The sequence below is a fragment of the Dendronephthya gigantea genome, unplaced genomic scaffold (genome assembly GCF_004324835.1).
Source record: "Dendronephthya gigantea isolate DGI-Jeju-01 unplaced genomic scaffold, DenGig_1.0 000002F, whole genome shotgun sequence".
NCBI lineage: Eukaryota > Metazoa > Cnidaria > Anthozoa > Malacalcyonacea > Nephtheidae > Dendronephthya > Dendronephthya gigantea.
The window spans coordinates 4,257,374-4,318,321 of NW_021163012.1; the positions used below are offsets into that span (position 1 = coordinate 4,257,374).

General features: G+C 36.8%; 1 protein-coding gene across 1 annotated transcript; it reads left to right on the forward strand.

The window, feature by feature from the left end:
- Positions 1-34,368: 34,368 nt before the first annotated feature.
- Positions 34,369-55,408, forward strand: LOC114533593 (ADP-ribosylation factor-like protein 13B). Its single transcript, XM_028555139.1, has 13 exons — positions 34,369-34,561; positions 34,945-35,015; positions 35,470-35,603; positions 35,936-36,051; positions 37,448-37,553; positions 37,910-37,967; positions 41,575-41,654; positions 42,184-42,248; positions 54,097-54,178; positions 54,295-54,417; positions 54,501-54,774; positions 55,166-55,227; positions 55,340-55,408. Exons 1-13 carry the CDS (start codon positions 34,509-34,511, stop codon positions 55,406-55,408), a joined length of 1,293 nt encoding a protein of 430 aa, XP_028410940.1. The 5' UTR covers positions 34,369-34,508.
- Positions 55,409-60,948: the final 5,540 nt, after the last annotated feature.

The following is a 60,948-nucleotide window of genomic DNA, read 5'->3' on the forward strand; positions in this document are numbered from 1 at the left end:
TTGTTTTTCCAACACACTTTAAGGTGGCTCGATACAGTTTTCAAACATTCCATCGTTCATCACTTTGACACGTTCAAACAACGCATTTTTATGATTTATTCTAGAGATATTGGGGTTTTTATATATTTTGAAGTTTCTGCTTTAGAATCGTATTAGTTTTAGTAACAAATCGTCCGTTGCTATGGCGACATACGTGTACAAAATTCACTCCAAAATGGCCAATTGCCTCGGATAGTTGGAAAACAAGCACGGTGACCACCAATTTTTTTTCGTTCATTATTTTACTTGGAAGAAAAACTAACAATTAGCAAAATATAAAAAAATTCTATAATGCCAAATTTTTGAAAAATGCAAAAATGACATTTTTTTCGATAATTTTTTTTTGGCATTATAGAATTTTTTTATATTTTGCTAATTGTTAGTTTTTCTTCCAAGTAAAATAATGAACGAAAAAAAATTGGGGGTCACCGTGCTTGTTTTCCAACCATCCGAGACAATTGGCCATTTTGGAGTGAAATTTGTACACGTATGTCGCCATAGCAAAGGACGATCTGTTACTAAAGCTAATACGATTAAAAAGTAGAGACATCAAAATTTATAAAACCTCGAATATCTCTGGAATAAATCACAAAAATGCGTTGTTTGAACGTGTCAAAGTGATGAACGATGGAATTTTTGAAAACTGTATCGAGCCACCTTAAGCGAAAACTTCAAACGAAAACTGGAAAATAGGAATGTCTTTGCGATTAAAATTATATAAAATATTAATTTCTCAAAAGGAAATAATTACGCAAGAAGAACAAATATAAAACGTAGGAGAAGCGACAACATCCACACCAGGACAATGAAAGCCGCCTAAAGCCCAGATTCCACGGGCGAAATTTTTAAGCGAAATGCGAAATATTTCGCTGGCTCCTTTTGAATTGTGAGTGATCAAGCAGAATCAATTTATTCAAGTGGTCACAATTCAAAAGAAACTGGCGAAATATTTCGCATTTCGCCAAGAAAAAGCGCCCGTGGAATCAGGCCCTAATATTTACACCTGTCGCAACAGCAACACCTGGCGGAATAGGATCCATTTAAACCTAAAACATACCTTTTTGAAATTAAATGAAAAAATATCTCGGATAAACGAACAAATCAGGTGCATTTTTGCATTAGAGATGTGCGTGCAGTTACTTGTCACATAAGCCTACACTTGTGTGAGCGAATACCGCGCCTGAATAATATCACAAGTATTTTGCTTTTCCAACCACTTTTTGGAAAAATTTCAAACGAAAAGTGGCAAATAGAATTTTTTATTATAAAATATTAATTTCTCAAAAATAAATGATTACGCAACAAAAACACATATAAAAGTTTAGAGAAGCGACAACATCCACAGCAGGACAATGAAAGCTGTCTAATATTTACATCTGTCACAACAGCAAGAGCGGCCTTCTTCTAACCTGGGGGACTAGGATCCTTTTAGACGTAAAGAATGCCTTTGTAAATGAAAAGGAAAAATATCTCGAATAAACGAGCAAATCAGGTGTATTTTTGCGTTAGAGATATGTGCGTGCAGTTACTTAATTGTCACATGAGCCTACACTTAATCGCTTTTGTATGAGTGAATATTGCGCCTGAATTATATCACACGTATTTTGTTTTTGCGACATGCTTCAAGCGAAAATTTGTCCCGAAATGTAGACAATTCAAACCGAAAACCAGTGAATTGGATTTTTTTGCGGTTTAAAATTATATACACCAGAAATGTTTTATTAAGAAATCATATCGCGCAAAAAATATTAATGATGTTTAAAATAGCGAGGTCAACTGCTTGTTGAAAGAGGAATAAAAACCGTCAAAAATTTGCACCTGCCTGTCGCAATTTTAAAATATTTTCTGACCTCGATCACGCACGCCTCATTTCATTTCATCAAGAGTTATTTTCCCTCATTTGATTTGAAACGTTTCGAAATGATTGTCTTACTAAATGATGTGAATAAGCAAATGTCAGGCGTACCTATAATGACGCACGAAGATATAGCTTCTGTGTGCGGGTGCCTTTAGAATTTCAGGCTATTCCACTTCACGCGAAGAGTACAAATTAAATAAGTTTTAGGTTTTGCAATTAGGTCTATAATTACTCGTTTTTCGGTGTAACTTTTACTAAGTCTTAAATCGGGAGTTTTGTAGCAAGGTACAGATTCACCGTCGATGTTCTTGTATAAATAATATGTATAATTGACTGGCCCTTTCAGCGAGCAAGAACTATGCTTGTTCTGCTATGAATTTTAAATATTGTATATTTAGCGTAGAAGACTGTAGCGTAGCTATATAATTTTTTGGATATTATATAGCTGTATAATTATCACATTTAAAAAATTTTATTAATCGTGCTTTGGTATTCTATGTATGAAGTGTCTTTGTTTTTTTGGGACGAAACAATTTAGTATTCAGTCGCTTGATAAGAATAATTAAGTTGAAAATTGCAATCAGGGACCAGCTGTTTCGTAAGTATCTCAATAAGGCAGCGCGAAAGCTGTCATGTTCAAATGAATATGAATAACGTGATATTTTTGTTTAGTTTGAAAACTCGCTCAATATAAACAGATTCTTAGTTTATTTTTCCCACGTCCCTCAAGCAACATACTTAAAGCTGTTTCTACTTCGAGAGCATCGTAGCGAAGCGTAACGTATATTAAATCGTTGTGACCTGGATACAAGGCAGGAAGGAGACAGACGGAAAGCTTTGAAAAAATGGAATACGCTGTGTTTCGCTACGAAATGTATGAAATCTATACCCAATCGAAGGTTAATTGATGGGGACATATTCATGTATTCCGCATGCCTGGTTAATTTCTTTTGAAAACAATTTCACTTTCAATGGAAATTAGCTTGGCTGTCTTGGCATAATAGAATATATGAATATAGTCCTCCTCAACTAACGTTCGATTGACGCCCATGCGTATTCATTTCTCTCCACCATCTTGGGGAACGCTTTCTGTTGCTCAGTGACGCGGGCGGCAGCCCTTTATTAAGCCAGGGGCCGGTTGTTCAAAGCTGGGTTAGCGCTAACCCTGGGTTAAATCTTACTCCGTTGTTTTAGTTTATATGCTTCTGCACTGCTGTTCGTTTCAAGACTTTACAAAATAAGACTCCTATTGATCAACAAAATATTTATGAGTAAACATGTTCAACTTCATAAACAAGCGCTTAAAAAAATTGATGTGAAAATTTATGTTAACCCTAAGTTAAGCTAACCGGCTTTTGAACAACCGGCCCCTGATTCTCATATGTCACCGACGGTCGGCAGTGATCACCGACAATAGCCATCGCCGACCGTCAGTGACATGCATATGAGAATCACGCTTTAATCGCATGCACAGTGGCGTATCCAGCCTGACGATTTAAGCCCTGGGCAAACTAGGAAACATTGTTGCGGAAACATTTATGTTTCGCAATGTTTCCTCATATGTTTCCCTGTTTGCCCACCCTGGGAAACATTGTTGCGGAAGCAAAATTTGCTTCCGAGGAAGCAAAAATGTTTCCTATCAAATTCAGAAACATTTCATGTTTCCCAAGTGTGATTTTGGTTGCGGAAACATTGTTTCCATGTTTGCTCATATGTTTCCGCATTTTTTACCAATTAGAGCATGCGCATAACAAAGAGTAGATATATATTTACTCTTTGCGCATAACAAACAAGTGAAACAACACAAAAATGGCTGAAAGTACAATAGCAGTTGTTGTAGACGAACAAAGCAATAAAAAAAGGGTTAAAAGCGAACGAGTGCGGAAAGATACCGAAACAAAGGAACTGATAAGTTTGTAGCTACGAAGCAAGAAACTTTTTATGGGATGTTTGTAATGCAAATTACTCGAACAGAGACGAAAAAGAAAAGGCTTATGCTGAAATTTAATTTGAGCGCTATATATTGTTTCTCACTGATGTTTCCCAGTGTTTGCCCACGCTGGGTAACATTGACAAACATTGGCGGGAAACAATGTTTCCGAAACAATGTTTCCTAGTTTGCCCAAGGCTTTAGTCATGTTATGCAAATTTTATGTTATTATCATCATTCATTTCCTTTGAAATTCATTGTTTTGACAATCAATGAACACAAAAATGTTAGCATAGCATGACTAAATTGTCGGGCTGGCTACGCCACTGCGCATGCATACAAAGAAATATACATATACAATTTGAAAATAGTAGCTCACAACTAATTAGTTGAGTGTACCATATATAAGCAAGTTCTCTCCCATATTATCTTCCAACAACCACATTGAAAACGGCAGCGCGCCTGAAAAAACCTCTTGGCAGGAAATCTGGTCGGGTCTAGGCACAGTTAATATATAGAGTATATATGGATTGGAGAGCACATAAAACTATATACGATACTACCATTAACAATGTTGAGATTTATGAAAAAATTGTTCCTTTCTCATCACATATCTATTGTATTTTGCACAATTAAACCAATAGCAATCTTATAATTAACATATTTTTCAAGTCAAAGTTGATCAGCTTAGCAAAACGAATGTCAATGGTATATTTAGCTAAAATACAATAGGCACGTGACGAGAAAGCAATTTTTGTATAAACTTGGACAATATTCTAGTTAATGAGATGTATTGTACTTTTATTTAGGGGCTGTTTACATGAGCCCGGTTACGCGAGATTCAACGAAGCGTGAAGGGACTTTGAGGTATTGAAATAAGTCTTTATGACACCAAACAAGCACATGCTATTGTTGCCGTGATTATACGACTGCAAGGATCATGTTATCCGCTCATTTCAATACCTCAAAATTATCTCACGCTTCGTTGAATCTCGGGTAACCGGGCTCATGTCAACAGCCCCTCAGTCTCCAAATTGGTATATTTAGCTAAAATACAATTTAGGCACGTGACGAGAAAGCAACCATTTTTTTGCATAAACGTGAAAAATAACATAGTTAATGAGCTGTATTGTACTTTTATTTAGTCTCCAAACCATGTATATGCTATCAGCTGTGGTCCAAGGCACTAACAACTCCCCGCACAGCAAAGTTGTAAAAAATTCGTTAAACAGGAAACCTAATGAATGCACCGAAAAAACTTTGAGCTGTCTGCTTTCACTGACCGAGATGCCAGCGATGAACTGCCACGCTCTTTTATACCTTGACTCTAATTTTTTTGTCCTAATTTTTTTTCGTAGCGTAGCAAACCATTTATGATGTTCACGTATATATAAATATATAGCACTTCTTATAGTGTTGAATGCACTTCCATATAACAGGTTTCCTAAAATTTATAATAAACATGATAATTGGCAACTAAATTTGTTTAGTTCAAAGCACTGAATAAGAACAATAAATATTTATGGCAGTTGTGACTCTATGACTAAACATTTTGTTGACTCCTTAGAATCACAACTCAAAAACGCTGTGGTTGACATTCAATTTTTACTTCGACGTGAGCAACGCGAAGTTGAAAATTCGCCATAGTTTTGTTTTTGGGGTTTTTGTTGGTTTTTTGGTTATATTTCGTCGTCCCAAGTGTATTTTGGCGCGAAATATACTAGTATTTGAAATGTGTATGTGACCGAATTTATCTACGTCCCAGTTTTGTCTCCCAAGAGTTGTGGTGAATGCGCAGCTTTGGCTAATTTTGCGATGCGCGATTCGATTTCGCTCGCATGATATGGCAATTCCTCCAATATAGGAACAAATAAACCGTTCTTTTGATGCTGTTCGATTAAGTTTAGATTGAATTGGGGTAAAAGTATAGTTAATACATGAAGATTATGGTCCTACTTTAATAATATTGCTGCTATTTCTATACTTCTATACTTTTTAAACTACGATGTGCTTCTGAATTTCGCGATCGAATAGCATTTAGGTTGGCAAGGCATCTAAATGAGTATGAACTGTATTGTTTAGCAAACTATACCTGTGGACGATTTTTGAAACTATACCTTACTTTTTAAAGCTATATTTAGTAAACTATACCTGTGGACGATTTATAATAGCGACATAGACGGCGAGAATCTGTCAAAATAATTCACTACAAGCTGGCTGTGATTAAAGAGCCGCGAAAGTAGAACTACACGTCTACCAGGATCGTGTGTGACATGCCATCAATATTATTGTCAAAGATCCCTTTGTATCTTTTACCAATTTTCGAGCGAGATCGTCGCAGCCGTATATGGAACAGCTCGAGAAGGGCTGTTCGGACATCAGGTAACGGACACACTCGCTAATAGGCCGTATTCTGTGGCCGATTATCGTTCAGTTTCGTTGCCCCCCTTCGGGCACTACTTGAAAACACGATAGAAAATTAGGATAAATTATAGAAAGTCTAAATTCACTTGTTTTCACCTTCACAAACCTGCAGTTTTCGAGCATTTCATCTTCGAAAAATCAGTAAATTTGCATGTTTTGCAATACACCGACGCCATTTTGATTCAGGAAATGTCTTGGATACTTGGTGTAATATACGACATATATAGCAAATTCAGCAGTTTTATACCGGTATTTACATGAAGTTTCTAGCATTTTTGCTGTGCAAGCAGGTTTCAACAAGGAAGCTTTGAGTGGAGTTTTACGAGGTTTTTCGTAAATTTTCATACTTTTTCAAAACTAAATTAGTCACAGAAGAATTGGACAACAATTAATCGGAAAACATCCGCCAATTTGCGATTTTTCTATAGCATTCTGCTCTTGGAATTTACAAATAAATAAGAACAACTTTATTTACACGCATCAAAATCATCCACGAGCGTTTTGTTTCTAGTCAATTTATATAAAATAATTACTACACAATTCTTTTCCAGCATACCCTTTGTTTTGTGATTTGCAACGTACAACTACTGTACATGTTAAAATATTGAACACGCATACCAAGGTTGATATTGATACGTTTTAATACCATTGTGGGAGATTACGAGCGCCTTATAATTTTAAAACACAAATAAATGTTGAACTTAACCCTTTTAATCGGACAGCTAATACCACAATTCATCATCGACGTCATCTCCGAAATCCAGATTAGATCCTGATCCTTCAAGTTCATCATCGTCATCAGATTGAGGCAGGCCATAACTGCTATCATCGTCGTTACCATCTTCAACTACAGCATTCTGGCAATCACCACACGAACATAGGTTGGTGCACTTTAAGTCAGCCTTTTTGCAGGAACAACGCATGCATGGTCGAGCATCCAGTCTTGCACTTGCACTCAACTGGCACTCAATTAAAGATCGCGGAGCGGGTGGGCGTGTCGTCCAAGTTATCTCCAGCTCGTTATCGTCAAGCGTCCAGCCATTGCCAACCAGTGATGGAAGATCGACTTCTGCACTTAAACACTGATACCATGATGCTGCTTGATTGCTAATGCCATTACCGGTAAAAGCATGAAAGCCTGGTAAACAAAGTGCAACATCCACACCCAAGAATTTCGAGATAATTGCTACAAATACGCAACGACGTCTATCTCCCGTTCCAGTCAAAAAGAAAATCTCTTTCTGCATCTGTTGTTGCATGGCAATCGCAGGTATAAGAACATCTGTATCAGGGCTTTTGATAATAACTTTATCATACGTTGCTGCTGCGTGGTTGGCATGTAGAATTAAACGAGTGTCTGCTTCTTCGTGGTGCTATGGAGCGAAAACACCTCATTACTTGTAACACTATCGTTCGGGGTTTTCACCGCATCTTAAACACTTTTTCCACTGTTTTGGAACACTCTGATCTTTTCCGAAGATTTGAACTTTCTGGACTCCTTCAGCTCTTCGTTGTTTCTCTGCATTCTTTATGCTCAACTAAGGATACCTGTCTGCAACAATCTAATCGTTTGGAATTATACTTTCGTGCTAGCGTGTTGAGGTCTTTAAAAGAGCATCATCGCCAAATGTTTTCCATTTTCCTTTCATCGACTGAATAACTGCCATAGCATCCACAATCAGTGCATTGTTATTAAATGCACAAACATTGACTTCTGGATTTCCAGATTCATTTTCCAATACTTCAGCAAGTTTAGACTTGGGCCAACCTGGCAGTTTTCACAAGTCCTCTCACGTTTTCATAAGGAAAATGTTTGAAATTTGTTCTTTTTCAACTTCGTAAAGATGTCTGGGTTTTCGCTCAACAAATTCGTTTTTAGTGGATTGATGATAATAAGATAAAGGCGTTGGTAATTAACTTTGTCAAAAAACTGAGATGTTGTAAATAGTTTTGCTGAGAAAACGTGTGTAATATAAAAGTAGTTAATATAAAACAAAGGTTATGCTGGAAAGGAATTGTGTAGTAATTATTTTATATAACTTGACTAGAAACAAAACGCTCGTGGATGATTTTGATGCGTGTAAGCAAAATTGGCGGATGTTTTTCCGATTAATTGTTGTCTAAGTCTTCTCTGACTAATTTAGTTTTGAAAAACTATGAAAATTTGCGAAAAACCTCGTAAAACTCCACTCAAAGCTTCCTTGTTGAAACCTGCTTGCACAGCAAAAATGCAGGAAACTTCATTTAAATACCGGTATAAAACTGCTGAATCTGCTATATATGTCGTATATTACACCAAGTATCCTTGACATTTCCTGAATCAAAATGGCGTCGGTGTATTGCAAAACATGCAAATTCACTGATGTTTCGAAGATGAAATGCTCGAAAACTGCAGGTTTGTGAAGGTGAAAACAAGTGAATTTAGACTTTCTATAATTTATCCTAATTTTCTATCGTGTTTTCAAGTAGTGCCCGAAGGGGGGCAACGAAAATCGTTTTCTAAGCGACTTTTCGTGCCAGAGAATACGGCCTATAAGTCACTGGCAACCTCGTAGGATGAAAAGAAAATCGTCCCTTCTACCGTGGAATTAATCCGCAAAATGACCGACGCTGTTGCCTTTACCACTCAGGCTAACCACGAGCTTTATGCCAAACGCCGTGAGTGCATTAAACCGGAGCTACATCAGGACTATCGGCCCTTGTGCACCCCTTCCAATCCAGTTACCAAAAGGCCATTAGGGGACGACCGATCGAAAAAAGTCAAAGATATGAGTGAAGTTAACAAAGTCGGTCAACGAGTTTCTCCTGGTCGTCAATTTGATAAAATCTCCAATTCGAGATACTTTGGCCTCAGAGGCGGGCGGCAAGGCCAAAAACATTTTTTCGACCGGCGCCGCTTCAACGCACCCCGGAAACGCGAGAACTCCAAACCACCAATGACACGTCAGTAAATGTAAGTAATCTTCACTTGACTTCTTTATCTTCTATACCACATGTTTCTGCAACAAAAATTGCCGGAAGATTGAAATATTCTTTATCCGAATGGGCATGCCTTACCTCTGACAAGAGCATTCTAGACACTGCCTCTCATTACGATATAGAGTTTATCGAGGGGGTACAACCCATTCAAAATCGGATTCCTACCCAAATTCCCTTTTCTGCCAGTGAGCAGCACGCGTAATTGACGGTGAAGTCACAAAATTGTTGGAAAAAGGGGTCATAATACCATCTGAGCCAGAAGATGGCGAATATATCTCAACTGTCTTTGTACGTCCTAAAAGGGACGGCAATTACCGTATGATCTTAAATCTCAATCGGCCTAATAGCCTTGTCGAGTACGATCACTTCAAGATGGATACATTACTGACCGCAATAAAAATGATGCGGAAAGATTGTTATATGGCATCTGTTGACCTAAAAGATTCATATTATACCGTACCAATTGCAAAAGAGCACTGACCAAAAATTTTTTATAATTTTGTTGGCGCGGTCACATGTTCAAATTTACCTGCTTGCCTAATGGCTTGGGTTGTGCGCCTCGAGTTTTTACCAAGTTGTTGAAACCTTTATTTGCAACACTTCGTAAATTAGGTCATGTTTGCTTTGGCTATATTGATGGTATATATCTCCAGGGAGGTACAATTGATGAATGCTCTCAAACAGTGGATGCTGCAGTTAAAGTGTTCACAAAAGTTGGGTTTATTACACATCCAGACAAATCTGTCTTGGTACCAACCCAGCGGCTGGTGTTTCTTGGGTTCATATTGGACTCATTGCTTATGATCGTGCGTTTAACACCTGAAAATACTATAAAAGTAAAAACATGTTTTCAAAATTATTTTCGGCTACATTTCCTTCACTTCAGGAAATTGCTGAAGTAATCAGATTACTAGTGTTCAGTTTTCCTGGTGTTGCTAATGCGCCTTTGTATTACCGCGCTTGATCATGAGACAGCTAAAGGCGCAGGACTCCGTGCGTCCGAAGGGAATTATAGCAGTAAAATTTGACTTCCACCCGACGCTAAATGCGAATTACAGTGGTGGATTGACCACGTTGAGATGGCAACCAACCCTGTGAATCGTGATCCTCCTAACACATTTGTACAATCTGACTCCTCGCTAATTGTCTGGGGCGCTGTGTACAATAACTTCACCACAGGGGACGATGGACAGCTGCAGAAAGCCAGTTCCATAGCAGAAAGCCAGTTCCATAGCAGAAAGCCAGTTCCATATTAATGTACTGGAACTGCAGGCAGCACTGTTCGCTTTACAGTCTTTGTTTTCCGATGAATCAAACACCCACATACAGTTGCAGCTTGATAACACAACTTCTGTTTCTTACATCAACTCAATGGGTGGCAGTAAATCGCCACAATGTAACAATGTTTCTCGCCAGATTTGGCTTTAGGCTATTAAGCGCAACATTTGGTTAAGTGCGACGCACTTGCCTGGAACCAAAAATATAATAGCTGATCGAAAGTCGCGGGTATTTAATGACAACACCGAATGGATGCTCGATCCGGATGTGTTTATTTCAATCACAAATCTTTTTGGTAAACCTGATATAGACTTGTTCGCTTCGCGTCTGAATGCACAATTGAGCGCATATGTTGCATGGCAACCTGACCCACATGAAAAATTTATTGACGCTTTTTCGATCGACTGGCATGAATATAAATTACTTTATGCGTTCCCACCGTTTAGCATGATAAGCCATTGCCTCCAGAAATTGGACACGACAGCGACAACAGGGATATTTATACTACCCCTATGGCCAACCCAACCCTGGTTCACCAGAGCGTTACAAATGTTGGTAGCAATTCCACTTCTTTTGCGCCAACGAGCGAACCTTCCACGTCTACCGAGAAGCCCGAACTACCACCCTCTAGCCAAGAAAATGAGATTGGTGGCCTTAAAATTGTCGAACAATCATATCGCGCAAGAGGAATTTCGCCAGGCGCTATCTCCATCATGCTCAGATCTTGGCGAGACGGAAGCAAAAAACACTACAACTCGTACCTCAAGCGATGGGTACAGTTTTCTTGTAAAAGGAAAATTGATCCCATTCACGCACCTGTAGAGAGTGCATTAGAATTTTTCCCTGCTCTGTTCGACAGTGGCCTCGGCTATGGCGCAATTAACACCGCCCGATCCGCTATTTCATCTATCCTTATCTCAACAGGAACCGCGCTTGGCTCTCATCAACTGGCTGTTCGGTTTCTTCGAGGCGTGTACAACGTACGACCAAGTGTATCCGGATATACTGAAATTTGGATGTTAAACTTGTACTTCAAAAACCTAAGGGAATGTCACCGGTTCCTGATTTGACATTAAAGGAGTTAACCTACAGACTCGTGATGTTGGTTGCCTTGGTGTCCGCGCAAAGCTTTCGTAGAACTTTTGTAATCTTGTTCACCATAACCAGAGCACAACTTTGTTTCTTCATGTAGAGTGTTTTATCATGGACAGCGTTTATCAACAAAACTAGCGAGTTTTCGATTCACGACACGGGCAGCTCGACGACGCGCTTGCAAAACAAAGAAACACTACAAGCGAGACAATAGCGGCTATACATAATTATATTACGACGTTTCAAATGAGGTATTTTCACGGCTTCTCGATGATATGAAAGCAACGGCAACGTGATAGCTGTTTGATATCTTATATGAAACTGCAATATCAGCTAGACATCGGATTTTCTTTGCACAATTGAAACGGTTGTATGATTATTTTAGTGTACTGGCAGCATAAGAGTACTAGTGCTTATTTCTAGAGTACTCGTAGCTTATTTCTAGCAAAATAATTTATTACCGTCGTCGAGCTAATCGCGTCGTAGATCGTTATCGATGCTGGCTCACTGAACAGTATAACATGGAAGGCTAACTTAAAGGAATTACGCAATCCAAAAGTGAAGCCAAAAATGGCGGTCATGAAGCCTTCTTGGGCGTCATTCTCAGTTTCCCAAACGCGCGGTCAATCGGCGAGGCGTGTCGTTTTCATTGATTTAATTAAAAACAAGAAGGAATACGATTTCAACAAAGCCCCCAAAACAAAACAAATTTAAAGCCCCCGGCCCCAAACAAAATTAAACATAGGCGCATACATTAGGTAGACCAATGAAATTCTTTAGGGATGCTTTTCAACTATAAATTCTATAAAGCTCGCGTTTTATACAATACTTTCATAATTTATTTTACAGTAAAATTATATTTACCTGTGAAAAAATACAGGCCTATTTTCCTTTTTTCGGTCGTTGCTTTTACAGCGGGGTACCACGCAATAACGTGGCATTTTTATCAACTTGCAGTTGTTTCACATTTTGAATTTCCTATCAGCTTTTTACACTAACGCCTAATATATTTTTGCTTGGGAACAGTACGTAGAAAAGATTGAAGAAAGTAGCAGGCCTTTGCATTTTAAATTTCCCGCGCCTTAGTTGACCGCGCGAAAAAAACGCGTTTGGGAGACTGAGAATGACGCCCAAGAAAGCTTTATAAGCCGCCATTTTTGGCTTCACTTATAGATACTGGAGGTAACCTTCCATGTTATACAGTTCAGTGTGCTGGCTAGGCCACTAAAGTTGACGAACTTGATTTTGTCACATGTATGGTGGCACATGATTTATCAAAATTTTTAACAAAATTTATAAATTTATTTAGATTACACATGATATGACATATACACATATGACTCTCTGCTATTTAGCATTTATCAAGAAAATCAAGTCTTTACTTTTTTAAACAACTCCGGCTCCATAAATTTTGTTTTCAACAGACGTGAAAAATTTACATCCTCTTATTAAAAGTTATCATAGGACAACAGCCATTGTGTTGCATTCGCACATTTAAATTGTGCTTGCACATTGGCATCAGAGTCAACAGCACGGCTAACAGTTCAAGAACATTGATACAATTATAGCAAAGTGCTTTCATTTTGGCACGAGTTATTCCCCGCCCTAATCCACGTTGCGAGGTTATTTTATAGGGAAAATTCATTACATTAAACAAAATATTCCCTTTTGGTGACAATATCCCCACACTCTTACCAGAATCGTAGCACGGAATTACAGTGTGTAATAAACATGATCTTCCCAAGCAAAATTAGTGTGCCATTATTCAATTATTATTATTTAAAAACATATAATTATGTCTGCCTCTTCAACAACAGCTGCTTTCACGCAAGCGTTATAACACAAATGAAACTACTTACATGCATCACAAATGGCAACAAAGAAAAAAGGAACGGAAAAAAAGAGGAGAAATTATGTCGGAAATTCAGGAATTGAGAGGATAGATCGAAAAAAATTCTAATTAAAATGGTAAGTAATTCGAAATTAATTAATCTAATTTAACCTTAATTATACTTCAATATATAGTTACATGTAATTTTGCATGCAATTTTACATGTAATTTAAAGCATGCATGAAGTTTTCTAATACTGCATGTCAAGAAGCCGGCCAGTGACCTCTCCAGTGGTGTGTAAGATACCATTTCATAGCTTGTTTTGACTTTGGCGTTTCAACCCTATATTGGATGGGGAAAATTTTCAGAAGGAGATGGCAAGTGTATGGAGATAGGCCACCGTTTTTACTTGTTAACAGTTAATACGATATTTTTACTTAGCATTGATAAAAAACTCTTTCAAAATAGTTGTGATAATGAACAGGTAGTTATAATGATGAATTTCCATGAAATTAGAAAAAAATGTAAACCTTCTTTTAACTTTGTATTTCAAGCCATGAAAATATAAAACGTAATTAAATATTATTTTAAAGGCCATAAAAATTTATTCGGTAAAAATGAATGATTTCAGTGAAGGACAACCTGACTAATGACAAGTCCGACCAGACTATTTAAGTGTACCCATACTTTAGTTTTTGCCCACAAGATTCGACTGCATAATTTTCGATCTATTTCAGATGCTAGAAATACATTGCATGAAAAGTCCCCTCACCTGAAACAATAAACATATATTTCGATCACTGAAATTCTATAATACTTGTTTCTGCTGAATGATCGAAGTCGTAAAGTAAAATCCTATATCTTGGTACAATATTATCATAATTGTGCTATACGAATAGTTTTAAATATTACAATTTTTAGCGAAATTTCAATTACTTTTTAAAAAGATTTACCTTTAAAAATAAATACTTTCTAAATCAAAATCATTTCAACCAAATTGACAAATAAATTCAAAGAGGTGTCATACATTTGCAATTGTTGATAAATCCACATATTAAACTTACAAAACAATTGCATGATTTAAAATACAAAATCTTACCCATTTACCTCTTCAAAAACACTTTAAAAATGTTTCAAAATCGTATGGTAGCGGCAGACTTATGGTAGTGGCAGCGATGGGCCGAGTGAATACTTAATTTTTGTTTAACTTTAATTTAGTTTTACTTTTAGTTTCATTTTGTTTACGTTTTATTGTTTTTCTATTTCTTTTCATCCTAGTTAATTTTACTTTACAAAAATTTGTGTAAAATCATAAAAAATACAGGCAGTGCTGGCCACTATACTTCTTTGTAACATCTACTATTTTCCTTAAATATTTAGCCACATGTAATTTTGGTGAAAGACATGCAAAAGACTTGCCTCGGAATGTCTTTAACAAGCTATACACAAACTTAATACTTAATTCAAATACACATGGCTAATTTGTAGTGACATTTCTGGAAACTATCATCAGTATAGAGTGAGATAATACCAATTAATGAGTCCACGTTTGTATTAGAGCTTTTCACGCATTGTCTACAAGCAGCACATTTTACTTCTACAAATATCAAAAAGTTTTACTGTCCAGGAATTAAAATTAAAAGGTGAAATACATCAAGGAAGGGATGTGAAATATGAAAATGAAGTCGTATAACATTTAAGAAATGGCTTAAATTTTAGTCTTTTTGTTGAAAGATGCTAATAAGAAAAGAGCCTGCCACCTTATCTAACACTAATTTCCGTAAAATTTTACAATCAATTCTAGAGGTACACCGCGCAAGTGAATATAATGAACTTAAGGTTAGTTTCCACTCAGAAAATATCTCCTTTGGATCGGAACGGACAGGAAAAATTCTTTTGTCGGTGAGTTCTCAGGCGGCGTTAATACAAAGGAAACTTTCCTGTCCTGTCCGATCCAAAGGAGAATTTACCTGAGTGGAAACTAGCCCTTAATCTCCCAATTTAATTAGCGTACTATATAATATTAAAATGTATCTTTTGCACAGAGATCGGTGTCTGGCATCGGTGATTATATTATTCGTTAAACTTAGTCGTTATTCTATTTACGTTGCAAACTGTACATTTTTAAATAATACGCTATTAATTTACATTTTTTAATTGCTAAATAGAACGTGATTTTTAGCTCACCTTGAACATCGTCGGACACCGCGGAAATTGGTAAAATTGAAAAATACTTAGCCGCAATTCTCAATGCTTAGGCTTCAAACTTGGTGAGAAAAAAGATTTATAGATAATAAACAAAATATGTCTTGCACAAAAGATTTAAAACTTGCACACGGCAAAAACGAATCATCTGAATTAATAACCTTGTGTATACTTTAAGCCTCAAAATGGCCATTTCACAGCTGTCAGATGTGTATGATGAGCTGTCAAAAGATTGTAGAATGCGTATTCGGAAGAAAAACCGAACTTTTTAAAGTTATTCAAGAGTTTTCTCTTTGATAGTGACTCAGCAATGCACAATGTGAGCCAGTATTCGGATTTTCATACTTAAAATTTCATAAACACCAATTTCTGCGGTGTTACATCGTCGACCTGCATTGTCAATCCGTATCAATCCGAAGTGAGACAGCAAACAGTTGGGTAAATGTTTGCTGATTCTCAAAGAATTTCATCTTTGCAGACTGTTTCGAGCAACCGAAAATACATTTCTTGCAAGGAAATACCACAGTTTATTCAAATAAAACCATAGAACGTGTCGGACATTTTTCCTCGAGCTGGGAATTAAAGACAATTTCAGACAAACCATTTCCTGCGTCAATTCCATTTTTTGAGGAAATTTGACGAGGTCGTGGTCACATGTATACAATCTCAAAGGCAACTCATGTCAGCAGAGCTAAGGCGGTTATCGAGTTTCCTAATTAATTCATGATTCTTTTTATTTTTTGACGCTTCGATTCATCAGTGCAGTAAGTTTTTTAAAGAATAAAGCAAATATTTCCAATTATTGCCATATGGTTGCAAAACTAATGTTTATCATACCTTTAGCACAGCCCAATTGCTCTCCCTAACACCTTCATGAAGTCTGTCCAAGCCTTGTGTAAACGTGTAAATAGAAATATTAACAAAATACGATCAGTTGTATACGATTGTCGTTCTGACACATGAAAACGAATGCTGATGCCTGATTTTTTTTCTACGCAGATAGTGGAGTTCGTTGGGAACGTTCGTTGCGTACTTATTCAATCATTAAACTAAAAATGTCTCGATATCAACAGATTGTTAATTGAAAAAAATACACGTGAAGTTTATACAGCCCAATACCAGCAACTTCTGCAAAGGATGGTAGAGTCAGTTGCCAGGATCGATTTGTGGAGAAATCCATGTCGAACAGTCTGCAAGGGCAGGGGCGGATCTTGAGTTAGGCAGAATAAATTAAAAGGCTTCATTTTAAATTCAAAATACTTTAATAACAACGCTATTGGTCGTTAATTTCTAAAGAAATTTTTACATGAAAATCTACCAATGCGGTCACCATTTTCAGCCGCAGTAACTTATTCTGCCAAACCTTGAATCCGCTACATTTTTATGTATATAAACACGATGCTCCGTCTGTTTTTCTGTCGGATACGACTTTTATTTTATTGTTAACTTCTGGTAGTTCATGACTTAGATAAAAAACAGTTTAAAACTTTGAAGCAGACGCCACCAGCGACCATTAATTGCCGGTTATATGAGTCATCAACTGTTGCTGAGCCACAATATTTATCGCCCGTAAAATTGATGTATTTTTAGTTAAGAGTTTTGCTTGTTGGAAAGAATGTTTGTCAGTTTCGTTCAGTGACAATTATATGATGAAGTCTAGGATATGGCGACAAGAAACAAAGTTTAGCCGAGAATATTCGTTTAAATGTTGTCCATACGCTGTTTTTCACTGATGTGTGTTTTTCTGTTTAAAAAGATAATTTTTTGAATGTGCAGACTTCTACAATAATAGTAAAATCAGAACAAAATATAGCCGGTACTCCCAGAGACATGAAAACCTTCACGGCTTTAAATGTATTTATTATTAAATAATAAAGGAAGTTAATGTTATACGGGTCTTCGTATCGTAGTGTCTCGGGTCTTAGGACGCTGGTCCGGTCGGTTACTTGCCCCCTCCGGTGAGTATAAATATGAGCCCAGTTTGCCTGATCGAGTTGTTAGTTGCTTGCGTGACCCATCCCTCCCCTTTCCCTAACGACTTCACGCGATGTTGTGAATTCTACGGGACAAGCGTCTTATTAATCTCGCTGGGGTTTTTTTTGTTAGTTTTGCTTTGCAGGATTAAACACAGTTCTTTTCACACCCGTTTTGGTCGTTGAATTGGTGTTTGGGGTAAAGGTAAATTCATTAATGATCGCCACATTTACAGGTATTTTTCTTCTTTTTGTGTGTGTGTGTGTGTGTACTTTGATGTTCGTATCGTTTATTCCACGGTTTCACTTCAGTGACTCACGTGTGACAGTTGATCACGGGATGGAGGAGGTACCGTTAAAATAGCATGGTTCGTAGAGTTATTATCTGCGCCGTAAACAGCAAACTCAAAAGAAACACCGTTTCACCCCTAGCCCGATCGTTTCGCTCGCATACCGTCTCCATCCCTACCGATCGGCAGCGGGCAAAAATATAGTGTAAGAGCTGGTGTGCTATTGTACTGATTTGAGCCTTAGGATCCGTTAGAACGTTAATATACTGTAGAACAATTATGCATATAATTATGAGCTCTCACGTTTTATAAAAATCTTCATACGTATAAGTCAACAGTGATTGTGTTACCGTAATTAATATCGCGAAGTCACGCTGTAATTAATTTCGAATGCTGAACTGGAGCGAATACTTAAATGTTGCCAAAAAGCGTATAAACTTTCGTTGCACATTTCGCAATAAACTTTACAAGTGAAATATTGTATGCTCCCGAGGGAAATAGTGAGTTTTGTTTTCCCAAGAGTCTGAATGTTTCTCGAGACGAAGTCGAGGGAAACATTGAGACTCGAGGGAAAACAAAACTCACTATTTCCCGAGGTGTAGCGAACATTAAGTGCTTTGTTATATAGGAACAAAAACATACATGTTTCACGACATTTTGATTTCAAAAAACTTTGTTATGACAATATGCGGGCAACAATTTTTCACTTGTTTCCCTGGCGGGAAACATTGCATTTATTTAAAGTCATGTGACTACGAATGAACCAATCACATTTAAAATACACTGCACCTATATAACAATAAGTATTTATTTGCATGCATGGAGTAAACAATTGCACCATTATGCTCTTTTTAAGAGTGAGAAGATTACAATTACTTTTGAAAAACTTCGCAGATGCAAAGAATTATCAAGAATGTATTACTATTAGTATTGTAAAAAGTTAAACCGCGACTATGTGCATTGTGGTCAGGAAAAATAATAAATAAAAACAGTTTTTAACTGTTGGTGAGATTCATCAAGCAGCGTTGAGGTTCGCCTTTTTAGCTTGAAGGTTTATGGTGGTCTTCTATCCTTCATTTTATTTCTGTTAAACAATTAGTCGCCCAGGTGATTATATGAGGTCTATACTGCATGTGATCTGGTGCTAATATATCCATCAGAAATATATAAAATAAAACACAAAAAGGATTATATGCAATCTATATTTACTGGGTTGAAACTCAATTACAACTGCCCTTGGCAGTGCGCATGCAAATCCTGTTCTAGTGTTGACATTAATATAATATAACATAATACGATGTTGCGAAATATCACTAAAAGTATTATTGTATACAACAAGTTAAACCCCTTTAAAACACTATTCGCAACATACAACAAAGAAGCTTAAATACGGCGTTAAATGCCGATAAAATGAATTCTATAAGATGAATAAATACTAAGAATATTGTTGCGAAAAATCATTGCAAAATACTATTGAGTGTAAAACTCCTACAAACTCTAACGCAACAAGCGATCACAATACAGAGGAGAGTAGGGACACTCAGGGAAATTAACTGTGTCAATTTTTCAGACAACATTCCGGGCATCTTTGCGCGGCCTCTGTAATGCAATTTTATAGTTGACTGACAGTCGTTTGCTGCTTGAAAATATTTGTTAATTCTGTTGCCGGCCAGTAAACAAAGTGGACACTTTATTTACAAGTTATTGCACTCAAGGAAATATAAAGTCGCTGTCAATAAAACCTCACAAAATTTCGCCGCATTATATCTTGCGCAATTTAAAATTGTTTGATCCGTGGTTTATAGCATTAAAACAGCTAAAATCCTGAACAAATTAAAATTTATTCTTTGCCATTCCCAAAAGGATAATTGAGTAATTCGCCCATTTCTTCCCCAACGCATGGGAAAATAAGCTCTGTCGCTACAATAGATATTTTATGGTTGTTATTTAAATCATGAATCGCACAACTAGGAATTTATCTGGAAAGTAGATTTCCTTTGGTCATTTAGAAAATTGATACCAGCTGAAAGAATTCTTTGTGATGTAAATAAACACGATGTTCCGTTAGTTTTACTGTCAGACCTGACGACTTTTATTTAATTGTTAACTTCTGGCAGTTCGCAACTTAGATAAAAAACAGCTTAAAATTTTGAAGAAGACGCCACCAGCGTCCATTAATTGCTGGTTATATGAGACGTCAACTGTTGTTGTTAAGTCACAATATTTTTCGCCCGTAAAATTGATGTATTATTAGTTAAGTTTTCGCTTCCTGGAAAGAATGTTTGTCTCTTTCGTTCAGTGACAATTATATGACGGAGTCTGGGATATCGCAACGAAAAACAAAGTTAGCCGAGAATATTCGTTTAAATGTCTCCACGCGCTGGTTTTTTCAATATTCGGCCTTTTACATTAATAATTACAGTGTAAAAACAGGGCAAAATTTTGCCGGTCTTCCAAGAGAGATATGAAAACCTGTACGGCTTTAGTATAGAACAATTATGCATATAATTATGAGCTGATACTTTTTTAAAAAACTTCATACCTCAACAATGATTGTATTTACTGTAATATCGCGAAGTCACGCTGTAATTAATTTCGAATGTCGAAGTGGATTCATATGAAATATTCAGGACTGCAGCATCAATTTTATTTATATTTCGTTTTTGGAAACTTACAGTAATCCCGGGTAGTAATGGAAGTATAATTAGGAAATTTTTGCTTGTGCAATATATTCTTGGCATTACGGCTGCATCTGTTATTTAGATTAAACGAAAATTAGAAAGGTTTTTTTATGATCTACTAATGTACTAAACCCAGTGTCCTAGTTTTTGGATGGTCGAGATCTCAGTAACATTCCACACCTGCATCTTCCTTGTGCTGGCAGTTGTGTTGCTTCCATCCCCAGTGATCACAATCCCAGATGAATGATTCCTGACCAGAGCACTGAACATAATCAAGCAATATCGGACCACCTCCTTCGCCATAGTAAGCCCAGCCTCTGGTTTTGTTCGCTCCAACAAAGCCCAACTGACGACAAACGACATGACCATCCTTCATATCCCAGAGATCATCACATGCAGACTGTGCCCCAACCAAATTTTGGATGATAGATTTCCACTCTTCCACTCATATTGTTACTTGAACCATTCAATCTGATTTTCAGTTCAGAGTTGGCTATAAATGGAAACAGTTCATGTGTCGGCTTAATTTCACAAGCATAGAATATTTAATTTTAAGAACTTCACACTACGTCACATGAAGTTGCTATTACGAGGCAACTTGTAAGGAAGTAAAAAAATACACGTTAAATCCAACTTATGTAAAATAATGGTTTATCTCTGCAGTGAATGTGGCTAAGGATAGTTTCTGCATTCTCACGTCATCAACATCGTAAAAGCCAGAATATTAAAGAGCCTAAATATTGGCAAACCGCTAACACGATGAACCGTCAAGGTGGTTTCATGGTAGGTGCAGCTATTTTCGTCGGTTATAAATAGGACTACTGTTGACAACAGCGTGTTCGCATAATGTCCCAGATGATCCCTAAAAGTCCCCGATGCAACATTTTGTTTTGTACTGAGAGCAATTTTTTGTCGCGCATCGAGTTTTGTATTCACGTTTCGTACAAAATTTTGCAACGTGTTTCGAGATATTTTGTTGTGTATTTCTCAAATTTGTCGCGCACTGAAACTTTTCTACGTGAGCTTTTATTTTGATTTGTGTACTGAACATTTTGTTTTGAATTGTGACTTTGGTTTGTGTATTGCACATAGGGGCCACCGTATAAAATATCTTGAATATGAGAATTATGTTTTGAATCTCACTCCTATATTTCGACGCCATCTTGAAAGAAAATGTAAACAAATTGCCGCCAAAATGAGTTAAATGACATACGACAATTTTTCTCGTGAGAAGAATATCGTACGTCCAATCAAAAGCCGTGTATGGCATTTTTTCACACGTGAAAAACATCGTACGTCCAATCAAATTGCATGAAATTAATTTACACAGTGAAATACGATTTTTATTTCATCATTCTGCTGTGCATAAATCTCTATACACATATAATAATTCTAATTATTATGCATTACTAATGCAATCTCGATTGTGATTGGTTAAAAACCTACAGATAATTCTCAATGTCTTGCCACCTACACGACATTGGAAATTATCCGTAGTTGACGTAATTTTTTAGAGATAATCTATTTTTCGCGCCTCGCGCCTCGCGCCTTTTCTTCGCGCCTCGCGCCTTTTCTTCGCGCCTCGCGCCTTTTCTTCGCGCCTCGCGCCTTTTTTTTCGCGCCTCGCACCTTTTGTCACGCTTTTTTACAGCGCTTTCCTCTTTGTTATTTTTATATTCAATACACTTTGATATTTTTAAAATTTTGGTCTTCGTATTCCACCGGAGTCCGGACAGACGAAGGTAAGAGTTCCTTTCTAATATCACACTTTAAACCGAATCAATTTCATCATTATTTAAAGAAAAAAACAAGACGCCTGGTTTTGCGAGTTTAACTCCAGCACGTGTCAGTATTCAATATAAAGCTTCTGAAATTATATAAATAAACACTACAGTTCATACTCATTTAGAAGCCTTGCGAAACCTAAATGTTATTCGGTATTCAGAATTCATCTATTTTCCACCATTGGGTGTGTTGTTAGAAGTAGAACTATTGCAAAACTAGTAATAGATGGTGATAGTAAATATTTTTGAGGACATATGCTTTTATATTTTATTGCCGAATACGGTGTTCTCGAAACAAAATTGCCTGAGTATTCATAGTACACATACTTTATATTAATTATAACTTGCATATCAAAGCCGCGAAAAAAAGGCGCGAGGCGCAAAGAAAAGGCGCGAGGCGCGAAGAAAAGGCGCGAAAAAGACGCGAGGCACGAAAAAAAAGGCGCGAAAAAAAAGGCGCGAGGCGCGAAGAAAAGGCGCGAGGCGCAAGGCGCGAAAAATAGATTATCTCAATAATTTTTTGCCGCTATAGTTTGCAATTGTTGTCAATAATGGAGCAGGCTTCCTCTCTAAAAAGGAGATACATAATAAAACAATTATTGAAATCGGTTTTCGCATGATATCGAGAATTATCAGGCCTCAGTTTGCGTTATCCGCAAATAACTTCGGCTTGATAATTCTCGATATCACACTCAACCTCATCCAATAATTGTTAATTAATTAACAGTTTCTTCTCAACTTAACAAATGCTTAGTCAACTTCTAACGTAGTTATGGCGGCTCTTACGTGATCTAAATGATTAGAAAATAACTTGAACAAGTGAAATATGAATTATTGTTTTCAAAATCCTCCCCTAGAGAAGGTTTTGTCCTGTCAACCTTAACTGTGTTTATCTCTTTAAGACTTTTGAGTTCCGTCCTTCTGTTGCGGTCTTTAATATTATTTATCAAACCTGGTAAATCACATTGAGCAATTGAAATAATTTTCGTCAGAATTCGATCATCCCAGTTTTTAAAATAGTAAATCACTTTTGATGCGACCGCAGCAATATCCGATAGATTAAACAACGATACTTTTGTTAAAAATCGCTAATACCGAAAGAAAGTCCTTATCTAAGTCCTATATATCCTAGGGAGAGCTAGTGCCGGTGCATAATGATTTGAACCGGTTTAGATTTAAAGTCACATTTTTTAAAACCTGGATTATTTTGTTTGCTGCTTGAGCGAATGTATTTGACTATTGCAGGAAGAAGCGTATTCATTTCGTTTTATGTACAGGTATTTATTTAAATAATGCACATCATAAATCGTGTTGATTTCCAAGCTGTCCGGTTCCTTTTCATTCAACACGTGCCCAGTCACATGACTGCTTACGTAAGCACTGTATCTCTTACGTAGTGACTTTGACAATTACGCAATAACTTTTACGAAGTCGAACATCAATTATTTATTTGCTTGGGAGTTGAAAAATTAGTGCATATACAGCAGACATTCCTGCTAGTCCTCCAAATTGGGATTCGCTAATTTTGCTATTAGTATCCTTTAGTATCCACTCAACAGCATATGACTCTTGAAGTTTGGAAAGGGTGCTAGTCAGGGCAATTGGCCTTAAATCTTCTACTGATGAAACTGGATTAGATTTAGGAACACTGCATACCTTAGAAATTTTCCATACATCCGGAAACGTTTGGCTTCTAAACGACTGATTAAAGATATCTGCTAGTGGCACAGCAAAGTGTTCAGCAAACGTCTTTATTACCTTCATGTTTGGATCAAAAGGGCCAGGGGCTTTATTAGTTTCTATTTTTGACAGCTTCGTTGCAACACTTTTACTTGTGACTTGTGGCAGGGAGCTTTGTTTTCCAAATAACAACCATTCGTTTTTTACTGTTTGGTACTCCTTGGTCAAACTCGTAAAAAACGTATTGATATGATCAGCAGTTTGTTTATCGCTCATTGGTGCATCCGTTAGAGGGTCCGTAAAATCAAAGTTCTGTTTTTTATTCCCAACAATCCGTTTCACATTTTGCCACCATTTCTTTGGGTTTTGGTTATGAAAGGGTTTTACATTTTGTGCATAAAATTTGTGCTTGGCTTTTCGAATCTCTGCTACAATTAAATTCCGTAGTACCTTGGATTGGGAGAATCTTCCAAGTTGGTATGCTTTATCTCGTTTCTGCATTAGTTGTTTAATTCTACCATTTATAAAAGGTTTATCGTCTCCTTGGATTTTAACTGACTTTGACGGAAAAAAGTTTTCGATCATCTCTAATGTTATTTCTAAAAATTTATTAACCTTGTCGTTTACACAAGGGATATCCAATACAGGCGACCAATTGTACTCACTGATATACTGCTCAAATGCTTGAAGCGACGAGGATTTCAAAGGTCGGACCTTTATCCGCTTTGGCTTTTGTTCCTTTTTGTTTCCTTTTTTAGATGACCATATGATTGTACTATGGTCAGAGTTTCCAATTGGAGCTAAGATGTGTGGTGTTTGATAGAGATTCATAATATCTGTGAATATAAGGTCAAGTATTGCGGACTTTCTAGTAGGTTTTTTAACTACTTGTTTTAAGTGGCATTGGCTGGTTATAGTTTTAATGTTAAAGCCATTACTTGCAGGATTAAAATCACCAGCAGCGATAATTGATGTGCTTGGGCTTTCTGCTTTTAGCGTGTCGTAACAATAGCAAAAGTATTCGTAGAACTTAATCAAATTTTCTTGGTCAATAGATGCTGGGATATAGACACATGCGACAGAAATTCTTGATATTACTCGAGGTAACCACTACTGCTATGATATCTGGTTTATGTTGCTCAATCATTACTACAAGTTCGGATTTCTTATTTAGGATTGATCGTGCATTAAACAGCAGTACATTTGGCATAACGTGTCTTTGTTTACTCCTCAACATAGGAGATCTAGTGATCTGAATAAGGTTGTTTCTGTTGATACAGTACTTGGTGTGCTGGGGTTTTATCCCCGAGCCGGTGCGAAGCACCGGGCGAGGGTACTAATTCCGCCCGGAGATTTTAATTACGCCCGGGAATGCAAATGCGAAATGAAAGTTGTCCGCCATTATGTCATGGACGTTGGGCGTTTTTGTAAGTTATGCACATGCGTGAGTTTAAGACGAGTTAAAACTGGTAACTAGCAAACGTTTACAAACGTGCGATTGGCTAAATTAAAATTTGGGATCACGTCAGCATAACAGAATTTTGAATTATAAAACTTTTTTTAAATAATATTTTTCATTTGGATGGTCTTAAAAATATACGAAAAATTGACTCGTAAAATTGAATAAAATATAATGTGAAAGATGCCTTCGGATAGAAAAACTTTCATTCAAATGGATGGTAAAAAAACTACGATTTTGAAGCATTTTTAAAGTATTTTTGTACAGGTAAATAGGTAGATTTTGTATTTTAAAGCATGCAAGTATTTTGTAAGTTTAATATGTGGTTTTATCAACAAATGTATGACACGTCTTTGAATTTATTCGTCAATTTCGTTGAAATGATTTTGATTTGGAAGGTATTTATTTTTAAAGGTGAATCTGTTTAAAAAGTAATTGAAATTTCGCTAAAAATTGTAGTATTTAAAACTATTCGTAGCACAATTATGATTATAGTCGACTTTGATAGCTCAAGAGTCGATTTTATAATTGTACCCAGATATAGCATTTTACTTTACGACTTCGATCATTGAGCAGAAACGAGTATTATGGAATTTCAGTGATGGAAATATATGTTTATTGCTTCAGGCGAGGGGACTTTGCATGCAATGTATTTCTAGTATGATTAGTAATTCTCACCGGTATTGCGTGGGTATAATCATTCTGGGTAGCTGGGATTATATATGATTTGAAGGGTTTCCGAGATATTTCGACTTCAATAGTCTTACAAGGCGTAAGTGATTCCTCCATTCTAGACTCCGAGATTGTGATTGGGGCAGACTCTGAGGCATCGATCGGTATAGGTTGGCATGTTTTCGTCGGTCCGGAGGGATGGTAACTACTCCACCCCAAAAAGGAGTAGGGTTTGATGTGACAATGGAAGCTGGTGGGTTAAATTTCTCCCTCTGAACATTTTGGTACTCCCTTAGTTGACTGGAGAAGGAAACTGGATTACTGCTGGAAGAAGTGAGTAAGCTAGGGTTTGATGAGCCATAATCTGGTGGGCTAAATTTATCTCTTTGTTTATTTCGGTAACCCTTTAGTTGACTGAGGAAGGATTCCGTGTTACCGACATCTTTGTTTTTGCTATTCTGCTGTAGGCCCGTTTGAGATGTTGTTTTCGGTGTCTTATCATTACGGATTTCATTAATACTTTCTTCAGTGTATTGTAGATTGTTTGTATAGGGTTGTTCGACTTTATTATTTGTATTTTTACACCCAACGGATTCTTGGCTGTCAGTAATTTTAACGACATCTTCTTTATTCTGCTGTTGGTTATTCATACAAGGTTGAACAGGGTGGTCAACATCCCTCGGAGATTGATAAGGAGCACTTCTGGCGTCACTGCCTTTGCCTGAATTGTTATTCACAGCAGTTGCGATGCTAGACTTGACCTTTGACGATAATTTGCTTTCCAACTCATTTATGCGTGACTTCAAATGGGTATTTTCATTTGTTAATTTGCATATATTCTCTTCGTGTTTGTAAATAGTTAGACTTTGCTCTAAAAGCTTATCTTTTAACGCAGTAAACCTAAACTCAATGTTCTTTTTAAGCTCACTCAATTCTTCTGCAATAGCAGCCGTATTTACATCGCTGCGCTGTTGAATTGGGGTGGAACAAGCAGTATTTCGTGCACGAGTTATATCGTCAATATCAGCACGCGACAAAACTTCTGCTTGAAACGATTCATCAATGAAGTCCTGAAGGTCTTCCAGAGTTTGACTGTCTCCGTCCTTACCTTTGGTATTGAGTGGTGGTGTTCTAACGGCTTCAGTGCATGTGACTTTTAACGCTGTGTGTATCATACGGTTGAGGTCCAACTTGAACGTTGTTGTTAAGTTGGGAAGGGGTATACGTATCCTTCATTGCCGGTCGACAAATTGCAACCATTTTATCGCGTAGAGCATTACTAGATTTGCCGTGCAATATTAATGTATTTTGTTTGCCAGGATACCAAGTGATGGTTGTGTCAGAATCATCGCATATGAACTTTTTAGCGTTGCCACCCGGTGATGTCTACTTGCCTTTTAGCTGAATAACTTGAGCCACGAATATTTTTAATGATTCAAAGTTTGCTGTCCACTTAAGCCTTTCATCATCGTAACAAAAATGCAGACCATCACTGTGTTTATGCTTATCGTTTATAAAAGGTCTAAAATCCGGGTTATTCATCAACTTGTCTGGAGCTACTAACAATCGACTGTCCGCCATTTTGATTATCCACCGTTTTTTCAATGATGAAATTGATTCGGTTTAAAGTGTGATATTAGAAAGGAACTCTTACCTTCGTCTGTCCGGACTCCGGAGGAATACGAAGACCAAAATTTTAAAAATATCAAAGTGTATTGAATATAAAAATAACAAAGAGGAAAGCGCTGTAAAAAAGCGTGACAAAAGGCGCGAGGCGCGAAAAAAAAGGCGGGCGCGAGGCGCGAAGAAAAGGCGCGAGGCGCGAAGAAAAGGCGCGAGGCGCGAAGAAAAGGCGCGAGGCGCGAAAAATAGATTATCTCTACAGGGTGTCTCAAAAAAACGCCACACTTAAACATTCAAGAATCTTAATATTGTTCGGGTTTGCACCATACATAGTTCAGCTAAAATGATTTTTAGCATTTTAAATGAAGGATTAAGAGCTATTTTTAATTCCCAGAGGTGCTTATCTATTGCGCTTTTCAGTTGCATTCAGGTTCTTGCATATTTAAGTAGTTGCGGTTTTTTTGAGACACCCTGTAGTCCAAGGCACTAACAACTTCCCGCACAGCAAAGTTGTAAAAAATTCGTTCGACAGGAAACCGAATCCAGGAATGCACGGAAAAATAAAACTTTGAGCTGTCTGCTTTCACTGACCGAGATGCCAGCAGACTGCTACGCTCTTTTATAACTTGACTCTAACCGGGAACGTCACTGAGGGAATACTTTCTGACGTAATCGGAATACGCCATCCTTATTTTTTTTCTTAGCGTAGCAAAGCATTTATGATGTTCACGTATATATAAATATATAGAGACTTCTTATAGTGTTGAATGCACTTCCATATAACTGGTTTTCTAAAATTTATAAGAAACACGATAATTGACAACTAAAGTTGCTTAGTTCAAAGCACTGAATAAGAACAATAAATATTTATGGCAGTTGTGACTCTAGGACTAAACATTTTGTTGACTCCTTAGAATCACAACTCAAAATACGTGATTCAGATTCAATTTTTACTCCGGCGTCAGCCACAAAGTTGAAAATTCCCCTTGGTTGTGTTTTTGTTTTGTTTTTATTGCTTTTTTTATATTTCGTCTTCGCAAGTGTGTTTTGGCGCGAAATATACCAGTGTTTGAAGTGTGCATGTGACCGTACTTATCTACAGTGGCGTAGCCAGCCTGACGATTTTGTCCCGCTATGTAAATTTCGAGTTATTATAATTATTCATGTCTTTAGAAATTTATTGTCTTCACAGTCAATGAACACCAAAATATTAGCATAGCGGGACAAATCGTCAGGCTGGCTACGCTACTGCTTATCTACGTCACAGTTTTGTCTCCCAAGAGTTGTGGTGCATGCACATGCAGCTTTGGCATGGTGTCCCCTATGGTACTTTCTTTTTCCGAACTTACTTTCGTCTATCTGCACAATTTTAACAGGCCCGCCAATCTTTTCCTCTCGCACTAATAGCGTCACTTCACATGTCTCGCGGTAGAAACTGTCCCAGTCGATTGCTGTATTTGTCGCAACGTTTAACTCGTGACGGATTTGCTCTTGTTTTACATCACGACACCACCAATACGTGAACTTGAATACTTCCTCCAAAGTCATGTTGCTCTTCTCAAACCAACTACCTTTTCAGATTGATAATTCAACCTTATGTCTCTTTCCAGAAACTTGTTTTCGACATTCCCACTTGTATCCGTCAGATCTGTCGGCGCATTTCACTAGTCTCATTCTACTGTTGCAATGGCCACACACTCTTTCATGTGCAATCAATCCCTCGTCCATGCACCAACGTATAACGTTTTCTTTATCAAATAACACCGCGTCCTTCAACCGAACGCAGGGAGTGGCGTAGGGAGGGGGGGGACTGGGGACACGTGTCCCCCAACTATAAAAAAGATAAGAAAAAGTGCCCTTTTTCATACCTAACATTATTATACCCTTATGAGAGTTTGTTATTAAATTAATGAATGTAGTAAGTTTTTTTTGGGATTCCAGCATTCGCTTGCTGTTAAATATTTTTTCGAGGAACCCCGGCTTGCCAATTGCGACGTTTATGTTAATAAAAATAGCACAAATACCGGACGTTTCTAAACCGGAAATATCACGTCTTCTTGTTGCTAAGTTGCTTTGGGACTGCCGAATACAGATTTTATATTGTCAAAGTTATAACATATTCAAATTTGCAAAATTTTCTTGTTAAAAATTCATGTTAAAATTTTAATGTCTTGTTATATGATAAGACAGCATACAACATGTTTCCGCGCACCACGCGGCACTTAATGGTATAATACTCACTATTAATATATATGCAGGACAGTTTATATTAATATTATTATATTTAAAATAAACAATACTTTTTGAAAATACTACGAATTTGCTGTTTCAATGTAGCTTGCATCAAAAATGTGAAATACAGACACAAACTAAATTCATATTTTTAAGACAAGACAAGAATTGCGTTGTTTAGGAAACGGAAATGAATTAACTTGAGGGTGCCTTTTTTCTATGAAGAAGTACCCCTGAAAGCATGTGCCCCCCAACTTTAACTTGCTTCCTACGCCACTGATCGTACCTCCATTTCGTTGTCTTCTCCGCGCTTCAACCATAACTGCTATGACGTGGCTACATCAAATTCTCTAAACAAAGTGACAAGGCTACATGAAACATTTTCGACACAATTGAAGTTTACTGTCAGTTAATGAGTTAACAAAACTATCTGATAAGTAAAATCATCTAGTAAAATCATCTAGTAAGGTACAACAACAACAACAACAACAAAAATTTATTTTGTACCCATACATTAATTACATTTTTTTTAGCTAAAATAGCTAGAGATACATTTAACACTCGATGAGTACCTGCTACCTGTAATAACTATAAAAGCTAATACAATCAGGCAGCAGAAAGAAATTTAACTCTTTAAAAAGTTTCATTCATGGGTTACGAAATATAGATAAATAGTAGAAATTAGAAAAATTAGAAAAATTAGAAAATTAGTCCAATAAATTATTTATGAAAGCGACGTACAATTTTGTAAATCCAAATGAGAGAGCAAGGCATGTATCACTCTGTGAAAACAACTAATATTCATCAATGAGATGAATTTTTAGTTTTCTTTTGAAGGCTGAAGGCGACAAGTTTTTAAAATTTTCGTCTACATCGTTCCACACCTTTACACCTTGAAATCGAATATTGAATTTTCCATAATTAGTTTTGACACTTGGGATTGAGAAAGAAATCTTACTCGAGAGTCTAGTATTGTACGAATGAATTTCGTTAGTACAAATGAAAAAATTTACAAATGTGCTGGGAAGTAAATGATGGTGATATTTATGCATAAATATCGCCATGTGAAAAAGAACCAGATCATTAAATTTTTTTATTTTTGTTTGCTTAAAAAGTGGGCTAGAATGATCGTCAAATTTAGAAAATGTCATAATCCTCAATGCTCTTTTTTGCAACAAATAAACAGGCTTAAGGGTAGAGTTATACGTATTACCCCATACTATTAATCCAAATGTTAGAAATGAGTATAATAAAGATTTATTAGAGTAGTAGTATTAACATAATAGCGTAGTTTAGATAAGATTCCAATACTACGACTAACTTTCTTTTTAATAAAGTTTACTTGTTTTTTCCAGTTAAGGTTTGAATCAATATAGAGTCCCAGATATTTCACACACTTTTCCTCTTTTAATAATTTACTGTTTATAAATAGTGTTACTTTGGAGGTTAGTTTCTTTTGAAATGAGTGAAATATAACGAAATTTTGATTTATCCACATTTAATGATAGTTTATTTGAACACAGCCACATATGGACATTGTGCAATTCATTGTTCAAGACCAATTCAAGATCAGATAATTTTCTACCTGAATAAAATAGATTGGCATCATCCGCAAAAAGATGCAAATCAAGTACACTAGAACAATTGCTAAAATCATTAACATATAATAGAAATAACAGCGGACCCAACACGGATCCTTGGGGTACACCACAGGAAATGGGTTGCATATTAGACTTAGTATTACCGAGAGCAACTAATTGTTTTCTTCCACAAAGATACGAAGTAAATCAATCACTTGCTACTCCCCTGATGCCATAATACTCCATTTTTTGAATAAGGATTTTATGATTAACAGTATCAAAAGCTTTACTGAAATCTAGGAATATTCCGCAAGAATACTCTCCATTTTCAATCGAATTTTGCATTTTATCAACAATACTCAAAATTGCATGATCTGTAGAATGTTTTTCACGAAAACCAAACTGCTTAGAATAGAGTATGGATTTCTTCCTGATAAAATCGATCAACCTATTATACATGAGTTTCCCTAGAAGCTTACTAAACACAGAGAGAAGTGAAATTGGTCGATAATTACCCATATATGACCGTGTGCCACATTTAAACACAGGTATCACTCTTGCTAATTTAAATTTTTCAGGAACAATACCTAAGTTAAATGAAAGATTAAATAATATTTCTAAAGGCTTAGAAATACTAGTAGGTCACATCTTGGTGCATTGCAAGCTAATGGGTTAACAAGAGACACTGAAAGGTAGTTTTGTTAACTGGCACTACTCTTCTATTGAGGAGTAAAATAATCTGGCATTAGACAGAGTAAAATACTACAGTAGGTCAAATCTGGGTGCCATTGCAAGCTAATGGGTTAATTAACAAGAGACACTGACAGATAGTTTGTTAACTCATCAACCCATCAGCTTTCAATGCAACCAGATGTGGCCTACTTTAGAATATTACTCCAAATCGAGATGATTTTACTCATTATTGGAAGGGTACTGTCAAGTAATGAGTTAACAAAACTATCTGTCAGTGTCTCGATCTTGTTAACCCATTAGCTTGCAATGCAGCCAGATGTGGCCTACTTTAGTATTAAATTACTCTAATACCAGATGATTTTACTCATCTGAGCTGAGCGTCACTCGTGACTGTTAGCTGAGCTGTTGAAATCCTCAAGTGTGCGGTGTCGTGTTCTGCGTTTTCTGGCAGGCGTGGTATCCGCGTCGGATATTCAACATGTTGAATAATTTTGTGCATGAGTGAAGATTTCCTGACAGTGTGCTCGCGGCCTGAGCTATCAGCTCAGCAGTTGGAGCGAATGCGTGCACGTGTTCTTTTCATATTTTTAATTATTTTCACAACCCAATTTGGTGCAAAATAACTCAATAGTTGCTGAATCAGTACTGGGAAACAAATTAGCGGATTTTTTGCCCGATTATCTCTGTCTATACGAGGTAAGGTGTCCTGAGTGACCCATGTACTCATTTTTTCGGTGCCGTTTAGTTTTAAATGATTTGTTGACTGCTAAAAAGTAATGAATGTAATGTTTCTCAACTTTAAATGTGTTTGAACCCACTCTTAATTCATTTTACAGGAGTATCATTCGCTCCAACTGCTGAGCTGATAGCTCAGGACTCTTGCACACTGTGAGGAGATGTTCACTTGTGCACAAAATTATTCCACTATTTGAATATCCGACGCCCATATAGCAGGCGTGCAAGAAAACGCAGAATACGACACCGCACACTTGAGGAAACAGCGCAGCTAACTGTTAACAGTCATGAGTGACGTTCAACTCAGCTGTTTCCTCTAGTGTGCGCTGGGCTTTAGTATTTTACCCTAAATCCAGATGATTTTACTCATCACAGGAAAAGTACTGTTAGTTAATGAGTAAAGCTATCTATCGGTGTCTCTTATAATTGCTGTTACTACAGGGGAAACCTAAACGAAACTAACTTTAGTTATACTGGGTAGCTCTATCAGTGCTAAACTGTTCTTTCTAGAGGTGGACCAGTACGTAAGGTGGATCATCTCTTATTGATCCAGTGTTACTACAGGAGGAAACCTAGCAAAACTAAACTAAGTTTATTTATACTGGATATCTCTATCAGCTCTAAACTGTTCTTACTGGACCTCTAGCAAGGATCATCTCTTATTGATCCAGTTTTACTACAGGGGGGGAACCTAAACTAAACTAACTTTATTTATATTAGATAGCTCTAACAGTTCTGAACTGTTCTTCCTAGAGGTCCAGTAAGGATCATCTCTTATTGATCCAGTGTTACTACAGGTGGAAACCTAAACTAAACTAACTATATTTATACCGGCTGGATAGCTCTATGAGTTCTAAAGTGTTCTTCCTAGAGGTCCAGTAAGGTTCATCATATTTCTCTGGCTTTCCTCCCCTTCGTTTGGCGTCAAAAAACAGTGTCCATGTTTGGGGCCAAACCAAAATATGTTTCTCGATAGTGATGAAAACGCGTGTTGGGCTTCTGGGTTGGATTCCCAGAACACTGTGGGAATGAATTTCAAAACATGGGTACAGAATCATTACGTAGTTACCTATTTCTGTTTGGAAATTTCAAACTCGCCTTCTCAAAGCTCAAATTCAAACTTTGACTATTGCAGTTGTATGTCTCAATAGTTTTGTGGTTTTGGGGGACACCCTGTAGAAATAGAGAAAATGATTTACAAATGACCCCCTCCAAGATTTCTATATAGCAGAGTGACCTGCCGTTCCTTACTCCAGTTTCTTTCCCAAGCTCAGTGGTTGCCATGGCAGCTAATCAAATTCAAAAAGAACCGGGTGGCCGGTGGGGGAAACATTCAATGCTCCAAGCACAATGTCGAAAACTAAAGCAAATCTCTTGTGTTTTGACCCTGGTTTATCGAGCAAGAGTGCGTTAAATCGACGATGATTTTACTAAAGAAAGGCTACTTTATCCCGTGCTAGACACCGAAGTATGTTCAATTACATTTCGAAATGTTTTTCTCGCATATCCAAGCGGGATTCGAGGTTTGTATATTGTGTTATATTTACATTGTATTTGAGCATCATTTGTCATTTGTGAAGTCTTTCCGGTCTTATTTACTCATTTTGCTGTGGGTGAAAACAGCTTCATGGTACAGTAGATTGCTAAATAATTCAGAGCGGTTACACTCGACTTAAAAGCACAGAAAATCATTTTATGAAAGAATGGAATTTCAATTTTGTATACTGTAGATTTGCGACAAATTTTGATACAAAACTGGTTCGTTTTGCTTTGTTTAGAGAATTAAAATGTTTTTCTTTCGCCGATCAAACCGATTGAAGACGATTTACCTTCTTTACCAACGATCTATCTAGTTTTAGGTGGTATATTTTGCTACAGTATTTTTTTTTACATTTTTGTTTTGTAGAGATGTCAAACTTCTGATGTTAGGAATTGATAACGCTGGCAAATCAACTATTATCAATGATTTGAAAGGAGGTATTAAGATATTATTTAGAGCCTTTTTACGAAATTAATATCTTCTTACTGATGAGAGTTTGAATCATACTGTGATGAAAAGTTTGATATGTTTTAAGATATAAGCAGATATTGATACCTACAGTGTATACTTGTATTTTACTCTGTCTAATGTCAAATGATTTTACTCATTAGTGGAAGAGTACTGTCAGTTAATGAGTTAACAAAACTATCTGTCAGTGTCTCTTGTTAATCCATTAGTTTGTAATGCACCCGGATGTGGCCTACTTTAGTATTTTACTTGAGCAGCTGTCTAATACCAGATGATTTTACTCGTCAGTGGGAGAGTATACTAGCTGTCAGTTAATAAGTTTACAAAACTATCTGTCAGTGTCCTTATTTAACCCATTAGCTTGCTACTCTGTCTAATGCAAGATGGTTGTTAACAAAATATGTTCATTGTGGCTTTTATTAGAACCCAAAGAGTCGACAGTTCCAACAATCGGGTTTTCCAGTGCGGAGTTCAAGTTATTGAATTTTAAAGTGACAGCTTATGATGTTGGTGGTGGACCTCGTATCCGAGGAATATGGAAAGATTATTATGCGGAGGTACATATACACATAGGGTATACAAGCACAGAGGTTCTTAGTGCTTTGGTATTCTTTCCTGTCCAATTCTAGGTCATTTCAATTTGATCAACAGATGCTGAATAAATGACATTGTAAGTAATTCAGCTTGTAGGTACATCACATAAGTATTTAATACTGCAAAGCTTTCGGCCCGTTAACCTGGGCCTTTGTCAGTGCACGTCGGTTAACAGACCGAAAGCTTTGCATTAGTAAATATACTTACGTGGTGTACGTACCTACAAGCTAAATTACTTATCTATTGTCAAAGAGCAAACATACAAGAATATAAATGACATTGTGTTCTTTTTCAGATATTTGGCGTTGTTTATGTTGTTGACGCAAGTGACCGTGAGAGAATAGCAGATTCCAGAACAGTTTTACGTGAAGCATTATCAGACTCAAGACTCTCTGGGAAACCTTTTGTTGTGTGAGTATAGAAGTTATCCATTCTGAATCACTTAATTCCTAACCTTTTTACAATCTTTGGGTATTTTAGTTGGTTTGTTCAGAAGTTAATAGAATATACATGGTTTGGAGACTAAATAAAAGCACAATACAACTCATTAACTATGTTATTGTCCAGGTTTATGCCAAATGGTTCCTTCTCGTCACATGTTTATTGTATTTTAGCCAAAATTACCAATGGCATTTGTCTTGCTTGCTCATCAACCTTGACTTGAAAAATATTTTACTTATATACCACTTATTAACCGAATTTGAGGTCCGTACTAGAAAAATATCAGACTGAGGTCTTGACAGTACAGACCGAGCGATAGCGATCAGGTCCGTACATAAAAGACTGAGGTCTGATATTTTTCCAGTACGGAAATAAGGGATTTATTATATGGCATACAGTATCTAGTTTAAATATTTATTTATACAATGCGCTGCAGCATTCTTGCCGGCTCTTTCGCTAGCCAGTCGCCAAGCAAGCACTGAAGTGGCTTCCAAAACTTTGTTTTTTACTCGTTAAATAAGAATGATACAGTAATATAAACAAAAATCAAAGATGAATGAATATAATATTCACATGTACCAAATAATGCTCTTCTTCGTCCATTCTTTGTCGATATTTTTTGTGTCAAAAATAAAAGTTCAAGCATGTTTTTGTTCAAAAATATGAGAGTTGGACCGTTACTACGGCAACAGTCTAATACTGGGGGATTCCAGACCGGCAAAGAACCAATCAGCGCACGCCATTTAGTCACAAGACCGCGTGCCATATAATAAAAGATTGCTATTGGTTTATCTGTGCAAAATACAATAGACATGTAATGAGAAAGGAAAATTTTTTCGCATAAATCTACCTCAACATAGTTAATGAGTTGTATTGTAGTTTTATGTGGTCTCCAAACCATGTATATTTTATTAACTGTGGTTTGTCCAACACAGTCAGAAACCTGGGGTGGTTTTGTCAGGGGTGTGGACCATCCCCTCGGAGGCCAGGGGGTGCATGTGCAGAGCTAGCTCCCAGTTGGTGTGAGTATACCTACTGTATTAATAGTTTGATTTTTGATATGTTTGTTTGAAAATATTTTGAAAATGAGATGCTGCAGCTTGGATTATCAGAGATATGCATTAAAGTTTCCAAACTCTTACGTTAACAACTGAAATAATTATATAATTTGATGTTGATTAATTGCCTTTCATAATTCCCTAATAATTACCCGATACCCAAATTTACACTCCAAGTTCATCCCTCGATCCTGCCTAGGATAAAGGGGTATGCCTCTGGCAGAGGGCCTGCCCCATGGCCCTTAGTAATGATCCGATTCTGAGTTAGTATAATTTATATAAACATGCCTTTATGTTTTAATATACAGGTTTGCAAATAAACAAGACATTGATGGAGCAATGTCTGAACAAGATATTGATATGGAATTTGAGTTAGAACAGTTGGCAAAGAAATGTGAAAGTCATTATAAAGTTGTAAGTAATTAATAACTAAATTCTACTGTTCATGTCTTATTGATTACAGAAACCTAAACTAAACTAACTTTATTTATACTAGATAGCTCTACGAGATCTAAAATGTTCTTCCTAGAGGTCCAGTAAGGATCATATCTTTTTGATCCAATGTTACTACAGGAGGAAACTTAAATTAACTAACTTTATTTATACTGGATAGCTCTATCTGTTAGAAAATGTTCTTCCTAGTGGTCCTTGCAGTAAGGATCATCTCTTATTGATATTAATTAATGCTGGAATATAACTCTATGAAACTGTCCCTTGTCTTAATATCCAAATCCCAATCGTAAAATGAATTAACTGAAATATTTCTTCAGTTCCAGTGCACAGCTTTACTCAATGAGGGTCGAAAAATTGACAGTCAGCTGAAGAAAGGTTTGTCTTTAGAATTTATAGAACAAACCACTGCAGACCTTAATATATGAATGCGAAATATATATGAACATAAAAACTTGAAATTTGGATAGCGGGACAAAGTCGTTAGGCTGGTTACGCCACTGTAAATGGTTAAACGGTAGACCTTAAGGTCGGCGCACACTAGAGCTATGTGCTTAGCAAAAAGTCATTCGTGGCCATTGGCGTGCAAGCCAGTTTCCGGCTCTCGTGTGCGGGCGACTTTGGTCAATGGGAACACTTACGGCAAATATCTAACATGTTTGATAATTTTTGACTTGCGTGCCGAAATCCTTCCGTGTGCGGTTATTTTAAACGAAGTGGCTATTCGTACTGGAACAGTTCGCCGATTGTGATTTGCTATTCGTACTGCATTCGAAATGTTTTTTCCAATTGTCGCAATAATAAAGGATTTAATCGACTCTTGTAATCCGCCAGTAATCGTACCTTTATAAAGGGACAGTAAGCGATTGCAACAAACGTTATTTTGGTATCGGAAATCGATGTTTGAATCCTCGGCATACCGTACGGCGTACGGCCGAATGAGACTTGTAAAATTTTTCATATTTTGGTTTTTATTCGTGTGGGCACACGCGGGCGCGCAAAACTATAAAGGCCGAAATACGCACACCGGACGCGATACCGCAACGTGACGCGCATTTTCAGATTTCAGTGGCTGCAGACAAAATGAATTCTAAAAGCAAATTTTGCAAGGTATGGGCGCCAGAGCATTCAAAATATACTATAAGTAACCTTCAACACATGATAAACTTTACTAGCTTCTGGTGAATGAAAAACTATCGGTTTGTGTGGCCTGTCGGCCTTAACACTACGCGCTCGCGCGCCCGCGTGTGCCCACACGAATAAAAACAAAAATATGAAAAATTTTACAAGTCTCATTCTGCCGTACGCCGTACGGTATGCCGAGGATTCAAACATCGATTTACGATACGAAAATAACGTTTGTTGCAATCGCTTACTGTCCCTTTATAAAGGTACGATTACAGGACTCGATAAAAACCTTTATTATTGCGACATTTGAAAGAAAGATTTCGAATGCAAGCTAAAATGAAAGCTATCTGCTTACGGATTGTCTTAACAGCGCATGCGTAGTATAGGAAAGTAAACATTCAAGATGACGGTGCAAAATGAATTGGTGGCTGAAGCCATATACTACGCATGCGCTGTTAAGACAATCCGTAAGCAGATAGCTTTCATTTAGCAGCGCACGGAAAGATTTCGGCACGCGAGGCAGAAATTATCAAACATGCCGGATATTTGCCGTAAGTGACACGAATGGCCAAAGTCGACGGAAAAGTCGCCCGCACACGAGAGCAACTGGCATATGGCTCTAGTGTGCGCCAGCCTTTGCACCACAATTCTCTGCCTGGGGTGGTTAATTGGTGGTTAATTCCAAAACTGGAAATAGTTTCACTGACTACCGTAGGCGACTTAAGCCTCTTACAGACGAGCAAGTTTTTGTAACAAGTTTTAATTGTTCGTCTGTACAACCAACTGTACACCCAACCTTGTCATAGAAAACTTGCTCGTGTGTAAGAGGCTGAACGACAGCGCACAGCGGAAATCGTTAGGTGGGGGATGTTGAAAATCTCCAAACAAGTCTGATTTTCCGCTACACTTGTCCAAAATTGCACACTCTGTGATTGTGTATGACTTTACATTTATTCAGAAATCAACACTTTACAGCAATTCACGCTCTAAAGCCGCGTTTACACTTTAGGCCTAGACCTGACCTGGACCAGGTCTAGGACAAGTCTAGGTAATATGTGCCACGTTCACACTGTCTTCCTTGTTGATGATATCGGATAGCCAAAGTAATTGACAAAAACCTTGGAAAAATATCCAAAACACTCCGAAGTGGGGTAATACTATATGTATCCCATACAAATCATACTATATTAGCTAAGTTAAAAATTGGCCAGGACTAGGTAAAGCCTGTTCACATTACCAAAATCTTGCCCCAGGTCAGGTCCAAGCCTGGTCCAGGTTACCTTCTGCTGTTGGCCTGGATTTTGTGGCCTAGACGAGGACCAGGCCTGGTCTACGCCGGATAAACAAAGTTCACATCTAGGCCTAGGCCTGCATGGTCCAGGCCAGGTCAAAGCACATAGTGTAAACGCGGCTTAATACATAACTAACTTAAAACAATGATTTTAAGCTATATTTATAATAACAAAACAGGATGCTTTTGATGCATTTCCCTGACGCATCTCTTACAGGACTACAGGATGTTTTTCTGTAGTTTTCGCTCCACTACAACCCACATTCGCGTCCGCTTACGTTATTCTGTGGGACATTGGTTTCGCTGTGGCTGGCTGCTGCTACGTGCTACAACCTCAAAACCTCCATTTCCTATGCTATATGATACTACACTATTAACATTTACATAACAATTCCTTTAACAATAGTCAATACCTATACAATTTGCGACCATAACACTATATATTTGCGCATACTCTGTAAGTCACTGTTTACTTATGGTTGGCGCACTCAACCTAACCTAAATTCTGCAACAGGGGGCAAATATTCATAGTATTCTCGTTCAGCATTATTAGTTTCTTTTGAAATTTATTGTTTTTACGATCTGCTAACATGAATGATGATTATTAGTCACCACCTACACCCACCCCTCCCCACTTAACAATCGTCCCCCCACCCCTCCCCCCTTAACAATCTTCCGCCGTCTATGTGTACATAGTCAGTGCCGTACGAGAGGCAATAATTGGGGGGGGGGCACGTATTCATTTATTCATGTTGTGCAAGATTAATTTCAATCTTTTCAAATCTATCGTCTTTACCATAGGTATTATATTAACAAATTACCGAAAAATTTCTCGCGCATGCAATTTGTGGCCGCCTATGGTCTTTACAGGCCTGTTAACATGAATATTTGAACATGTATCGTGCCTCGTACTCTGTACATAGTTGAATGAATACTGCCATTTTACTTTTTATATAATCAGCCACAAGAAAATGGTATTCTGGAGGCTTTAACATTGCATGTTACTTGCAACTAAATACCAGGGGCCGGTTGTATCAAGCCCGTTTAGCTTAAACAGTGGTTAAGTTCAAAATAGAAAGCAAGTCTATCGCTTTATTCAAGAAGCAAACTAAATGTTTTTAACCTTAATGCAAAGATACTGTTTACAATTACATATTCATTGTATAATATTCAAGTTGACTCATACAAGAGAGATGTAAGAGTGTTATTTAAATCTGACTTATTCCCCGTTTAAGGTAAACGGGCTTGATACAACCGGCCCCAGGGATTATATTGCTCCAGCTCAGATACAGAGTTCATTTGCTTTATAAAGGCCTTCGACATAATTATATTCTATTTATTTGAATAGTTATAGCCCAAGCACCACCGCGCGCTCGCCTTCTTTCAGGTGACCTCTATATAATAACTGAATGCAAGGTTATATATTTTACTGTGATTTTACTATTAAAGCGCCTGGGTACGAGGCTGGCCAAGGCTTGTGTTTTTTACATACGGTTGTTGGATTTTGATACACATGTACATGCATGTAACTGTTATGTTTTAAAGCTTTAATATCTAATTTTTAAGGTTTAAGATGGTTATTACAAACTATGAATGAGGATTTTGCATCTTTGAAGGAGCGAGTTGAGAAAGATGTTGAGATTCAGGTATGTTGGTGTGAAGTTGCCATCGCAATTGATTTTGTGTCAGCCTTTTCAAGTAAACTGAAATAAGACTGGAACGCTCACTCTCTGACTTTCCCTCAGAGTGAAGCCAAGATGGCGGATTATGAAGTCTTTCTTGTAGGTATGATCCAGGCCACTGGCGCGGAAATTTCAAAGGTAAAATTATAATTGCCGCCATTTTACCTACCAAATTTCCGCGTGGAGGCCTTGATCATACCTACAAGAAAGGCTTCAGTATCCACCATCTTTGATTTGATCCATCCAGATTGGATTTTTAGTTCAGTTTTACCTTGTTCATTGCCAGTTAAAAATCAGTGTTTGCATTTGAGATCAGTGAGCGAGCTATCCTGTCAAGGTCAGCGTGTGACCTTACAAACATATATTTGAGATCAGTGAGTTATCTATTCAGGTACATTTGTGATCGATTTTGTATGAGCGTTTTCTCGCAACAGTTTGTTTATCACTCGGAAAGAATGTGTTTTACATAGAACATTGCTTGTTTTTAATTTAGAAAGAGGCTGAGAAGAAGACGAGGACTGAGCGCTTGGAAAGGGTTAGAAAAAATCGGGAAGAAAGGTTAGTGAAAAGTTTGTCATATGATGGATATATGCATTGTAAACAAACTGGTTTAAGATCAGTGAACTCTGGCAATGTTTAATCTGCGATATTTGCTGCGGTTTTCTCCTTTTCACAGATGTGAACAAGTGAATTAGTTACAGATGTTCACGTAAGAGCTCTTATATACATCAATGCATTCGTAACTAGTCACTCGTTCACATCTACCAAAATTTGAAGGAAATCGCACACAAAATCCCACCTAAAATTGCAAGTGTGAACGGGCCTTAAGGACGGAAAATAAAGAGTAAAATACTGCAGCAAGACAACAATCACACATAGTTTTGTTAACTCGTTACCTGACAGCACTCTTCCACTTTGGCCGGTTGTATAAAACTCTTTAACTACATTTTGCATAGTTAAATCCTAGTTAACTCAGAAATAAACGACTCTGTTTGGCCATTTCTGTCCTTTAAACTACATTTAAAAGTTAACTAGTCTTTTATACAACTGGGGCCGGTTGTATAAAACTCTTTAAACTACATAGTTAAATCCTAGTTAACTCAGAAATAAACGACTCTGTTTGGCCATTTCTGTCCTTTAAACTACATTTAAAAGTTAACTAGTCTTTATACAACTGGGGCCGGTTGTATAAAACTCTTTAACTACATAGTTAAAACCTATATAGTTAACTCAGAAATAAACGACTCTGTTTGGCCATTTCTGTCCTTTAAACTAGCTACATTTAAAAGTTAACTAGTCTTTATACAACTGGGGTCGGTTGTATAAAACTCTTTAAACTACATAGCTAGTTAAATCCTAGTTTACTCAGAAATAAACGACTCTGTTTGGCCATTTCTGTCCTTTAAACTACATTTAAAAGTTAACTAGTCTTTATACAACTGGGGCCGGTTGTATAAAACTCTTTGAACTACATAGTTAAATCCTAGTTTACTCAGAAATACACGACTTTGATTGGCCAATTCTGTCCTTAACTACAGCTAAAAGTTAACAAGTCTTTTACCCCAGGCCCCTGATGAGTAAACTCATCTTGTATTATACAGAGCAAAGTGCTAAATGCATGGGGCTGCATTGCAAGCTAACGAGAAACGGCGTTTCCTCGCGAGGTTGATAATTTATCATTGTCATCTATGTTCGCTTTCTGGGGCCGGTTATTTGTATCAAGCCCGTTTAGCTTAAACGGTGGATAAGTTCAAAATAGAAAGCAAGTCTATTATACAACCGGCCCCTGATTAATAGTGTCAAATATTTGACTTTCAATATATTTCAAATATTGACTGAAACAATGACGTTTTGAAATTAAAATAGACTTCTTAAATACATTTTCCTTTTAATATTTAACCAGTACAAGTTGACGCGGCCGAAAGCAAAATTAAAAAAAATATGAAAGCTCGACTTTCATAACATACATGCGATAAAATAACTCTAAATATCTTTTCAAAATAGCCATCGTTTCGTAGAAGGCATTTATAAAATACATTTTCATTGCTAACGTCTCGCTGTTTACCTGCCAACGTCTTTAAAACGGTATTTAGAATGTTTCAAATATATTGGAATTAAATACAAAATTACTGCGAAAATGAAATTCGCAAATACTAAAGGTCATGTTACACGGTGCAATTTTTCATGCAACTTGCAATGCAATTCTGCTTTTAAGAGATGTAAATTTGGCAGCTACGAAACTTTTATGTTTATTACACTCCATGTACGTTTCTTTCACTTACATTTTGAATACTCTGTACTAAATTACATCTCTTAAAAGTTGTATTGCATTGCAAGTTGCAAGTGCGAATCATATTTTAATAATTCATTACTGATATTAAAGTTTTCTTAAATAAACAAAAAACTTGGAAAGCTGTCGTTAAGGCGAACAACAACCGGGTTGTGCTCACATAATTATGTCTTTCTTTTGAAAATTCTGATATTTCTCTTCTGAAGATCTCATGCCAGTCGATAGCATTCTCACCGGGTACAACCCTGCCTTTCTGCCTGTATATATCGTGTGTTTAACTGGAGCGATATCCCAAGTTCTGCTTCTGGTTTGTCTCATAAAAGATCCTTTGAAATGCTTTCGGAACTCGTCGACGGAAACCTCGTTGGAAATCTAGCGGTTTGCGATTTGGGGGTTTTACTGCAGGTGACTTTTGGAACATTCTCTTCGCTGAAACCGCTCTTGCGTCTAATGTCTTACACGTTTTTCTACGGGTCGATTTTGACAATCCTTTCCATATCTTTGGATCGTTACACGATGGTCGCTTACCCATTTAAACACCGTTTTTTGATGAGCGGGAAGAAAGCTGCCGTTTGGATTATGGCGATTTGGCTCTTAAGCGTAGCGGTCCCTTTGTATTTCGTTATTACAACGAGACCAAACGAGGAATATATTGCGTATAAATACGGGATTTTAACAGGAATCATCGTGATGATTGTAATCATGTATTTTCTGGCTTCTTTGGCCTTGAAACAGCAAGTTAAAACGCTCCAAGGCACCAACGAAGCGAGGTATGGTCATAGGCTTCGTGTAGCGGGTGAAGAAAGGTTTATGCGAACTGTGATTTTCATTACAGTTATTGCCGTTGGGTGTCTCACTCCAGTTGCCATCTACGGTCAGGTTGTTACCGATCAGATTTCGAAAAATGGGTTGAACTATGTTTACGGTTCATTGATGACGTTGTTGTGTCTAAATTTCGCCATAAACCCTCTCATCTATTTCATACGACTGAAAAGCTATCGCAAAACGATATTGCTTGTGTTTCGCTGTGGAAATTAGGAGTTTCCTCTGTGGCGTTTTGCGAAGGAGAAAGTTTATTCATTGGTTCAAGGCCTATTGAAAATCTTCATGCAGTCCTTGAAATTTTTATTGTCTGGACTAACAGAATGAGTTGTTTTAATGTTGTGTATGATTCCACTCGAAATTAAGACCTTTAAAAACCTTTAGAATTTACGTACATCGAGTGAAGCGCCACAAAATCGTAATTGATTACCCTCACCTATACTCGGCATTACCACCTTAAAATACACATTAACACTAAAGTGAAGTGAAATGAAGTGAACATAGAAGTAATGTATAGACCTACTCTGTTCTTATCTTACATTTGTAATTTATCTTGTATATACTAGTTGTAAGATTTCTTATTGAACATAACTTGTTAAGCGCTATTGATCTGTCATTGTAAATAGGGCTATATAAGTGTTAAATTATTAAATTATATTATTATTATTGACCCATATACATATATATTTCAAGCTATATTCGTTTTTATTCTGACAGTGTCAAATTCATTATGAGTTGAATATATCACGCGTCATTTCCGATGCATCACTAAGTGTTTTTAATAGACAAATTTCAATTCAATACATATTTATATAATGCATTCAGGAAATTGCATGAAACTCGGGCTTATTGATAAAAAAACACCGCTCAATTATTTATTAAACTGTGTTTATGAACTAGAAAAAGCTGCACGATTTGAAATAATAATGATATATGTATATCCAAAATATTGTCATATCTGGTTTAATTTCATCGAAGTGGCTCTATCGCGCGTGCAATATGCCAGCTCTCTCAGAGGAAACTGATATAAGATACCTGCCAATATTCGTCGTATGTTCCTTCGGGGCTCTTGCGAATGCTATGCTGTTGATAGTCCTTGTCAAAGATCCCTTGAAATGCTTCAGAAATTCAGCGACATATCTCATCGGAAACTTGGCGTTATCTGATCTGATGTACAATTGTGCCTTGATCCCATATGTGTATAAAGTTACCTCTGATGAAACATTTTTGCTGTTACAATATTTTTCATTTTATTTATCAATGGGATCTATATTTTCCATTGCGCTCGATCGATATTTCATGGTCTGTCACCCTTTTAAACACCGTTTCTTTATGAGTGGTTACAAAATGGTTGTATGGATTTGCATGGTGTGGTTACTAAGTTCTGTGCATCCAGTGAAGGTGAATTTTGAATTGAACAAAATGGACGGAAGGATAAAACCCTTCGTTGGTTTGGTATTAATCATACTGACGGCTGTATTTTATAGAAAGACCTATTATACTTTGAAGAAACAAGCGAAGTCTATGTTAGGAAAAAGATCTGCCTTTTCTCCAGAGCGGAGTGAGGTTGTATCCAACAGAAGTATGTCGACTGACGGCGAGAATTGCACCACCATCGCTGGCTTTGGTGTAAATTCAAGTTTAAATAGAAAAGTAAATTCGTTTACCGTAACTGAACAAGTCAAAAATCCGAATGACACTGTTTGCAGTCGAGATTTTGGCCAATTTCAGAGTACGAATAACCGTGCCGAAAATGAAGATTATCGATATCGTGCTTGCGATTCACATGAGCGTGCTCAAAACGGGATTGAACGTGACGAAAGTCGTTCTGAACGTGCTCGAGATCAAGATGAACCCGTCAAATGCCTAAATGAACGTGGTGAAAACCATAATGAACGTGCTGAGACTCAAGATAAACGTTTCCAAATTCAAGAGGAACGTATTGAGAATAATATTAATCGTGCTGGAAGTAAAACCGATAATTGTGATATTTCTACCAGAGCTACGACGAGCATGACAACAAAATCAATCACAAAACAACGCAAATCTCCCCAAAACATGAACAATTTTAAGGAACAGAAGTTTTTAAACACCATAATTATCATCGCGTTTGTAGCCGTGATTACTGTGGTCCCGGCAACGATTGTATTTCAGTGTTGTCCCCAATTAAATAATTCATTTCCACAGATCCTCGTCGTGACGATATTCTGCGTCAATTTTGCTGCCAATCCCGTCCTCTATTTTTGGCGTTTGGAGCGATATAGAAAATCGTTTAAACTGGTGTTTGGATGTAAAACCTAGAAGCTTTGAATGTTTTTAAATTGACTTTAGAAACTACAAAGTAGGCGATCTCGATTACTAATGAAAATTACGAAGTTAGTAGCGAAAATGGGTTAAAAAATTGCGCTATCAAAGAGAAAACTATTAAATAACGTTCAAAAGTTCAGTTTTTCTTCTGAATACGCATTCTGCAATCTTTTGACAGCTCATCAAACACATCTGACAGCTGTGAAATGGCCATTTTGAGGCTTAAAGTATACACAAGGTTATTAATTCAAACGATTCGTTTTTGCCGTGTACAAGCTTCAAATCTTGCGTGCCAGACATATTTTGTTGAGTATTTATAATTCTTTTTCTCACCAAGTTTGAAGCCGACGGATTAAGAATTGCATCTAAGACTTATAAATTTCCGCGTTGTCAGACGCAGTAAAATATAGTAAATCAATCGCTTTTTTAAAAATTTCACTTTTGGCCATATGACTTGAACATATTTCTGTCACAATGATTGATAATCGTAGTCTAAACTATTTAATCAATGTCGTTAACACTGGTGGTGTTCATCTTACGCTATAAAAATAACAAAGATCTCGAGACATTAAGTTGATGAATATGCATGGCTTCATTATCTGGTATATTTAGGAAGAAATATATTCTCTCCATGAATGAGTTATTCTTTGCAATGTAAAAAATTAACGTGACTCTAATATTTAGTATCTACTACATATTAATAATTAATCAATATAAGTGTTTTAATAGACATGAGTTCTATCATTGTAATAATATATATATTTTTAGACATAGCTTATAATATTGAAATTGGAATACGTCTTGTTAATTCATAATTTAGTTTAAATGCAGATGAATAGACATTTTCAGCTTGCATGCAAATTAACCCATTTCAGATGTCGTGAGCATAGAATAGCCAATAAAACTTAACCATTTCAGACCATGTGACTTCAAATGGGTTACTTTGCATACAAGCTGAAAAGATTTATTGTTTTAGGGATTGAGTTTTATTAATATTAAATTTCAAAGCGTTTTGATTTCGAGTGAAAATCATACACAACTCAAATTCAAGCGAGGAACAGTTGAAAAAATAATATATCGGTTATTACCATTACCTATACAACATTAAACAAAATCCTTGAAATATTTCGAGAAATACTATACTTAGGTCATCTGCCAAGAGAGATATAGCTTGTGGTGTTTTTGTCATTATTTCTTCCTTTTCATTTTAATCATACGTGCATGTGTAGTTTGTTTACTGTATCCCTTTAAGGATCAGAATATTACTATTATTGATTTTGTCCAAAGTAACCGAGCTATAATGATTAAACTCGCGGTCTTTTTAATTAAAAAAGCGAGAAGAATTCCGATATGACTTTCGTTTCTACTAATATAGAGGTTTCAATTTCATATATTTAAAGCAATCCTACATACAGCAACATGTCAGTCTCGGATGAATTTGCGCTACATTTCTTGCCAACCTGTTTCGTCAGTTTTATCGGGATTCTTTCGAATACAATGTTGTTGGTTGCCCTCGTGAAAGATCCCTTGAAATGCTTCAGAAATTCAGCAACATATCTTATAGGAAACCTTGCGCTATCAGATTTGATCTACAACTGTGTGATTACTCCAAGAAAAGCCTTCGAATATTTTGTCATCTTACAATTTTTATCTTTATATTCGTCGATGGGGACAATATTTTCGATTGCAATTGATAGATTTCACATGGTCTGCCTTCCATTTAAACATCGCTCCGTCATGAACGGTCGCAAAATGGCTTTCTGGATCGGAATAGTTTGGCTCCTGAGTTCAGTGCATCCGTTAAAGAGAATTGTTGCACGAAGTGATAACGATTTCTTAGCTCAACCAATAATCACTTTTACTTTTATCTTACTGTCCGCCATATTGTACGGCAAGACGTATTATACACTAAAGACGCAAGAAAGAGCCATTCTAGGTAAAAAGTCGACATTCTTTTCGCGACAAAGTGATTTTGAAACAATAAGAGTATTTCGAAAGACGCAGAAAATTGTATCAACCAGGCAGGGCAGTTTAAAAATGGACGCCCAAGTCAAAGGTCGCGTTTGTTTGCTACAGCAGGCCACGATGAATTTAAGAATTCGCATGCTAGGAATGAAATTTATCGTGCTCGTAATCTGCATGAGCGTGCTCAAAGCGAAAACGAACGTGCCCACAGTCCGGATGAATTTGCTGTGAAAAAATACGATATTTCTAAAGATCACAATAAACGTGCCGAAAGTCATTCTAAACGTGCTCATAGTTGTGATCAACGTGCGGAAGGTCATTATGAACGTGCTGAAGATCACAAGGAACCTGATCAAAATCAAGATGAACGTGCTCACGATGAACGTGTCCAAACTCGAGGCGAACGTGTTCAAAATCAGATTAATCGTGCTCGAAATGAGGACAATAATTGTGATAATCTTACCAGAGATATTACCAGCATCCCACAAAACTCCTCATCACAAAATCTTCCCACCAAAAGCCGCCAATATTCCCAAACTATCAACAATGCTAGAGAACAAAAGTTTCTAAACACGATAATCATAATTACATTTCTAGGCGTCATCACTGTCCTACCTGGGTCGATATTCTATCAATTTTGGCATAAATATGCACACGACAATAGGAATGGTCCTGGAATTGTAAAGGCCGTCGTAGAGACGTTATTTTGCTTTAATTTTGCGATCAATCCTTTCATATATTGTTGGCGCTTGGAGCGATATAGGAGAACGTTTAAGATATTGCTCAAATGTAAATCCTAGGTATATATTGAATGTTCATTTTGAGGATGTGTGTTAAGCTAATGTTCCAGTTAGGTTGAGGCCACATTTAGCTCAGTGCACAAAATACCCATCAGAAAGACAACTCCATTGTTTTTTGCGTAAGTGTGTGTCGACATGATTCGTCATGATTCGTCACTCAGCAAATACCGTAATCACACCCCCCCTGTCAATGTTTAAAATCGCGCAATATTTAAATATTCCCAAGGGGGGGGTTGCCTCTATTTACAGTACTTGCTGAGTGACGAATCACACTTATACGCAAAAAACAATGGAGATTCTCGTCTGATAGGTAATCTGCGATTTGAGTGCAGAAGTTATGTCAACCCGTCGCTGTGGACAATAAAGTCGTTTTCTTCTTGAAGAATACGTAATTGACCTCGCTGTGACAATTGAAGTGCCTATACCATGGTTGCGAATTTAAAATATATCAATACATTTTGTTATCGAAAAGTTTTGTCTGAATGGATTTATTAGGCTTTAAATTTACCGGACATGACGTCAAATCGGGAATTTTCTGAAACTTAAACAAAAGAAAACTGATTTGGAATTTCCGATTTGACGTCATGTCCGGTAACTTTAAAGGCTAATAAATCCATCCAGACAAGATTTTTCAATAACAAAATGTATTGCAAAGTTTTTAAAAATACCTCAAACTTTTGATATATTCAAAATCCGCACCATGATATAGGCATTTCGCTAGCAATCTCGTCAGCTGGGATTTGTCAGTAAATATCATTTTCCTGTCAGTAAAAATGTATTTTCTTCTAGATCATTTCTTTAGCACAGAGACTCAAAAACTCGAGTTAAATTTTATCCGCCGGTTGTATTAAACGGTAGTTCACTTTTAACTATAGTTAGTGACAGAATTAGCAAATCAGAATCGTGTATTTTAGAGGTATAACTACGATTTACCTACTCAAAATCTAGGATGAAAGTTTTATACAACCGTCCCAGCTTAATATAACGAATTCTTCCCGTGTCTTCCATGTGAAGTATAAAATCCACTATGAATTTCGTATCGCTTAAGGCCCCTTTTACACTTGCGATTTTTGCTGCGATTTTATGCGATTTTCTTCTTTTGATAGATGTGAACGGGTGAATCAGTTACTAATGTTCAATTAAGAGCTTTTATACATCAGAGCATTCGTAACTAGTCACTCGTTCACATCTACCAAAAGAAGAAAATCGCACCTAAAATTGCAAGTGTAAACAGGCCTTTATGTTAATCAATAAGTATTTTCATAAACAAGTTTAGATCATAAAAAATACATTTATCAAATGCATTATTGAAATTGGAATACGGTTTATTAATTTTTTTTAAAATAAATAGTTGTTCAAGTGAACGAGTGTTAAATATTAAAATATTACATATAATTTTGAAGTCAACCCGTTAACTTTACGGAAAATATAACGTAGCTCATTTGACAGACGACATTCTGGAGCAAAACTTGTTGTTTTTAACATTTTTTTTTCAATTTAATCTCGTGTTGGTGATTGTTAATACCTCAATGATCAAAATTTTTATTATTATTAAAAGCTGCTTTAAGTAACATTCGCAATAATTAAAACCGCTCTTTTAAAAAACAGGACATATCTCATCAGCGACATATCTCATCGGAAATTTGGCGTTATCTGATCTGATGTACAACTTTGTGCTAATACCAACCCTGAACCCGAGCTCTACCATAGAAGCTTGTCTCGTTTTCCAGTTTCGATTGCTTTATACCTCAACGGGGACCATATTTTCGATAGCGCTCGACCGATATTTCATGGTCTGTCATCCTTTTAAACACCGTTTCTTCATGAGCGGCAACAGAATGACTGTGTGGATTGGCATGGTGTGGGTTCTCAGTTCAATCCATTAGTTGAAGAAAATTTTCGCACCAAACGATAACGATTTGTTGGCAAAACCAAGCGTCGCTTTATCCTTGAACATCCTAACCGCGCTCTTGTACGGGAAGAGATATTACCTGTTGAGAAAGCAAGCGAAATCCATGTTAGAAAAAAGATCTGCACTCCCTTCTCAGCAAAGAAACCTTACCTCCAACCAAAGTTGTATTTCGACCGATACTTTAAAAGTTACCACTATTGCTGATTCTAGACGAACCCTATCTTCGTATTCCAAAAATGAACACATTGGGAATAAGACCACAGTTAGTGATGAAATTTGCGGACCGTTTCAAAATCAAAATTACCGTGCTGTGAATGACAGTTATCGTGCTCGCGATTCGCTTGAGCGTTTTGGGGGCGCAAATGACCGTGCTTGTTGTAGTCTGGATGTATTTGTTGAGGAAAATAAAGAACGATCTGAATTGGAACTAAATAAACGTGCTGAAACTCCTACTGAGCGTGCTCCAAATCTTGATGAACGTGTCGAAGGTCATTATGAGCGTGCTCGAAACAGTGTTCAACGTGCGGAGAGTCTTTCTGAACGTATTCAAGTTCACGAGGAACGTGTCCAGTGCTTTAGTGAACGTGTTCAAAACCACGACGAACGTGCTGAAAGTCCAGATAAACGTTCCCAAACTCAAGACGGACGTGTTCGGAATCAGATTACTCGTGCCCGAGGTCGAGATGAAGAACCACGAACCTCGACTAGCATCACGCAAAACCCTTCACCACAAAATCTTTCCGTCGAAAAACGTAAACGTTTCCAAACCATCAACAATGGAAAGGAACAAAAGTTTCTAAACACCATAATCATTATAGCGTTTGTGGCCGTGATCACGGTTGCCCCTGGAACCTTGTACTTACAGGTTTGGCATGGGGCTGCACGTGACAGTAACCATGGATACGGATTTCTGAGCGTCGTCATAGGTTTTATATATTGCCTCAATTTTGCAGTCAATCCCTTTATGTATTGTTGGCGCTTGGGACGGTATAGAAAAACGTTTAAGATACTGCTTGGATGCAAGTCCTAGTCATATTGAATGATCACATTGAAAATGTTAAAGCCACTTGCATTTTTTTTAATGGTCTAGTGCGGTTAACGACGTGAGGTTAAGTTTTTTAATGGCTCATTTATACTCGCGATTTTTGCTGCGTTTTGTGAACTCGTTGATTTTGCTCTGTCTTTGTGAGAAGCAATGACTTTGTGAAGAAGGAATTAAACACCATTGCCAGATTGTTTTGTTAGTTCGACTAACTTAGACACACTAATTTGGTTAGTAATGCTTAGGTTAGCTTTATCAATATCAATTGTAGTGTAATATTTGAAATATGAAATAAACTCTAAGACTTAGCTAAAGCCGGATTAATTTTCAGTCTAAATGTTTCCTTTGCCGTTTTAATTTTTTTGTCGGTTTTCAGATCATTGCTGCATTTTCAGTTGTTTCCCTTAATCCATCTCCATACCTTATGCTGTCTTCAAATATCCATCTCCCACTTTAGTTGTATTCAAATATCCATCCCCATACGTTTAGTTGTATCCAAATATCCATTTGTCTTTAAATATCCATCTCCACACCTTTAGTTGTATCCAAATATCCATCTCCACACCTTTAATTGTCTTCAAATATCCAGCGCTACACACCTTCAGTTGTACCAAATATCCATCTCCAAACTGTAGTTGTATTCAAATATTCATCCCCACACCTTTAGTTGTATCCAAATATCCATCTCCACACCTTTAGTTGTATTCAAATATCCATCCCCACACTTTAGTTGTATTGAAATCTCCATCTCTACACCTTTAGTTGTATTCAAATATCCATCCCCATACGTTTAGTTGTATCCAAATATCCATTTGTCTTCAAATATCCATCTCCACAACTTTAGTTGTATCCAAATATCCATCTCCACACCTTTAATTGTCTTCAAATATCCAGCGCTACACACCTTCAGTTGTACCAAATATCCATCTCCAAACTGTAGTTGTATTCAAATATTCATCCCCACACCTTTAGTTGTATCCAAATATCCATCTCCACACCTTTAGTTGTATTCAAATATCCATCCCCACACTTTAGTTGTATTGAAATCTCCATCTCTACACCTTTAGTTGTATCCAAATATCCATCTCCACACCTTTAGTTGTATCCAAATATCCATCCCCACACACTCAAATTGTGTACATATGTCCCTACATCATAGTGATTTTACATCATCTTTCCACCCTTTCTTGTATATCTATGTCAATAATTACCCTGCCTATGTATTCTGTTTTCCTTCGGCTGTTTCACGCTTTCATTTCATATTTCAGAGAACGCGCCGAACGAGAAAAGGAAGCCGCTAAAAATAAAGAGACTGTCGATTCTGATGACGAAGGCGTTGTTTTTGGAAATGTAAGTTCAATTTTTACAATAATTCCAAAAATTGAAGATTTTTTCTTGAAATACGATTTCAAACACTCGTCGGTTACCAAAAAAGTAACACTTTTGAAAACGACTTGTTATTTAAGGTGTTACCAAGGGTAAAGGATCTCTCGAAAACGAAGGGAAACAGAACAAAAAAATTAGAATTTGAGGAAGAGAATGTGGAAAATGTTGACGAAAACGTGGAACAACCTGAGTTACAAAACGTGGTGAATTGTGCTTTAATTAAACTAACTTTATTTATATTGGATAGCTCTATCAGTTCTAAACTAATAACATCTCCTGTAATCAGGTTAATCAACGGAATACCGAAGATATAATCGAAGAACCTCTGTCAGAAAATATTCATCAACTAAACGAGAGTGAAAACCAAGCAGTAACTAAGAAGAAACGAAAAAAGAAGAAGAAAGCGAAACGTAATCAAACTGTTCCGAGTGACGATGGAGAGAATAGCGACGCTGGAATCGTTTTGAAACCGATTGCTTGGAGAGGTTCATCGATGCCATTAAACGGTTTCCCTGGCAATGGCAGGAAATTAGAGCCAATCAGGGCTCCGCTACACAACAGTGAGTTTGAAAATTCTTTGATTGTGGGCTTTAACACTGGATCAAAAAGTCATGATCCTTTGTGATCATCCTAGTTTGGTTTAAGTTTCCTCCTGTAGTAACACTGGATCAATAAGAGATTATCCTTACTGGACCTCTAGGAAGAACAGTTTAGAACTGATAGAGCTATCCAGCATAAATAAAGTTACTTTAGTTTAGGTTTCCTCCTGTAGTAACACTGGATCAATAAGAGATTATCCTTACTGGACATCTAGGAAGAACAGTTTAGAACTGATTGAGCTATCCATTATCAATAAAGTTAGTTTAGTTTAGGTTTTCTTCTGTAGTAACACCAAATGAATGAGGGATAATCTTCCATGTTTGTCTAAAGATTGATTTAATTTTGTTATAGATCTTTGTTCGCCATCACCTAAAACAAGTCCAGTTTTTGATAAAGACAATCAATTGGAACAGGTATTTGATATATGTTAAACCGTTTTATGATTGTGAAGGCGTTGCCAGAACAGGAATTTTAGGATATAGTGGTTTGCTCCACCATTTATAATATACCTTCTCTTGCTTATAGTTTTGTAATGGTCATAGTCGCTCGTTTCGACCACGACCAAATGAAGAAGATTGTGAAGTCATAACATGACGTCATCGTTGTCAATATCACGATGACATCATCATCCTAAATTATCAAAATAGTCCTTTCTCAACACCTAATTTCTCCACGATGGCAAAATCACTTCGTCTTTTGAGAGGGCTTCGGTTACGTCATGGTGACGTTATTATGGCGAAGTTTCCATAGCAACGCGAGCTTTTACGTCGAATTTAGTGAAATTTTAGAGCTGTGGAAAATTACAGCAATTTCAAATTGGAATTTTATAGTTAGAATCAATGATATTTATTAGGGCAATTCTTTATCTAATTATTTGTAGATATGAAAATGTATATAATATATATTTGCATGTAATTGGGATCTATACAATATGTGAATATATCGTATTTAAATTGCATCATCAGGCAGCATGCCTTAACTCTGTTTTATGAAATACGCAATGAATAAATAATGTTTTCATGTGATTTATATTCACATGACAGTTAAATGGTATTTTATTTATTCAATTTAAAAGCATGCACTTTTAGTAAATAGAATGACATTGCTGAACCAAGCGACAATTTTAGAAAAGAAATATTCTGATAAATGCTGTGAACATTGGGAACTTCATGCTTTATTATAGTTACAGTTTTATTGAGTATTCTACAAAATCTACTATTAAAAGTCTGAACATGATTAGACAAACACTCGTAAGAACAATTACAGCAACTGACAAACAGAACCTCAACTATATAATAACAACATAAGCACAATTTGTGAAAGTCCCATGCAAGGTGCTCACCGTCACAATACAACATACAACGAATCCTACACTGTTAATATTTAAAGACTGATTTGTGGCAAGAGCAGTCAGGCACCAATGTCCACGTGCATGACATGTCTATGTCAAATTTTGCCTCAAAACTGTGTTTGTACGTGTCTTTAATTTATAACTTTGAAATAGAGTCAAAGTATTACCTTGAATATTGTGTCTTGTTTTTAACAACAAATATCTTCACATTGCAATTTTTGCTGTGATTTTATATGCGATTTTCTTCTTTTGGTGGATGTGAACGAGTAATTAGTTACGATGTTCTGATGTATAAAAGCTCTTATTTAAACATCGGTAACTAAATCACTCATTCACATCTATCAAAAGAAGAAAACCGCACATAAAATAAATCGCAGCAAACATTGCAAGTGTAAACGCCTACTACACGGGCCTTAATGGTAAATATCATGGTAAATTTTATGCAAATTTATTATTATTTGCAAATGTTCACCCACATGTTATTTCCATTGCGATTGAGCGGACATATATTTATGATACAACAGAAATCGTTTAATATTTTAACCTAGTATCATGTTTCTTGTTTCAACAAAATCTCCAGTCAAAGGCTGATTTCTTCTTAGCGACATTTATCTGGGATTATGCCAGAAATATTGAGAAATACCTTGCTATTAAAGTATGTTTGCATCACAACGATTCTAAAATGCTGCAACACGCTAGATTCCAGCGTTTGCTGCCCAAGAAATCGTTTTATTTTGTGGTGAGTTATTAGGAACACTTTATTACTTAGTTTGTAGTTTAATATTAACTGGTCGTCTATCATGTTATTCTAAATATATTGTTGGCAATGAAGTTCGTATGAGTATGTCTTAAATTTGCCAAAGTTTGATAAACATTTCGCCGATATTTCGTCGCCATTTTATCATTCAAATTTCAAAATAGAAATTCTAAGTGGAAATGATCACAGAAATGTTGATATTCAATAATGTTTATCGACAGAAAAATGCAATTTAGACGAGCAAAAATGCGGTGTTTATTCTAGTCAATAGAAGTATTTAAAGAGCCTTATTCATACGACCCAATTTTGTTCTCCCCAATTCGACTTTTGATGGATGTTTTATGGTCTGTTGACTTAGGTATATGTGCAGCGTTTACCAAAAGCCAGGGCAGTGCTTTATCAATAACAGACTACATTCCCTGCGACAAACTGAGTAAATTGGATCATTTGATCAGACCTTAAGATTATGTAAAGTCATGCTGCTCATATCTTCTGCTTATAACAGTTAGCAAGTTAAGCAACATTGTCGTTGTAGGCGACTTGGCGTGTTGCGAATGTTAACAGGGGTATTTTTTTGTGTTGCTACACGCCCCAGTTTTGGCATATTGGTCGTTTAAACGCGACGTCCGTCGGTACCAGTGAACTCTATACAAATGGAACGATAACTCCTGACAAACATCCCTATTCAGCTTGAAACCAAAGTAGTTTTTCGGAGTTTTGAGACGGAATACTTGACGCTAGACGTTGGGTTGTGTGTCAAATTAAAGCTATTGAAAAGTTATATTTAGTGTAGAAATTTCCAATTTCCAAAAACACTTACCAACCGGCATAAAACCGGGAAATTGAATCTCGGCTAACTGGACACGTGTAAAAGCCACTTGGATAAAATTTCCCCCAGCTTTTCCAGATTCCTGCCGGTTGGGTATCGGGTTTTGTAAAGTTACCAAACACCACCATATCACCGGGTACAAACGCTTCTTTCATGTCAAACAGGATTTTGGCCGGGAACAGCAGGTTCTTCAGGGCGAAGAGGGACACTGACGTGAAGTTTTTTTGAAAATCTGAACCAACTGCGAAGGAAAACGCCGAAACATCTTCAGGAGAATTCAGTTGTCGATTTTCAAGTAAATTCTACTCAAGGCTGGCGAATAAATACAGGGTCCAAACGCAAGTAAGATTTTTTTTCGAGTAAGTTTAAAAATCATGTCTGGCACAGAATTCATGCAGGCAAAAGTTGTTTAAAATGTGCAACCGTCATATTTGTAACCCTCCACGGGAAAACATATATTAACGCTTTTCCGTTTAAATGAGCAAAAAAACGGATTACAAACGGTTAGTAAACGGATGCTGTAAAGCGTTTTCACGCTTCGTTAAAACGTTAAAACGGTTCGATGAAAAAATTTAACGCTTTCAAGAAAGCGTTTTTACGCTTTGGAGAAAGCGTTTGCACGGATACGAATAACCGTTGAAACGCGCAGAAAAATGAACCGGTTTTTTGGATGGGCCGATTCATCCGTATAAACGGTTTGACGAATTTATATACCCAATTTCACGGACGAAACCAGACGATTTTGGGAAACCTTTGATCCTAGACCATGATACTGGTGTTTAAATCAAACAACGGTAAAATATATCAACTGTCTGTTGCATGGGCATGCATGTTTGATACACCGGGAGGGGAAAAATGATTAACAGGTAAACGCAAGTAGCGGATGTAACATTATACGTTGTTTATGTTCAGCTAGGAGGGAGCCAGAGCTTCCATCGCTATCCGCACACTGCTCTTTATTGCTTCGTAATCCCAGTACAGCATGGATAATATTAAAATCATAAAATGGAGTAAAATTGTAAAAACAATAGCAAAATATACCTGAAGGACATGGTATGATACATGCCGTCCAACAGCTTTAGGGCTAATTACGCTGCGTTGACAGCTACACATAAATACTCGATCAATGTCATATGTACCTAGTCAACGAAGTTAATTATAGGTAGTAGAAGCAAGCAGACCAGTAACAGTCATACAGTTGTGATTTGCCACTCGTGCGAAGCAATTTACTTTGTTGTTTATGTGTGACCTTCCACGGGAAAAAATACGTTAACGCTATTTGGTTCCTTGAAAAATATCGTTCATTATATCCATTCGTTTGCCATTCAAACACTTCAAGCGTTCTTGCGTTCGTTGAAACGATTTTCGAGATCGTTCATCCTTCGAAATTGCCCGTTCAAATGCCTCGAGAAAAAAAGTTCGAAAATGGTTCAAAAAGCGTTCAACCGTTTTGATTTACCGTTCGTTGGAACGTTTGCCGGAATTTTGTTCAATCGCATTGCATTTGGTAGAACATTAGATTAAACATTTGCAATGTTAATTGTTACAACTTTATAGAAGAAGCGACGAAGGTGTAACACATAATATTCCTAGAAGCGTATTCAGTTCCTTAACAGAAGGCTTGTAAAGGGGTTATATTATTTTAGCCGAATCGAATGCTATTTCGTGCGCTTCAAGATTTCTCTTAGCGTTCAGTGCATGCAATTATGTCATTAAGCTCAAATTTCAAGTCATAAACTGAAAAAACTGTCTTTCAAAAATTTATTGTTTTTCGAACGCCGCAATAATGCAATGGTTAGAATCTATGCTTTAATACTTTTGTTGTTTTCATAAAGCCAAAGTTCAATGCGCGCACAAACATGCAATGTCTCTAGCCATCTATACATTAAAACAGCATTACGTAGAATTGCATAGTTGTTGTGTGGTTGTTGGAAGCCGTTTAAATAGTCATTGGGATAGATACGAAGCAACCTGATAGTAGGAGCAAAACCGGATAACTGCATATCTATAGTAGCCTATGCAATGATTAAAACCCTTATATAGTTGTGTAAACAATGAAATAAATGTAAATAACTATTAAACTACATCGCAATAATTGTATCAACAATAGACATAGATCTTTTGAAGTGCTTGATCGTGGACGCCGACGTTCACCGGCCGAGGGCGATCCGAATAAAACACTTCGCAACTTTCGGCAAAGACAGATCCATCAAGCAGTGAAGCACATTTATAATCAAGCATCTTATGTTTGGTTATAATTTGATTTCCCTCGACTAGCTCCTCGAATCGGAAACGTGGAACGCGGAAAAGCTCAAATTGTACAAATGATAGAGATTGTATGAAAGTAATGAAAAAAATAGAACCACAAGGAAGTCGCCCAATGAACATCATAATATCGCTCACTGAAATTTAGCGTAGCTAAACTTTGATAGGCACAAAACACAAGCAATACTAATTGTTCAAAATAATCAGGATCATGTGACAAATATAACAAACCAGAAAATATAATCGATATTATACTATTTAACTATATATATATATATAAGCTTTCTGGATATTAAACTATAGCATAAGCAATGAAAGACACGGTCTACAAATTGCGTGTTTTACGAGGTAAAGTTTTAGCGCTATGTTTTTACCAAGTTTGTGCAGTCCTTGCGCACACTGGCACAAGCCCAATTGGTAAAATTGGCAGCTGACATGCTGCAGCGTAAGCCTAATACAATATTGGCGATAAGTTATATCTAAAAGAAACCCAATTCGTTCTATTATCATAGGTCTTACAAACATTTAAGTTTGACCTCACAGAAATTGAACATTAGAATTCATATTTAACAGCTGCTTGGACAATAGGAAAATATTCACTAATTTTGATTTGGGTTCTCTTTATAAGGAAATTGCATTCCGGATATTAAATTGTAATCATGCATTTAGCATGTATGGTCATTGCACATTTGGGCTTTGAAGGCTGTTACCAGCTATAGATCGGCGAAGTGAACAAATATGAAAAGGCGCCAATCAAGTTCATAAGCACGCGGGTAAAGATCTTTACTAATAATTTCGCGAAGCCCTATCCCAAGTATTTACTGGATATTCATATCTATGGATACGTCGAGGTGTTTTAACACGTTCATATAAAGGTATGAACACATATTGATTAATTTCTAGACTGTAGTGTTTTATATAAGGCATGCTTG

What these genes read in the sequence shown, in the direction of transcription:
- LOC114533593 (XM_028555139.1), top strand. Translation starts at nt 34,509, where the DNA reads ATGTTCAATTACATTTCGAAATGTTTTTCTCGCATATCCAAGCGGGAT. An exon ending in TGACAGTCAGCTGAAGAAAG is followed by an intron (nt 37,968 to 41,574) that starts GTTTGTCTTTAG and finishes CTAATTTTTAAG; the next exon opens with GTTTAAGATGGTTATTACAA. An exon ending in AGAAAGATGTTGAGATTCAG is followed by an intron (nt 41,655 to 42,183) that starts GTATGTTGGTGT and finishes TTTTTAATTTAG; the next exon opens with AAAGAGGCTGAGAAGAAGAC.